We start from the raw sequence: 72,089 nt of genomic DNA, 5'->3' as shown, positions 1-72,089 counted from the left end.
TCTTCTGAATATATTTTAGGGGTTGCATATGGTCACTCAGGTCCTCTCAACATTTTAGGATGTTGGATAAAATATATTAAAATCCCATCAAGTAAAGTCACACAATACTGTAATGCTAGAATTCAAGAGATTAGGACCAGAAGACTGAGTGTCAGGTCACCATGACCAGGCTCACTATTCCCAGGATTTCATGGACTATAAAATGCAACCATAATACAGGAACATCAAAATAGTATTTTAAAAAGTAAAATAAATTAAAACCTAACCCTAACCCTAACCCTAACCCTAACCAAATGATACTTAACATACCGAATTAAAATTCTTCAAATTCTTGATTTTTTTGCAAAGTATTTAGTAAATACTTTGTACTCTTTGGACTACAGGATGCCATTTCTGTATTTTTAAGTGGGTTTAAAAGAACAAGAGATATATTCTGTAGCCAAGTGTGAATGATCAGAGCCTAGAAACAAATATTTGGGCCTCAGCAAATACAATTTTATAATGCAGAAGCAGGTTCATTGGTCAGTTATGAATTATAACAAAGTATTTAAAAATACTTTGAAAATGATATCATTAAGCAGATTGTAGGCACAGACAGAAGGCTGTTGGCATTATTAGAGGATTGAGTTTTGTCAAGTTAATACATCCCAGGTGCTTCCAAATTTATCAGGGTGTTAGGTCTGATACAGAGGTGGGCATGCGATGGTTCATTACCAATGATTTTGAAGCTGCTTATGCCTGCCTATCTAAATGATTTAATTAAATTAGATGAACAAAAATTAGAATTAATAGTAACATGATTGTGACAAATCATTCTGACATTGACTAATGTCTCATTATTTATATATTCTAAAAATGTGGGTCAATATCTATATCGATGTACACATTTGAATATACTTTAGAACTGCTCACAACCTGCACAATAGATAGATGTGAAAACCTATGGGGATTAAATATGGTTTCAGTATTTTGATTGGTCATTCTTTGAGGGTTTCACATAGTTATAAAATATTTTGGTGATTTTTCACCCTCATTACTGACTCTTATTCAATTTCCAGTTCTACTGAAACCTTCTTGTTCTCAACAAGTGTCTACCCTATTTTCATGGTATTTTCCCCCTTGATCTCAACTTTGTTTGTGATTCCCTAAATTTTCTTAGGGTTGTTCATATAGTCATGGGAAGGGGTTTCTACTAGAACATGGGAAATTTACTGATAGCTACACCTCTGGAACAAATGACTCCTCTAGTAGACAATAACTGCCAATAATTCTTCAGGAAGTGATGGGTTTTCATGGTGTCCCCCATCTACATGATGGAATGACGATGAGCCGACCTTGTGCAGGTCATGTGGGAGTCACCATAGTTGCTCTAAGTTCATGAATGCAATGGTTATGTCATATCCTGATGATAACACTTCATATCAAACCTCCCATCCTTTGACCATACATGTTTTCTTGACTCTCTACCATGATGTTTTCTGAGACATGCAGAAAACACAGATGTCCCAAATAGAGAAGAACACTCAACTCTCACCTATTGTCAGTACTTTGGCCAGTTTTGCATCTCTCTGCATTAACTATTAAGTATAACTTCTCTGTCTAAGGCTAAAAGAACCTAATTTATTGATAGAAGCATGCATTTTAAAACTGCAATTTAAAGCATTTTTCTGTAGCAAAATATAATTAGTTGGTAGGTTCCCTGCTGGGGTTTATAGCCACTGTTTCACAAGCATTTTAAAACTGCAGTTAAAAGCCCTGTTCATTAGCAAAACACAATTAGTTGGTAGGACCTCTGCTGGGTTTATAGCCACTCTTTCTGTGGGCTTCTGTGAAATAAAACTCAAATATATAATGATTGGGCACTTCTAGAACAGTCCTGCTTCTATTGAAATAATGAGTTCATCATGCCTGGCATGGAAATATGTTATAGCTTTTAGGGCTCAGATAGGTAAGAATATTGGTAACTTTTCTCTACCAGCATGCTGCCTGATATATTTTGCCATCAACAGAGCTCACCAAAAGTTTGAAGCTTTGAGCTCAGTTCCAGCATGATTTCTCTGTATCCTATCCTTAATGTGTATGTTGCCTTAATCAATAGGATCTAGTCTTAGTTGTTCAGCAAGGCCAACTATAATGTCCTTTATTGTATATTGAACCATGAGTCATAAGGAAGTAAAGCCCAATTTGCAATATTATGTATTTTTTTTCTGGGAGTAGTGTTTTGCAATCATGACTTAGCTAAACTTCTATTGGTATAGTAGAATATCGTGATCAAAGGCCACTTGAGAAGAAAAGTGTTTCAATTTGTATATCTATAGCACAGTCCTTCACTAAAAAGGATTTAAAACAACAATGTAAGCAGAAAACTTACACATTAAAACTTCAGCGAGTTTGTGACCAGCCAGAGCTACAAAGTAAGAGCTATATAGTAGGCTCAATAAAAGTCAATATATAAGCCTCAGATTGCCTTAGGAATCTTCAGAACTACATGTGTTTTTATTTATTTATGTATGTATTTATTTATTTTAAATGCCAGCCACAGCTCCTGCTCCCTCTTCTATTCCTAGTCTCTCCTTCAGACCCCTCCTCTATTCCTGCCCTTCAATCCAATCCTATTGTTCAATAAAGGGCAGGCATCCCATGGATATCAAAACAACATGGCATGTCAAACTTCAGGAAGAATAAGCAACTCCCCATGTATTAAGGTTGGCATGGCTTATATGTGTACTTGTTAGAGAATTATTCATAAGTCACTAAATAGTTGGTTTTCGAACTTTTACTGAAATATTTTTCATACAATTTATTTTCATCAAATTTTTACTCCCCTAACTCCTCTTTGATTCTCCTCACTTCAGAAATTCAAACTGTGTGGGTCTTTTTTGTCTCAAAACAAAATCAAGGAAACCAATAAAATAAAGAATCCCAAAATAAAAAAAATGAAACAAAATCCCACCCACCCCCAAAACACATGAGGTTCATTTTGTGTGAATTTAACCCAACCATATATTAAGTACTGAATGGGTAAACAAAATGTGCTAAGTCCCCCCTTACAAAATATTATTTAGCCATGGATAAACAGTAGGTAAATCTTACAAACATATACACTAACAAAAGGAAGGCAATCATGAAGGACAAAATAGTATACAATTTTATGTTATTGTCTAGAACAGAGAAATTCATAGAAATAAATACATCAGGATTGCTGTGTAAGTTGGAGAGATAAAAGCTACGAGAAAATGAACATAGTTGAATGAAGCAGAAGGACTTGCTGTGCCACTCTTCCAAACTGCTACCCAGATTACACCATAGACTGACCAGCATCACTGTTCACGCCAATGAGCATCTCCTATGAGTGAACTTGAGCTGTCTCACAGGTCGCTTACTGCCACCATTGATGCTGCTATAGGGGCACAAACTGCTGAAGCCACCTCACTGACCACAGTTAATTATCACTAGGAGCAAACTGTTCAAGGAATCAGCATGGGAAAATTAATAAATAGAATATCCTGATGATTTAAAAGCAAGCATGGATGTCAAACTGGACAAGAGTATGCAGCAGGACAAGAGCTGTATTTAATTTAGGAATACACGTATAGTGCCACTGATGGGGAGAGCTTTCTAAATTTTATATCGAATACTCTATGAATTAGGAGGTTTTCCAGATTTTCATGATTTAAACAGGCCTCATTTCTTTCTATGTGTGAGTGCTACACACTGCTTTCTGTACCTTTCCCTCTTTTTCTTTGTATTTTATAATTTAAATAACAAACAATCTTATTTTATATATCAATCCCAGTTCCCTCTCCTTCCATCCTCATATTCCCCCCACTGACCCACCACTCCATCTCCTTTCTGCTCCCCAGGGAGAGTGAGGCATTCCATGGTGGATCATCAATGACTGTCACATCATTTTGGGCAGGGCCTAGCCCCCTCCTTGTGTTCAGGGCCCCAAAGTCCATTTTCATACTAGGGATAAATACTGATCCACTACCAGAGGCACTATATGTTGTCCAGGCCTCCTAACTGAAACGCACATTTAGAGGGTCTAATTTGGTCTTATGCTGGTTTTCCAGATGTCAGTCTAGGCTCCACGAGCTTCCCCTTGTTTCTGTGGGTTTCCCGAACCTGGTCTTGACCCCTTTGTTCATCAGTTTCCTCTTTGCAACTGGATTCCAGAAGTTCAGCTCAGTGCTTAACTAAGGGTATATGCTAACAGATCTTGAGCCCAAGAAAAATAGATTGAAAAATTAAGCAGAAACATAGAACATACAAAAAGCCTTCGTTTGTACCAAAACAGACTGCTGAGAAACAATGACAATAGATATTGTGGAATAAAGATTGGTGAATTTGAAGACATAATGATAGAACTTATATAAAATAAAATAAGGAAAAATATTTTCAGTGAATGGAATGTCAATGATCTGGGTTAGCACATGTAGCTTAACTTGTGTGAGTAACTGAAGTGCATAAAAAGCAGAGATCACACTTAAATAAAAAGGCCAAAAATATTTTGAATTTTGGTGAAACAATGATTACACATATTCAGGGAGTTAATAAATTCAAAGTATAAGAAGGATGAAGACAATGACAACAAGATGCGCCAACTATATAACTATCATAGGGAAATTTATGAATGCTTCTAGAGAAAAAGAGACATACAAAGGAACAAAACTAAAGATAATGGGTTTCTTACTTGGAATAATTTGAGCAATAGAGTAATAGATATTCAATATGTAAAGGATTAAGGAAACAAAGAACTTGTCAATTTTGAATTCTATATCTAATGAGAATTTAAAAAGCAATTTTTCAAAATTACGAAGTCTGAAAGAACTTATCTCCAGTGTCCTTACACCATAATAAAATTAATGTCTTTCAGGCATAATGAAGCTCATATCAATCAGAATAATAAATTCACAAAGGAAAAAGGACTTTATCAATGATCACTATATGAATAAATACATTTTTCTTTAAAAAAAAGAAACAGTTTGCAGCGAAAATATAGCCTGGTGATGTGAACTTGAGACAGATGTTGCTGGGTAGAAGGTTCACATAGGAAGCATCCAGGGGAGTGTAGGACATACTCTGCAACCACACAATATTATTAGATGAGCAATATAGCTACACTCTGAGAGAAAGCCTGCTAGTACAACATTCATTCCCTGTTTACTGGGGACAAAGTTGTAATTCTCTTGGAAGGAGGTAGATACTGGCCAGAGAATTCTGGTCCAATGTCATCTACACACACAGAAATCCTGCTCTAGAAGGGCCCAACTGATCTCACAGAGTAAGCCACCCTCCTTTTATGGATCCTGATACTAACAACAGTTCATGGGTAGAGAATATATAAAATTCCTATGTGTAGAAATACAGATATAACTTCTTCTATCTCATGTTATTATTATTTTTGTCACTTTGAAACTTATAATCAGATTTTTCTGTATTTTCCAATAAAAAACTATTGGTAATTTTGTACTGTAATTAGTAAGCTACTCTGTTTTATTTTTTATCTCAGCAGAAATAAATTTGTGACAATCTTTCTACACTAAAATATTCTTCTCTCCATTTCTACACCTACAATAGTCTCTCTGCCCCCTTTCATATCCTCAACCCATGTAATTTCTCTCTCATCATAATGCATGCCCTGCTCTCCCTTTTCTCAATATTCCTCATTTCACAGCCTCATACCATCATTCATATCTTAGCAAGAAACCATCCCTGACTACATTTTCTTCCAATCAAAATCTAAGGCCTAGATACCTGAGTTTTACCAAAGACTCAGGTGATGTGTGCAGGCATCTCTTATGTACATTCCACCCCAGAACTGAAGGAGACACATTTCAGGATATGCAGCCATTTCTCCTTCTTGAATATATAGTAGAAGACAACAATTCCTAGTGGAGATTACCCTGTAAAAAGAATACCATAAAACATAAAAAAATAAACAAAGTGAAAATTAAATAGAACACACACTTATCCCATTATACATGCAAAACACAACAACAACAAACCACATTGTTGGGTAGACGTAAAGCCCATTCAAAAACAAAAATAAAAATAACTTTCTGGTCAAGAAAATAGATTATTTATCTTATTTAGAGACCACACAATTTGATCAGGTCAGTCACCTGCCAAGAGACCACTGCTAGGAAGGAGGTCCAACATAAGCATGCTAAAGAGTAGGTAGAATAGTTAGTCCTTTAATGAGATACTGGGCTAGTCCTTCCCAAATACTCACTCTTACTGCAGTAGCTTACTGTATCATAGCCATGAAGATTCACAAGTAAATTAATTTCTAGATTATTCAGAAAATATAACTTCTCATTTTAATCTTTCTGTCTCTTACTCTTTCTCTAGAGCTCTATCCCTGCTATGTGGCTGTGAGTCTGCCATGTATCTAAACTTCACTATGACTTAAACAACATGGCTTGCTTCACCTTCTCTTCTCCATTCTTCTCTACGAGGCAACTGATGAAACTTATAGTTTATTACATCTGGCTTTGTTTTTTAGGATTTATTTTTTTTAACTCTAAAAGATGTCTTCTTATTATTGGTGAGTTAAGACCACTGATATTCAGGGATATAAACGACCAGTGATTGTTGATTCTTGTTTGCTGTGGATCCGTTGTTGGTGCTGGTTTTGTGTGTGAGTTTTTCTCCTATTTCTGATTTCTAGTAAAGTTATACTATCTATTTCCCATGTAATTTTGAGTGTAGTTAACTTCCTTGGGTTGGGGTTTTCCTTCTTAAACATTCATTAGGTCCGGATTTGTGGATACGCATTACATAAATCTGGTTTTGTCATGGAATATCTTGTTTTCTCCATCTATAGTGATTGAGAGCTTTGCTCAGAATAGTAGTCTGGTATGGAATCTCTGGTCTCTTAGTCTTTGTAAAACATCTATTCAGGACCTTCTGGCTTTCATAGTTTCCAGGGAGAAGTCGGGTGTAATTCTGATAGGTTTGCCTTTATACGTTACGTGGCCTTTTTCCTTTGCTGCTTTTAATATTCGTTCTTTATTATGTATGTCTGGTATTTTGATAAAAGACACAGTCTAACAGAATGGATACAAAGACAGAATCCATCCTTCTGCTGCATACTGGAAACACACCTAAATTTCAAAGACAGATGCTACCTCAAGGTTAAGGGTTAGGAAAGACTTTCCAATCAAATGGACATAAGAAGCAAGCAGGTGTAGCTATCCTAATATCGAACAAAGTAGACGTCAAACTAAAATTAATCAAAAGAGATGAAGAAGGACATTTCATATTCATCATAGGAAAAATCCATCAGGAAGAAGTCTCAATTCTGAACATATATGCCCCAAATATAAAGGCACCCATGTTCATAAAAGAAACATTACTACAAATCTAACCACACACAAAAACCCACACACTTATAGTGGGAGACTTCAACACCCTACTCTCACCACTGGACAGGTCTACCAGACAGAAACTTAACAAATAAACAAAGGAAATAACAGAAGTTATCACCCAAGAAATAAAGAAAGAAAGAAAACACCTCCTAGAATTCAATGAAAACGAAAGCACAACATACCAAAACCTTTGGAATACTCTGAAAGCAGTTCTGAGGGGAAAATTCATAGCACTAAGTGCCCACATCAAGAAACTAGAGAATTGCTACACTAGAGAATTAACAGAACACCTGAAGCTCTAGAACAAAAAGAAGCAAACTCACCCAGAAGGAGTAGACTCCAGGAAATAATAAATTGAGACCTGAAATCAATAGAGTAGAAACAAAGAAAACAATACAAAGAATCAATGAAACAAAGAGTTGGTTCTTTGAGAAAATCAACAAGATAGACAAACCTCTATCAAACCTAACCAAAAGACACAGAGAGAAAACATGCTAATTAACAAAATCAGAAATGAAAAAGGGGACATAACAACAGACACTAGGGAAATCCAAAAAATCATCAGGTCATAATTTGAAAATCTGTACTCCACTAAATTGGAAAATCTGAAGGAAATGGATGATTTTCTGTATAGATATCACTTACCAAAATTAAATCAAGAAGAGATAAACAATTTAAACAGATCTATATCCCCTAAAGAAATAGAAGGAGCCATGAAAAGTCTCCCAACCAAGAAAAGTCCAGGGCCAAATGGTTTCAGTGTGGAATTCTACCAAAAATTCAAGGAAGAGCTAATACGAATACTCTTCAAATTGTTCCACACAATAAAAGCAGAAGAATCACTGCCAAACTCTTAAGAGGCTACAATTACATTAGTAGACAAACCACAGTCAAGAAGACAAAACGACAGCCAACAGACTGGGAAAAGATATTCACAAACCCCACATCTGACAGAGGCCTGATCTACAAAATTTACAAAGAACTCAAGAAGCAAGTTTCCAGAACATCAAAGGACCCAATTAAAAAATGGGGTACACAACTAAATAGAGAATTCTTAATAGAGGAGTCCAAAATGGCCAAGAGATACTTGAGAAAGTGCTCAACATCTTTAGCCATTAGGGAAATGCAAATCAAAACAACTCTGAGATACCATCTCACTCCTGTCAGAATGGCTAAAATAAAAAAACACTAATGACATTGTATGCTGGAGAAAATGTAGAGAAAGGGGTATGCTTCTACACTGCTGGTGGAAGTGCCAACTTGTGCAGAGGCACTTTCTCAAGTGCCTCTCTGCAATTTTAGATTACTCTATTGAGAATTCTCTGTTTTTAAGCTTGTTTATATGGTGGATTACATTGATGGATTTTCGTATGTTGAACCATCCCTGTATCCCTGGGATGAAACCTACTTGATCGTGGTGAATGATTGTTTTGAAGTGTTCTTGGATCCAATTTGAGAGTTAATTTTATTGAGTATTTTTGCATCAATGTTCATGAGGAATATTAGTCTGAAGTTCTCTTTCTTAGTTGTGTCTTTGTGTGGCTTGGGGATCAAGGTTATTTAAGCCTCATAGAAAGAATTTGGCAAAGACCCTTCTGCTTCTATTGCCTGGAATTCTTTGAGATGAATTGGTATAAGCTGTTCTTTGAATTTCTGGTAGAATTCTGCACTGAGGCCATCTGGACCTGGGCTTTATTTTTTTTTTTTTTTGGTTGGGATACTTTTGATGACTGCTTCTATTTCCATAGGGTTATAGGTCTATTTAAATTGCTTACCTGTTCTTTTTTTTTAGGTTAAATTTTATATATAACTTTATAAGCACATGAAATTTATTAAGAACATGTTTCTTACAACTGAGATGTTAACCTTTATCTTTTTTTAAATTTATTTTTCAGTTTAAATTTAGATAAGAAACAAGGTTGCTTCACAAGTCAGTTCCAGGTCCCTCTCCCTTTCCCTCCCCTCCTCCCGTGCCCTCCCCCAATCCCCCCATTATCCCCTCATTTCCCCAGGGAGGGTGAGGCCCTCCATGGGGGTGTCCATAGTCTGTCATTTCATATAGGGCAGGGCCTAGACCCTTCCCCAAGAGTTTAGGGTAAGAGTGCACCTCACATTGTTGGATGGGAGTCCAAAGTCCGTTTGTATACTCGGGATGGGTACTGATCTGCTGCCCAAGGCTCAATAGATTACCTAGGCCTCCTTACTGACACTCATATTCAGGGGGTCTTGATCAGTCCCATGCTGGATTCCCAGGCTGATGCCTGGGATTCAAGAGTTAACCCTTGTCAGGTCAGCTGTTTCTGGGGGTTAAACCAGCCCAGTCTTAATCCCTTTGGTCATCAGTCCTCCCTCTCTGTTACTGGCTTTCTTGAGTTCAGCTCAGTACTTAACCAAGGGAGTCTGCCTCTTCTTCGATCAGCCACTAAATGAAGTTTCTGTTTCCCAGACTCTTTGGCCATGGGATTGTAGGCTGGCACTCCCCAGATCTATGTCTAAAATCCTTATATGAGCGAGTACATGCCATGTTTCTCTTTTTGTACTGGGTTACCTCACTCAGGATGGTTTCTTCTAGTGTTATCCATTTGCCTGCGAATCTCAGGATTCCATTGTTTTTTTCTGCTGAATAGTACTCCATTGTGTAAATGTACCACATTTTCTCTATCCACTCTTCGGGTGAGGGACATCTAGGTTGCTTCCAAGTTCTGGCTATTACAAATAATGCTGCTATGAACATAGTGGAACAGACATCTTTGTTGTATGAATGGGCATCTTTTGGATATATGACTAAGAGTGTAGTTGCTGGGTCTTGTGGTAGGTTTATTCCCATTTTTCTGAGGAATCTCCATACTGATTTCCAAAGTGGCTGAACCAGTTGGCACTCCCACCAGCAATGGAGGAGTGTCCCCCTTTCACCACATCCTCTCCAGCATAAATTGTTGTTGGTGTTTTTTATTTTAGCCATTCTGACAGGAGTGAGATGGTATCTCAGAGTTGTTTTGATTTGCATTTCCCGGATGGCTAAGGATTTTGAGCACTTTCTCAAGTGCCTCTCAGCCATTTTAGACTCCTCTATTGAAAACTCTCTATGTAGTTCTGCAGCCCACATTTTAATTGGGTTCTTTGATGTTTTGGAGACTTGCTTCTTGAGTTCTTTGTAAATTTTGGAGATCAACCCTCTGTCAGATGTGGGATTAGTGAATATTTTTTTCCCATTCTGTGGGCTGCCTTTTTGTCTTGCTGACTGGGTCCTTTGCCTTACAGAAGCTTCTCAGTTTCAGGAGGTCCCATTTATTAATTGTTGATCTCACTGTCTGTGCTAGTGGTGTTATGTTCAGGAAGCTGTCTCCTGTACCAATTTGTTCAAGGGTACCACCCACTTTCTCTTCTAAGTGTTTCAGTGTGGCTGGATTTATGTTGAGGTCTTTGATCCATTTGGACTTAAGTTTTGTGCATGGCGATAAGCACGGATTGATCTGCATTCTTCTACATGCCAGCCTCCAGTTATGCCAGCACCATTTGTTGAAGATGCTACCTTTTTTCCATTGTATATTTTTAGCTTCTTTGCCAAAGATCAGATGTTCGTACGTGTGTGAGATAATATCAGGGTTTTCAATTCGATTCCATTGCTCTACCTGTCTATTTTTGTGCCAATACCAAGTTGTTTTCAGTACTATAGCTCTATATTACAGCTTGAGGTCAGGGATGGTGATGCCTCTGGAAGTTGCCTTGTTGAACAGGGTTGTTTTGGCTATCCTGGGTCTTTTGTTTTTCCATACAAAATTGATTATTGTTCTTTCAAGGTCTGTGAAGAATTGTGCTGGGATTTTAATGGGGATTGCATTGAATCTGTAGATTGCTTTTGGCAGGATTGCCATTTTTACTACATTGATCCTACCTATCCAAGAGCATGGGAGATCTTTCCATTTTCTGAGGGCTTCTTTAATTTCTTTCTTTAAAGATTCACAGTTCTTGTGATACAGGTCTTTCACTTGTTTGGTTAGCACTACCTCAAGGTATTTTCTGTTATTTGTGGTAATTGTAAAGGGTGATGTTTCTCTGATTTCAATCTTAGTCGCTTTATCATCTGTATACAGTAGTGCTACTGATTTTCTTGAATTGATCTTGTAGCCTGCCAGTTTGCTAAAGGTGTTGATCAGCTGTAAGAGTTCCCTGGTAGAGTTCTTTGGGTCATTGAGGTAAACTATCATATCTTCTGCAAATAGTGGAAGTTTGACCTCTTCCTTTCCTATTTGTATCCCCTTGATCTCCTTTTGTTGTCATATGGTTCTGGCTAGAACTTAGAGTACAATGTGGAAAAGGTATGGAGAGAGTGGACAGCCTTGTCTTGTTCCTGATTCTAGAGTAATAGCATTGAATTTCTATCTGTTTAGTTTGATGTTGGCTGTTGGTTTGCTGTATATAGCTTTTATTAAGTTTAGGTATGTTCCTGTTATCCCAGATCTCTCCAAGACCTTTATTGTGAAGGGGTGTTGGATTTGGTCAAAGGCTTTTTCAGCATCTAGTGAGATGATCATGTGATTTTTGTTTTTCAGCTTGTTTATATGGTGGATTACATTGATGGATTTTCGTATGTTGAACCATCCCTGCATCCATGGAATTAAACCTACTTGATTGTGGTGAATGATTTTTTTATGTTTCCTTAGATATGATTTGTCAGTATTTTATTGAATATTTTTGCATCAGTGTTCATGAGGGATATTGGTCTGAAGTTCTCTTTCTTAGTTGTGTCTTTGTGTGGCTTGGGAATCAAGGTTATTGAAGCCTCGTAGAGTTTGGCAAAGACCTTTCTGCTTCTATTACATAGAATGCTTTGAGAAGAATTGGTATAAGCTGTTCTTTGAATTTCTGGTGGAATTCTGCACTGAAGCCATCTGGACCTGGGCTTTTTTTGGTTGGGAGACTTTTGATGACTGCTTCTATTACCATAGGGGTTATAGGTCTATTTAAATTGCTCATCTGTTCTTGATTTAATTTTGGCAAGTGATAGCTATCCAGGAAGTCATCCATTTCCTTTAAATTTTCGAATTTTGTGGAGGACAGATTTTCAAAGTATGACCTGATGATTTTCTGAATTTCCTTAGGTTTGGTCTTTTCATGGCATCCCATATTTCCTGGATATTTTGTGTTAAGGATTTTTTGGTCAATGAATCCATTTCTCCTAGTGTATCTTCAACACCTGAGATTCTCTCTTTCATATCTTGTATTCTGTTGGATATGCATGTATCGGTAGTACCTGACCATTTGCCCAGCTTTTCTATTTCTAGCCTTTCTTCAGATTGTGTTTTTTTTTTATTGTCTCTATTTTAGTTTTCTACCCTTGCACTGTTTGTATTGTTTCTTGCAATTTTTGGTTTATCTTTTCATCCATTTGTTAATTTTATGAATTTTTTGGTTTGTGTTTTCTTCCATTTACTGTCTTTTCTGGTTTGTTTTTTCTTCCATTTCTTGCATTTTTTGGTTTGTTTTTTTCTTCCATTTCCTGCCTTTTTTGGCTTGTTTTTTCTTCTGTTTCTTGCATTTTTTGGATTGTTTTTTCATCCATTTCTTTGAGGGATTTTCCTATATCCTCTTTTAGGGCCTCTATCATTTTCATGAAGGTGTTTTTAAGGCTATTCTCTTCTGCTTCATTTGCATTGGAATGTTGGATTCTTGCTTGTGTGGAGTCTCTAGAATCTGGCAGTGTTATATTTGTTTTTCTGTTGCTGAGTGTGTTTTTGTATTGTCTCTTTCCCATCTCTTCTTCTAGTAGGTGCAGAAAGAGCCCCTTACTGGTCTGGTGGTTAGGGGACCCGAGTTCCCTTTTGGTGGGTGCTAGCAAGTCCAATAATCTGGTAATTCTTCTATTCCTTGTCCTCGTTCTGGTCCTGTCAGTGGAGAAGTTCAGGAATCTGGGATGCTTAGCCACCCACCTGGTCCCCTGGTCCCTTTGCTGGATCTGCTGGTTCCTGGTTTCATTGGTGGAAGAGAAGAGAAGACCTGTAATCTGGGGTGCTTGGCTCCCGCCAGGATTGCAGTTTCCAGGCAATCCCCAGGCACTGGAACTCTGGCCCAGATGCAGGCCTGTTGTACCTGGTCCCACCAGACCAGCTGTTCCCCTGCTCTGCCTGGATCTCGGAGTACAGATTTTTAAAGTATGACCTGATGATTCTTTGGATTTCCCCAGTGTCTGTTGTTATGTCTCCTTTTTCATTTCTGATTTTGTTAATTAGCATGTTCTCTCTCTGTGTTTTTGTTAGGTTTGATAAAGGTTTGTGTATCTTGTTGATTTTCTCAAAGAACCAACTCTTTGTTTCATCATGGATTCTTTGTATTGTCTTCTTTGTTTTTACTTTATTGATTTCAGCTCTCAATTTGATTATTTCATGGCATGTACTCCCCTTGAGTGAGTTTGCTTCTTTTTTTCTAGAGTTTTCATGTGTTCTGTTAATTCTCTAGTGTGGCAATTCTCAAGTTTCTTCATGTGGGCACTTAGTCCTATGAATTTTCCTCTTAGAACTGCTTTCAAAGTATCCCAAAGTTTTAGGTATGTTGTGCCTTCATTTTCTTTGAATTGTAAGAAGTCTTTTATTTCTTTCTTTATTTCTTCCTTTACACAGGAGTGACACAATTGAGCATTGCTCAATTATCATGAGCTTGTGAGGTTTCTGCAATTTGCGTTGATGTTGAATTCTAATTTTAAGCCTGGTGGTCCGACAGGACACAGGGAGCTATTCCAATTGTTTTGTATCTGTTGACATTTGCTATAATTCCAAGTATGTGATCATTTTAGAGAAGATTCCGTGTGATGCTGAGAAGAACATATATTATTTTTTGTTTGGGTGCAATGTTCTATAGATGTCTGTTAAACCCAATTGGGTGATGACTTCTGTTAATTCCATTGTTTCTTTGTTAAGTTTCTGTCTGGTAGACCTGCCCAGTGGTGTGAGTAGGGTGTTGAAGTCTCCCACTATAAGTGTGTGGGGTTTAATATGTGATTTGAGTTGTAGTAATATTTCTTTTATGAACATGGGTGCCTTTATATTTGGGGCATATATGTTCAGAATTGAGACTTCTTCCTGATGGATTTTTCCTATGATGAACATGAAATGTCCTTCTTCATCTCTTTTGATTAATTTTAGTTTGACGTCTATTTTGTGAGATATTAGGATAGCTACACCCAATTGCTTCTTATGTCCATTTGATTGGAAAGTTTTTTCCCGACCCTTAACCTTGAGGTAGCCTCTGTCTTTGAAAGTGAAGTGTGTTTCTTGTATGCAGCAGAAGGATGGATCTGTGTTAGCCTGTGTCTTTTTAATAGGTGCATTAAGACCATTGATGTTCAGGGATATTAATGGCCATTGATTGTTGATTCTTGTTTCCTTTGAACCATTTTTGGTGGTGGTTTTATGTGTGAGTTCTTCTCCTATTTCTGATTTATGGTAAAGTTAGATTATCTATTGCCCTTGTTATTTTGAGTGTAGTTAACTTCCTTGGGTCGGAGTTTTCCTTCTAGAACTTTCTGTAGGGCTGGATTTGTGGATACGTAGTGCATAAATCTGGTTTTGCCATGGAATATCTTGTTTTCTCCTTCTATAGTGATTGAGAGTTTTGCTGGGAATAGTAGTCTGGGATGGAATCTGTGGTCTCTTAATTTTTTAGAACATCTATCCAGGACCTTCTGGCTTTCATAGTTTCCATGGGGAAGTCGGTAGGTTTGCCTTTATATATTACTTGGCCTTTTTCCTTTGCTGCTTTTATTATTCATTCTTTATTCTGTATGTTTGGTGTTTTGATTATTATGTGGCGAGGGAACTTTCTCTTTTGGTCTAGTCTATTTGGTGTTTGGTAAGCTTCTTGTAGTTTCATAGGCATCTCCTTCTTCAGGTTGGGAAATTTTTCTTCTATGATTTTTTGAATATTTTTCTGCAGTATTGAGCTGGACTTCTCCGCCTTCTTCTATACATATTACTCTTAGATTTGTTTTTTTCACAGTGTCCAATATTTCCTTGATATTTTGTTTTAAGGATTTGTTGGATTTAAGACTTTCTTTTGTCGATGAATCTGTTTCTTCTAGTCTATCTTCAGTGCATGAGATTCTGTCTTCCTTCTCTTGTATTCTGTTAGTTATGTTTGCATCTGTAGTTCCTGATTGTTTTTTCAATCTTTCGTTTTCCAGTATTACCTCAGTTTGTGTTTTTCTTATTGTTTCCATTTCAGTTTTCCAGTCTTAAACTATTTAAATTGATTCCTTCATCTTTTGTTTGTTTATTGTTGGCTTTCCTTGCTCTCTTTAAGAGACTTTTTGATATCTTGCAATGCTTGGTTTGTGTTTTCTTCCATTTCTTTAAGGGATTTTTGCATATCCTCTTTGAGGGCCTCTATCACATCCAGGAGGTTGTTTTGAAGGTCATTCTTTTCTGTTTCATCTGTGTTGATATGTTCAGGTCTTGATGGTGTAGAGTTTCTAGACTCTGGTAGTGTCATACTAGTTCATCTGTTGTTGGCTCTGTTTTTATATTGCCTTCTTCCCATTCTTTTTTTTCCAGTGGGAGCTCATGGGGTCTTTCCCTCTCCTGGTGGGTTGGGTCTAAGGGTGCTTTCCAGTGTGTTCAAGCAGGTCCAATACTTCAATAGGTGCAGGTGGGTCTGAGACACTCTTGACCACAGGGCAGAGACCAGAGGGGACTAAAGACTTAAGCACCAGGAAAGGACCAGAAGACACTGAAGACTGAGGTGTGGGTGGACTCAGGGTCATCCGTCCGGGAGGAGTAGGTCCTCTGTAGGCCGAGAAAATGCCCAGGGAGATGGAGCTTGGGGATATAGGGTGTTGGGGCTCATGGCAGGGCCCCCACTCACCTTAAGCACTGGGAAAGGACCAGAAGACCCAGGTGTGGGCAGACTCTGGGTGATCCTTACGGGAGGCACAGGTCCTCTCTAGGCACAGAAAAATGCCCAGGGAGATGGAGCCAGGGATGTAGGGAGTTGGGTCTCAGAGCAGGGCCCTCACTCACCTTAAGCACCAGGAAAGGACCGGAAGACACTGAAGACTGAGGTGTGGGCAGTCTCAGGGTGGTCCTTCCAGGAGGGACAGGTTCTCTCTAGGTGCAGAAAATGTCCTGGTAGACAGAGCCGGAGATGTAGGGAGTTGGGGCTCAGAAGAGGGCCAAATTGTATCTCTTTCATCACCTTTAGTTTTCTTGTTGCCCTAGCCAAAACTTCAAGTACTATATTAAATACATATGGAGTGGCCAGTCCTGTCTTATTCATTATTTTGAGTTTCTCTCCATTTAATTTGATATTTGTTATTGGATTGTTATGTAGTACTTTTATTATGCTTATGTATGTTTGTTATATCCCTGATCTCTCCAAGACTTGTATCATGAAGGTGTGTTGGATATTGTCGAAGGCTTTTCCAAAATGTAATGATATGACTATGGGGATTTTTCCTTTCAGTTTGTTTATGTGATGGATTACATTAATAAATTTTCATATGATGAACCATTCCTGCATCCCTGGGAGGAAACCTACTTGATCATAATGGATGATATGTTTGTTGTGTCCTTGATTTAGTTTGACAACATTTCATTGAGTATTTTTACATCACTGTACATGAGTGAATTTGTTCTTTAATTCTCTTTCTTTGTTGAGTCTTTATGTGGTTTGAGTATCAAGGTGACTGTGGTATCATGAAATGAATTTAGCAATGCTCTTCTGTTTTCATTTTGTGAAATAATTTGAGGAGAATTGGTATTTGGGCTTCTTTGAAAGTCTGATAGAATTCTGTGATTATACTATCTAACCCTGCACTTTCATTTTTTGTTTGGGAGACACTTAATGACTGTTTGTATTTTTTTATGGTTTTAGGTCTATTTAAAATATTTGTCTGATCTTCATTTAACACCAGTAAGTGGAATGTATCAAGAAAATTGTCCATATTTTTTGGTATTTGAATTTTTTGGAGTGTAGATTTTGGAAGTATGACCTAATGGTTCTTTTGATTTCTTCAGTGTCCATTTTTATGGCCCCTTTTATTTTCCAATTTTGTCAATTTGGATACTCTCTTTCAGCTTTATGTTAAAGGATTTTTCTATTATGTTGTTTTTCTCATGAACCAACTCTTTGTTTCATTTATTCTTTGTATTGTTTTCTTTGTTTCTGTTTTGTTGATTTCAGCCCTCAGTTTGATTGTTTTCTGCAGTCTACTCCACATTCTATAAGGAGGTACTTAGTGCTATGAATTTTCTTCTTTGAACTGCTTTCAGTGTGTCATGTAAGCATGGGTATGTTGTGTGTTCAAGTTCATTGAATTCTACAAAGTATTTAATGTCTTTATTTCTGTCTTGACACAGTGGTTATTCAGTGGGGAGTTGTTCAAATTCCATGAGTTTGTATGCTCTGTTGTTTCTGTTGTTGAAATCCAACAGTTCATCGTGGGCTGCTAGGATATAGGGAGTCATTCAAATTTCCTCTATGTGTTTAGATTTTCTTTGTTATTAAGTATGTGGTCAATTTTGGAGAATGTTCTGTGAGGTACTGAGAAGAAATTGCATTCTTTTGTTTGGATGAAATGTTGATATCTGTTATGTCTATATGGTTCATAATGTTAGTTAACTCCAATACATCTCTTGTTTTGGCTTTGATGATCTATCATTCCTGTAGTTTGGTTATTGATATCCCCCAATATATGATTTATATTGGTATATATGGTATATGATTTAAGCTTTAGTTGTATTTCCTTTACAAATTTGGGTGCCCTTGTGATTGCCATGCAGATGTTAAGAATTGAAAACTCATCTTGTTTGAATTTCCTTTGATGAGCATGAAGGGTAAGTGTCCAATCTTTTGATTTACTTTTGTATGATGTATATTTTGTTAGATATTAAAATGGGTACCTAAGCTTGATTCTTAGGTCCACTTGTTTGGAAAACCTTTTTACAGCCTTTAATTGTGAGGAAATGTTTATCTTTGATGTTGAGGTGTGTTTATTGTATCAGCAAAAGCATCATGAAAACAGCTTGGTACTGGCACAAAAATAGACAAGCAGACCAATTGAATCAAATTGAAAACCCTGATACTAACTCACACACCTAAAAAAAACTTGATTTTTGACAAGAAGCTAAAATTATACTTTGGAAAAAAGACAATGTCTTCAACAAATGGTGCTGGGGTAACTGGATTCTGGCATGTAGAAGACTGCAGATAGATGCATGTCTATAGCCATGCATAAAACTTAAGTCCATATGGATGAAAGACCACAACAGAAATCTTGTCACACTGAACTTCTTAGAAGAGAAATTGTGAGGTATACTTTAACGAATTGGTATAGAAAGCCACTTCCTGAACGTAACACCAATAGAACAGACACTCAGATGGACAAGTAATAAATGGGACCTCCTTAAGCTGAGCAGGTTCTGTAAGGCAAAGGATACAGTCAGCAAGACAAAAAGACAGCCCACAGAATGGGATAATATATACACTAACACCATGACAGAGGGCTTGTATCCAAAATTTACAAAGAACTCAAGGACAAGATTCCAAAACACCAAAGGATCCAATTAAAAGGTGGGGTACACAACTAAATAGAGAATTCTCAATAGAGGAGTTTAAAATTGCTGAGAGACACTTGAGAAAGTGTTCAACATCCCTAGCCATCAGGGAAATGCAAATCAAAACAACTCAGATACTATCTCCTGTCAGAATGGCTAAAATTAAAAACACCAATGACAATTTATGCTGGAGAGAATGTGGAGAAAGAGGAACACTCCTCTTCTGCTGGTGGGAGTGTCAACTCATACAGTCACTTTGGAAATCAGTATGTAGGTTCCTCAGGAAAATTGGAATCAGTCTACCACAAGATCCAGCAATTCCACTCTTAGGCATATACCCAAAAGATACACATTTATACAGCAAGGACGTCTGTTTCACTATATTCATAGCGGCATTATTTGTAATAGCCCAAACCTGGAAGCAATTTAGATGCCCATTAACTAAATAATGGATAGAGAAAATGTGGTACATTTACACAATGAAGTACGACTCAGTGGAAACAAACAATGGAATCTTTAAATTTCAGGCAAATGGATGGCACTAGAAGAAACCATCCCGAGCGAGGTAACCCAGTCACAAAAAGACACGCATAGTATGTATTCAGTCATATATGGATTCTAGGCCTGAAACAGGGGAATACCAACCTACAATCTCCAGTCAGAAAGTCTAGGAAACAGGGAGGACCCTATGCACAGTAATCCAGATAAGGGGAACAGGACACAATTTTCTGAAGGAATTGAGAGCACAGGGGAAGTAGTGAGGAAGCTGGGAGAAAGAAAGGGGAGAAGAAGAGGAGATAGAAGGAGATGGGGGAGCAGAAAAGTTGAGTAGAGGGAAGAATAGAGGAGAGAAGAATGAGAGATACCATAATAGAATGAGTCATTATAGGTTTGAACAGAGATCTGATACTAGTGAGATGTCCGGAGGCCTACAAGGATGACACCAACTGGCAATCTAACCAATAGTGGAGAGGTTACCTTAAATGCCCTTCATTATAATGTTATTGATGAGTTTTTATGTGACATCCTAGAGTCTTCATCCAGTGGCTGAAGGAAGCAGAGGCAGACATCCACAGCTAAACACTGAACTGACTCCTTGGAACCCAGTTGAAGAGAGAGAGGAGTGATGAGCAAAGAGGTTATGACTCAGTGGGTGAAACTCACAGAATCAGCTCACCTGAACAAGAGGGAGCTTATAGACCCAAGACTAATATTTAGATGCCAGCATGGTACTTATCCAGATACTCCGAATATGGGTGTCACTGAGGAGGCCTCAGCATCCTTTCAGCACTCAGGCAATAAGTCAACATTTAGCCCTGTCATCCAGATGGACATTGGGAGCTCATACCACATGGAGGGATGTAGTCACTGCCTGGACAAATGGGGGAGGGCCTAGGCCCTGCACCAGTTAATATGACAGACTTTCGAGATTTCCCCCAAGAAGGGCCTCACCCTCCTTCAAGAATAGAGTGGGAATTGGAGAAGAGGTTGGGGGAGAATTGAATGGGTGTTGGAGAGAAGGATAGGGAGAGGAATCTAGGATTGACATGTGAAGCAAACTTGTTTCTAAATTAAATTAAATGAAAAAAGATAAATTTTAAAAAAGGATGGAGAAAAAGGTTGAATACTGTTTTTGAATGCATTTTGTTAGTCTGTGTCTTTTTATTGAGAATTGAATCCTTTAATATTGAGAGATATAAATGATCAATGATTGTTAAATGATGCTATTATGTTGTTGGCAGTGGTAGTGTGTGTCTGTTTGTGTGTGTTTCAATTGTTAGGGCTTTACTTGCCTGCATTTTCATGGGTGTAGTTTTTATCCATGGGTTGGAAGTTTCCTTATAGAACCTTCTATAGGAATGGATTTTTGCACACATATGTCTAAATTTGAATTTATCATGGAATATCTTGCTTTCTGGCTATGGTGATTGAAATTTACATTGGGTATAGTAATCTCGGCTGGCTCCTCTTATCTCTTAGCATCTGCAAGACATCAATTGAGGCCCTTGTGGCTTTTAGAGCATCATTTTCTAATTGGGGGAATTCTAATAGTCTATCTTTATATATTACTTGACTTATTCATTTGTAGACTTTAATATTATTTCTTTATTCTGTGTGTTTAGTGTTTGGATTAGTATTTCTTTTCTGATATTATCTATTTGTGTTTTTATGTTTCTTGTACATCTATAGATACGTCCTTTTTTAGGTTTGGAATTTTTTTCCTATGAGACAGAAGACAGGAGAAGAAGATCAAGCATCTAAGTATACAAAAGAACAATAGGAATCTGAGAACAGCTACTTTATGAATCATTTTATAGCTGGGTTACTATTCTTTATCCCATGATAAAAATCTCTACAGTAGGAAGGAGATACTGGAAGCTCTTTCACAGACAGTTTCCTACGGACCTCTGGATCAGGAAGTCTAGCATGACTTTCAGCAAAGTCTCTCTAGTCATTTCACCCAAACATTGTAAACACCCACATAATGGATGCATTTCTATGTATCTTATACCTTTATTTAGGGCTTTTTATTAGCAGACTCACCCAAGAAGATGATGTGCCCTGCTCAGGATTGTACAGGAGGAACTCTAGCTTGCTACCTCAACTATGCTTATCTAGTCACTTCTAAAAGTAGGTTACAGATTTGAAGATATTTTCCAGCTTACCTTCTGTCTGCTAATTGTTTTTAACTTTCTTTGGTTGTAGACTTATTATTCATTCATTTGCAATTTACAATAGTATAATCATAGGTAGGTGCTTATAAAAGAACTGGTCTATCCTTCTATCCCTCTTTGTTTACTTGGGAATCAGTGTTTCTCACTTAGTTTACAGCTTACCCATAGTCTAGATGGGCTGGCCTGTGAACTCCTGGGACCTTCTCTCCTTGTCTGCCAGTACTGGGATAATAGGCAGCTCTAACATCTGTCTTACCATATAGATGCTGGGGCTCCAATCTCAGGTTGTTTGGTTAGTAAATATGCAGTTTACCCACTGGGTCATACCCAATCCAAATTGTTTTCTTCCTGAAGTTAATATTTTCAATTTTTTTCTCACAGTGGCAGGGAAGAAATAGAAAGAACATTGATTGACATAATCATTTTATTTCTAGCTGCTCTTCTCTAATGCTTCTGTTAAATCTGGTTAGGAACCTCATAACACAGGCTAAGTGTGAGGACATGCAGCCATCTCATAAATTGCTTTCAGATTAAGCAGAAACATTGATATCCTAGCATTCACTAAACAAAGTTACTTAGGAAATGGAAATAAATATATATAGGTATTTGGACATGTACTGATATCTGACATGGAGTCTTAGCAGAATCTATTCGAGATATCCATAGCCATTCTATAATAGTGCATTGTATAGATTTATATTTCTGTGTTTTTGAGCTTGCATGTATCATTATGTTGCCTTTCAGTTTTCATCGTAAGTTCTATTCCTTCAAATAGAAAGCATAACACCCTGGTTCTGAAGATCCTGTAAGAACAAAGAGAGTATATAACAATAATGTAGATTATAAAATGAAGCATGGCCCAGGATCGATGTTACAGTGCTTTATCAAGATTTCATGCCACTTATTTTATTGTCATTTCTCTGTAAATCTTTTTTTTTAATTTTATTTTCCAGTTTAAATTTAGATAAGAATCAAGGTTGCTTCACAAGTCAGTTCCAGGTCCCTCTCCCATTCCCTCCCTTCCTCCCGTAAGTGTCATTCTACGTATGATATGATGGGAGATCCTAATAACTTCTCACTGAGGAAATGATAGTGAGAGAATCTCAGATCCAATGGGATCTGGAATACATAAAGAAGACTGTGCAGATAGCCTTTATTGTTATGAGAGAAGCAAAAAGTTAAAAATAAAATCCAAATTCTATTTTAGCAAAGGAACAAGGGAGGGACTTAATCATAGCCAGGAAATTCATGGGTTGCATTTTCAGAAGACAAAGACATCGGGAGTCACCGACAATTTCAGGAATCTATTGGCAGCTTGCACTAGCATGGGGATGGAGGAGTCTGTGAAGAAGAAAAGCAAGAGTCAGAACTGTGTTACAGGGGAAGAGGAGGACATTTTTTCATGAGCCTTCCTCAATTATTCCTTTCATCCCCTTCAGGCCTGACTTAGCTTCATGTCATACCCTGACTTTGCCTTTTTTCTTGTTCTGAGTCTCCTATAGTCTTTTCTGCCCACAGTAATCCAGCACCAAGGATACAATAAACATCCAAGAGTACTGGCTATATGTCTAGAATTAGTCTAACTCAGCTAAGCATCCGTATCTATGTTCCTTCCCTCTGATCAGGTTTTTCCACACATCAACTACATATTTTATCCTAATCCTGAAGAGAAAGGATTAACTGAGAGGACAGACAATGCTCAGAGATACCATAGAAGGGACAACTATTCGGACTTTTTGTACTCACCCTCTGGTACACTTATAGGTATAGCTCTGAACCAAACCTGGATAGAGGAGAGGGATTGAGGGGAAGCTGTGCTCCTACCTGCATGGTCATGAAGCCAGGCCACTGCCTTCCTTTCCAGAAGCTCCCACTCACACTCCATGTCCTTGCCATTAGCATGCAGCCAGAGCACAGCCAGCACTGTGGCCCAGGCTGAGGGGTCTTCATCCTGCAAAACAGATAGAAACATCTGTGATGCTCCAGGCAGGTCAGGAAGTAATTCAAGAAGAAAGAAACAGAGAGGTTTCCTAACTACTTTTTTTGTCTTTCCCTAATCTGCTGCTACATGGAATTCCCTGGCTCTAACTTACCATACAGATTAGCAGACCCTCAAGACAACATTCCATCACCACTTAGAAAAGAATTAAAGTTGTACATACATTGTAAACAGCATCACATTTTGCAAGATACCCCAACCACCCATTCCATGAATGATTAAACTGCACAAAGAGAAGAAATTTTGTATTTGACTTCTTTTAAGATTTGTGTTCACTAATTTTTTTTGTATCTTCACATGCCAAAAACAACCCCCCACAAAAAACAAAATTAAAAAAAGATAACAACGAATCACCATAACAAAGAATTAAAGCACATGTCAAAACTTAAATGCAAGTAATAAATAAGGTAAAAGATTTTTTTCTAAATTAGTTCTTTAGTAATGATGGATATTGGAATGTAGGTCCAATATTAGACACCACTCTTATTTCTGTGAGGGATTCTTACGTCAAGGTGGTAAGGATCCAAAAGCAAGTTGCTCAAGACTAGATGCAAAGCCCGTTCTGACTTTTAAAATGTAGCTCTTGAGTGGTCTCAGCTTAGGAGAGATGACTTATGAAAATCTACAATCCTAGCCCAAGAATGAAGCCCGTCCTGAGGTGTCCTGGGTCAGATCTTTTGCTTCACATTCTTGTGGCCACATGACTCCTCTGTGTTCAGTGTGCAGCTGTTTTCAAGTCAGTTTGTCTGTCTTCTACTCACACAGCACAGGGTTAAGAAATAAAAGCAAATCTTGAGCTTTATTCCTGCCATATAGTTTTTTTTGCCAGTGCCCTTGTTTTTCATGAAAACTTAAAACTCATGATCAGAGATTTCAGGGTATCTTGATTGTCCTATATATCACTTTTTCTTTCTGTTTTATCATCTACCATTTGATAAACTTTAATCTGTATCGTCATTAATAACAATAAGTAAACATTCAGAGCTTAGTGGCTTCAAAATTATGTTTCCATTTTGACATCAATTTCTTATTCAGTAGTATTATTTATAAGTAATCTACATTCAATCAGAAGATCTATCATTTAAAAATTTCAATATCCAATTGAAATTCAGATATCACCATGTGATATTCATTCAAATTCACTATACTTTTTAACTAGATTCAGTTAATGACCTCTTATATTCTATAGCTTGCTTCTACTTGTGGACAACGTTTCTAGCTAGTACCAAATCATACTTTCAAAAATTGTTAAAATAAATTATCATTTTTCAAGCAGTCAATGTGAAACAATTTTGATTAAATATTTCTATAGTTTCACCCTAATATTTAAGTCAGTTTGTATTTTACAGCATATGTAACTCTGTGGAGTAAAAATATACATCTCATTTGCATTCATCACAATTCATATGCTTAATAATCAGGCACAGCTAGTAGATATAGTATAAGTAGTATAAATATAGAATATGTGAACTATATTTAATAATATATCACATTTTAATAACTCAGAACTGCATTTCTTTTCCATGATTTGTCATATGTTTTATTGAAGAGATTTAAAAAATATATTATTAGAAGATCCAGGAGGTAGACTTCAAATTCTACATAAGATTTATTCCTTATTTAGCATATTTGAAAACATTAAAAAAAAGCAATACTGGGATGTTATTGGAGTCTTTGCAGACAGGGCATCCTAGAATTGAATCTAGTTCTGCACTTGGCTAGTACAGAGTATTCACGTTCTTAATGTTTGATTTCTTCATCTATATATAGCTATATAAGTAGAAGGTTCTTAATTAACTGAATTGAGGAAAAGTAAGTATATTCATACTAAGTGCTTTAAAAACTATCTTGCACAGTATGAAGATAAATTTTTTTCGTCTAAAAATATCAAGGGAAATATGATTAACACACACAGAAGAGCACTTGTTTTCCCATTGATATCCATCTATCTCAGCATGTTTTACAAGAGCTAAGCTATTAATTCTATGCTCCTTATGGTCAGACTTAAGTTGATATAATTTCATCTACTATATATTACACATTAATTTCACCTTTGCATTATCTATATTCTTATACCTCTGCTTGGTCCTGGTTTATTTCAATTCGAATTATGTTCCTACTATCATGAGACACACTCTGTTTCCCTTGAAATACTTTGCATCTCACCTTGGCAGGATTTGCAGCCTTCATGTCTTCCAAACTGGTGCCCAGGATCTTAGTCAAATCCTCATCCAGCTCCCAGGAGCCATTTGCCTTTTGGAGGGAAATCAGGTACAGAATAGCATTTTCTCCAAAAACTTCGTGAAAACCTGAATGAGATATAACATGGGAAATTATGGATCATAGCCCACCTGAAGCAGTCTCCTGATATAGGAGGCTGCAGTGAGGGTTATGCAGAATGTCCATTTAATATTTCTGATCTGTGATGGGTGACCAGTTGCATTGGCTTCTGAACACAACATCAGCAGTGTCTACTGGGGTCCAGCCCTGATGACAGGTAGACTGTGTAGAAAGAGATTGACAAGGGACTCAAAGAACAAGAAGCCACTCAATTACAGCAGGTTAGAAGGTATCAAGTGCTGTATTGTGTATTAGTTAAGCTAAACTTATTCTGACAAATATATGATGATGTCAAATCTCACATCTTTCCTGCTGCCTTAAGTAAGTCACCCAATAGGTAGAGAAAGGTCTAAGATGAAGAACATGGAATGTTATTTTATGGCTACCATAAGTCAGAGACAAAATCTGAGGTCTAATTCACCTTCATGCTCATTTTTCAAGTTGGTTTTCTTGGTGGAGGATATTGAGGTGTTCATCATGCTCATGAACTCTGTATCTCCCACAATATCATATGCTTGGCAGGCGAATAAAAGGTCACCAGCTGTAACAACAACAACCAAAAAACATTATTAAGGAAACTTTTCCAAGAAAGAATCTCCCTTAGACTGTAGAGCATGTCTTCATAACCTCTAGGGATGCTAACCATACAGTGAATCAACTGCACATAGTACATTTTTTGAGTGAAATGATGGCCTGTAACTTGAAAAATACAATTGAACAGGGGAGACTGCAACATCCTCTGTGTTATGCACCAATCAAAGATTTTAAGTGAAGATTAGAGACATCCACTTCCAATACATACTAGCCTCAGTCACTAACCACAATGCTGTATTCCAGTGTGTCCTCTTCCAATGCAGACATTCACCCTACGAACACTAATTCTACTTCCTGTTGAATCATATGGAGCAAGCACGGTTGCAGCTCACCTACAGTGCAGGAGATTCTTCCAGATATATCTTAATGTAAAAGGATCTTTTACTCTCTCACAAAGCTACTTTAATTTGCTCCTTTCAAAAGAAGCTCAACTGTGCCATAAGCATCCAGGTTCAGAAGGTTAAGTTGGCAGTTGTCTCACCCCAAGATTATTTCCTTCCTTCTCACCTGAGTTATCTTTCATATATCCTCACTGCCATCAAACATCAATTGCTTAAGTCACATTCTACCAGTACCCAAAGTACCCAAAAGCCATACCACGGGCTTCCAAAGTCACATTCTACCAGTACCCAAAGTACCCAAAAGCCATACCATGGGCTTCCAGTGCACTCCAATGTCTTCCATAAATTTGAGAATTTTTATTTTCTATGTAAGCAGACCATGCAACACCTTAATGCAAAGATCATCCCTTTTTCAGATCCAGTGACTATGACTCTAACACCCTCTCACATACCCTCAAGTCATTGGTATAATTCAGAGTTGTTTATCAGAAATATTTAATGCTATTTTTAAAATACAACCCAAATTTCTCATGTGATAACTTACAGTTTCCTGTTTGAAAACTGGTCATTACATGAACTGTGCTTTCTAAGTCATCTATTTTTCCAATATATTACCTTCATTCATCTTTATTTTTCAGTCAACCTAAATACCAATCAAGAATATTACCCCACTCATCAATATCTTCAATCACAACTATAATTTATAATCATCAGAACAATTTCAAAATCCTACAATAGAAATCAATTCAGCACTCTCCCTATTCCAATCTTCAGTTTAAGTTGATGACACTTTCAGTAAATTATTCAGAAAGTCCAGTCCTCTAATTAGTGCTCAGGCTTACTGAGTAAAGGCACCAAATACAACTGGACCCTCTGCCATGTTAGAAAATAATACTCAGTTTTGTTTGTTTTGTTTTTGTTTTTGTTTCCTATTAAACCCCTGTAACTACTACAAACATCCATGTCTTCCTTAAATACCCTCTTCTATCACTAGCATTATCAGATGCAATCTAGTAATCTGCTATATATGTGGCCACTGACTAACTATCAAGAACAGAAATTAGATTTAAGTTAAATGATTTGATAATTCAGGGTTCATAGATGCTATTGCATCATAATATATCCTGGTATTTTTCTCTACTTCTATAATAAATCTCTCTTCTAGTTGGACACAATCTACTTCTCTAGAAAATATAGGGCAAGCCATACATCAAATTTATAGAAGGATAAAAAACATGTTAAATTTAAGAAGTGGAATTAAATTAAAATTCATGAGGTTCTGAAAATGATCATTATTTATATTATGCACTTAGATATCTAAGAATCATTATAAATTAGTTTAAATTCTAATAAAACTTACCAGACCCACGATGACATACAAAAGGTGAATTTGAAAAAGTTACTGGCCTTGGAATCACCCTGTGAGCCAAAGGCCCCTGCACTGGCTGGTTGAGCTCTTTGTTTATAGCAATGAAAGCTGTGAAGGAGCTGAGGACTCCAGACTGAATGCTGATGTTCAACACATTCTCTTTTTCTCCTTTTGATGTCTCAGCAGAGCCCAAGTCCTTCATCTGAATCAGGGACTTTGCAGCCAACCTATGAATGGTGAAGCTGAAAGAAGACACTGCATAAAATTAACTTAAAGTAAATGCAAATTAAGTATCAAAGTCTCCTACAAACTAGAGACTTCAGCTGAAGGGGAATGCAGAAACGAAGAGTTAAGACTGAATGTATCATAAAATGAAGAGCTTAGAAGAAACAGCTAAGGTCACTGACAGGAATGATCGACCCATAAAGAATGGTAGAGAAAAAGAAAGGGAATTGTGGTGGTTTGAATAGGAATGAACTTCAAAGACTCAGGTGTTTAAATGCTTAGTCAATAGGGAGTGGCACTGTTAGAAGGTATGGCCTTATTCTTGTAAGTATGGCCTTGTTGGAGGAAGTGTGCTACAGTGGATATGAGCTTGGATGTCTCAGATGCTCTAGACCACGTAAAGGTGTTTTCTGCCACCTTTAGATCAAGATGAAGAACCCTCAATTCCTTCTCCAACACTGGGTCTGCCTGCATGCCACTATGTTTCCTGCCACGACAATCATGGTCTAAACATCTTTATTATAATCCAGACCCAAGTAAATGTTTTCCTTTATAAGAGTTTCAGTGGTCATTGTGTCACTTAATATGACACAGAAACCCTTACCAAGTCAGTGAGTGAAAGGAGAAAAAGAGAAGAGAAGAGAGAAGGTGGGGAAGAGTGGAGATGGAGAAGCAAAGCTGAGTTTTTACCTGGTATTTGTATTGGGTTGTAGCAAAAATGTCACCCTGTTTTCAAGACTCCTGCCTTGGAGGGTATACTTGAGGCACACTTCTCCTGAGCTCTCCACTTGCTACAAATAAGAGGAGTTCATGAGTGACAAAACAGACTCACAACCAGGAAAATGTTGAGAACTTGAGGAGCTTCTCATCTCAGTGAATTGTCACACTAAGTATCAGGTACCATGTCATGAAGGAGAGGACAGGATGCTGGCTGCCTGGCAATTGACATATCTTGCTGAAATCCCAATGAAACATCACTGTTATAAAACTACTGATATATTGTCTCACTTAGTAAAGGAATGAACAATAATTGGTACTTACAGGCATAGTCCCATTGAGTTGGGCATAGATGATTAATCTCTGACCCTTAAAGATGACAGTGTGCTCTGGAGAAATCATGCTAGCTGACAGACCAGGAGGCAAAACCCAGCTCAGAGAGAAGTCATCAACTGAACAGTTTAGAGCAAACTTCAGAGACCCAAGAGCCTGTTGGAGGAGAGAATAGCCAATCATATCTAGCCACAATGCTAAGAGAGAATTGCTGTTTTTTCTCTAATTTTATGTATGTAAAGTTACACTTCAGAGGTGTATAAGTGTAGGTGTTTGAGAGAAAATATTTAGCAAGGTGACTTCTGCAAAAGTTAGTTAGAAAAGGGATAGAACAACTTGGAGGAGAAGCTTAGAAATATGATCCAAGATGTCTTGAAGTTTCATATACTAATGAAGGAATGTGAACTTAACACACCATTGAGTCTAACACACACATACACACACACACACTTGTGTATCTTTTCTTTTGTGTGGAGAATGTATTTCTTCTCAATTACTAAGAGTACAAACTACAATCTCAGACAAAGCAGCTAAAATTTTAACCTTCTTTCTCTCTGGTATTCAAACCAAAAGTCCCAGCCTCTTTATTTGTCTTTTCTTTGGATTCCCAGCTACTATAGTCAGATGCCAGTTTTAGACATTAGAATGGTAACCATATTTAACAAGGGATAAGGTAGTATTACTAAGTGCATGGACTGAGACTGATGAAACTATGTCCTTTGCAGTAGGGTTCCTGTTGTGCCTCATAGTCACTGTGGACTTGCAACTCTGGCCACTTGGCCAGTTCTCACCTTGGTCTGCATCCTGTCCTTGTCTGTGATAAACTCTGCAGTGCCCCCAGATACCCGGGCGATGCCTTTGATTAAACTGGTGGAGGCTCCTTCTCCAATACCAAATGAGAAACATCTGTGAAATGATGAATGTTAGTGGAATTATCAGTTCACATCGGCCGCTCAAAAACTCATGAAGAGATAAGGCACTTACTTCAAAGTCAGTGTAATGCTATTCTGATTTTGTTTTCTTTTAGCCTTCAGAAATGCTTAAATCAGTGAAACTAATGTCACAATCTTGTATGGAGAAAGGCTCAATTTCATGTTGTTAATAAAGATCTATGGATCTGGATATTTACAAGATATGTTCTAATTTTTTTTTGGTTTTTCAAGACAGGGTTTGTCTGTATTGTTTTGGAGGCTGTCCTTGAACTTGCTCTGTAGACCAGGCTGGCCTCCCTTGAACTCACAGAGATCCACCTGCTTCTGCATCTTGAGTGCTGGGATTAAAGGTATGGGCCACCAATGCCTGGCTCTATTTATTTTTTATCTATGTATTTCCTCTACAAAATACATAATAGTCAAGTAAATATATGATAATATAAATAGTTTTCAAAATTTGGACAGTCAAAATTTAAGTAATCACTAACATTTTTGCCTATACATTCAGTATGTGTAGACTTTTCATGAATGTGAGTCATCAGCCACAAATCCTGTGATATTTGACCTTAGAATTAGTGTACTCAGTATGTAAGCATAAGGACCAAATTTTATATTGTAGTTTTATATCCTTTCAATAACCTATAAAGCAGTCGCTATTGGTTTTTGCAACTTCAAGTTGATTGATAAGACAAAGAGATTAGTGGTGCCATCATGCTTTTTCATGTAGATAGCCTGCAAGTGAAATACACATATAATTAAATTTTGATGTTAAAGAATTCACATACAAGGTTCAAGAAAATCACTGTGAGTTCTACTCATAGAAATACTAGACAAGGGCTGGAGAGATGGCTCAGCGGTTAAAAGCACTGACTGTTCTTCCAGAGGTCCTGAGTTCAATTCCCAGCAACCACTTGGTGGCTCACAACCACCTTGAGTGAGATCTGGTGCCCCCTGCTGGCACACAAGCAGAAGACAGCATACTAAATAAATAAAATTAAAAAAAAAGAAATACTAGACAAGATTATTAAACCAGGAAAAATTAGATACCTATAAATAATAATTTTAATAATTTATGTAAAATCAGAAAACTACCAAGACTATAGGTTCCAATGACTGCTCAGAGAATATGAAGCTAGAATCCAAGACTGGAAAATGTAGAGAAAGAAAGAGTACAGAGCCTGCATGTGCTGTTGACATGACATTTGAAGGATATGGCATGGATGGATGACTGAACAGGTAGGCAGTTTCAGAGTAGTAGGAAAACTGTGAAGTTTTGAGTTTTGCCAGTGGTAGTTATCCCTGAAATCACCTTAGAGTATTTCACAGAACAATGTAGAAATACCTAAGAGGTAGCGAGAAGTAAGAAATGATCCATCCATGAAATCCATCACTCTTTAGATGGATTCAGGCTGTATTTCTAGTCTAGGCACACATTGAAAGCAAAGAGTAGGCCTATCTTGGGAAAGTTGCCGTCTAAATACCAATAGTCCATAATACCCACGAAGTCCACTATGTCTGAAAAGCACATTGGTCATTTCTCATAACTAATTAAGAAAGAATTTCTCCATAAAGTAGGAAAAGGGCTTAATTATTTTGATGCCAGGTATGCATAGATACCCAAACTTCACTATATAAACATCATGGGATTCATTTCTGGGACCATGTTGCAGTGACTGGAGACTGCTACTTAGCTTCCCCTCCCAGCGAGAGCATACTCACCACAGATTCCTGGTCTTCCTCTCCACCCACAGGACCAGGGTCAGGACTATGACCAGGAAGAGGAGAACTACCAAAGTATTGAACTTGCTTGAACCCACCAAAAGTTAACTCTGGTCCCCTAACCATCAAGCCAGCAAGAGTACCTTTCTACACCAGCTAGAAGAAGGGATGGGAAGGAGACAATACAAAAACAAAGAAAGCAAAAGAAAAACAAATGTGATGCTGCCAGATTATAGAGACTCTACACCAGCAAGACTCTAACATCCCAATACAAAAGAAGCAAAATAGAATGACATTAAAAACAAGTTGATGAAAATGATAGAGGCCCTCAAAGAAGATATGGGAAATCCCTTAAAGAAATGGAAGAAAAACCAAACCAAAAATGAAAGAAATGGAAGAAAAAGCAAATCAAAAAATGTAAGAAATGGAAAAAGAAAACAAAAAATGCAACAAATGGAGGAAAAGACTAAGCAAAAATTGCAAGAAACATTTCAAACAGTGTGGCACACTTATGATCTCAGGATTTGAGGAGCTCAGACAAGTGGTTCAAAAGACATAGCCCCTAGGCAGTGTAGGGAAGAAAATGCTCAAAATGCCTGACCAAAAAAAGATATCGGGGACCTGGAGCATCCTTGGAACATAGCACTGGGAGGGTAAATTTAATGCCAGTCTGGACTTCATAGCATAACTGAGCCAGACTGGTTTATGGTGTGAGTATGAAGAAAGAAAGAGACAAGGGGGCAGAAGAGGGAGGCAGGAAGGGAGAGAGGATGGGAGGAGAGAAGAAATCCAGTATTTTCAAATAGCTCCTGGAATTGACATATTCACTATGCAAAGCCAATGACCAGAAGCTCAAGGGAAAATAAAGGCTTATGAATCAATTTTTGTACATATATAAATACATGGCAAATAATTTAAATACACTGCTAAATATAGATAATAATTATAGATTATCCATTTCAAAGTAGAAGAAAAAGAATTTTGAAAGGAAATATACATACTTGATAATATAAATGTGTTTAACCTTATCTATATATCTCTAAATAAATGATGTGTATGAAGCCTGATGCAGTTGTCCATGAGTGATGCAATTTTAAGTTTTTTTTATGTACCAATTAAAAATTTAAATTGTCAGCTATTTCTTACTTTAGCATAGAAGAAGGAAAAACTAATGAAAATATCTACATGGAATTATGAAATAGTTCTGAGGGATTCTGTATATTCTGCTAAATAAGCAATTAAGGGAAATAGCAGAAGCCATGGAAAGTAGGACTCTCAGAAAGAGGGAAGACATTCATATCAAAACCCTATTTTGTTGCCTTTGGAAATATAGGAACCATTAAAATTTGCAATATTTTTTTAAATTTTCCCATTATGTATGATAGCAATCAATCACATCTCTTAGTCAGGAGCCATGTACCACCTAAATGCTAAGATTTGTTTACTCCAAGTGTAGGCTACTTATAGGAATATCTTACTACAAGGTAACAAAGTAGAGGTGAGTGTAAACATTATTTTTATTCTTCTCTTATATATTGCATCTACACCCTCCACTCCATCCAGTTCTTTCCTATTCTCTCTCTCCCCCAGATCCATTCTTCCTCCATTTCCTTTCAGAAAAGAACAGGCCTCTTAGCATGGCATAACAAGATACAATAAAATTAAGTACAACTTAGGGAACATAAAAAGTTAATTTGTTACAAAGCATGAAAGAACATAAAATATGTCCTATTTGCTAAACTAATCAGTATGAGTATCTTGCAGCCTTAGACAAATTATGCAGCATCATAATAACAGAAAGTAATGCAAGAATCAGGGAGAACACATTGATAAATAGAAATATGGAAGGGAAGGAAGGACCATCACATGCTTTCTTTTGCAAACATTGAATTTACAAACCACTATGTGGATGGGAGAATCATCTCTGAGTGGGGCTATGCAGGACTCAACATTAAGTCAACAGCAGCATTGCAGGAAAAAGAGCAGGGGGAGGAGGAGGAGGACAAGAACAAGAAGGAGGTCAAGGAAAATGAGGAGGAAGACAAGAAGGAGGACAAGAGGAGCATCCAGCAATCATTTTTTACTACTTAAGTAATGATTAATTTGGGTAATCATGTGTGAAATTTAAGGCTACAGAGTAAACATTACTTGAGAGCATGTGCATACTCTTGTAAGTCAGTCTGTCATATACTGGCCTTTTTATATGTAGTCAAGTTAACATCACTTTACACATTGCTGATTCTGGAATATTTATGTTAAAAATAACATATTATCCTAACTATGAATTAAAACTAAGGATTCTATGGAAATAATTCTAATACTTCAAAATACAAAGGAACTATTCCTGCAATAGTTCCTCATGATTAACTCCTACAACGGAAACAACAGTAAACAAATGGCTATGAAGTACTTTTGTGGAAAAATTATGAAGTGTGGACTCTAGTCTGACATACTATTATATGAAAATTAAATATAATTTAATGAGTGAGGTTGTTATAGCATGACTACTTAATGGTATATCTTTGTCCATTGAAGATGGGTGCATAATTCTTTATCTTATTTTTATTGATTTCAGCTCCATATATTTACTCGGATTGTATGCACTAAGTATCATTGTCTCTATTTCTAATCACTTTCCAAACACATTGTTGAAAGCAAGCTGTGAAGATTCACATATCTAATACAAGTACTCAGGAGGCAGAAGTCGCATAAATACACGAGTTTGAGGGCTATGTATTAGACATAATGAGTTCCAGGCAAGTCGAGGTCTAAATAAGAAAAACATGACTAGGAAAAAAAGGAAGGAAGGAAGGAAAGAAGCAAGGGAGTAAAGGAGGGAAAGAGGGAAGGAGGGAGGGAGGGAGAGAGGGAGGGAGGGAGGAAAGAAATCCTGATAATGAGCAGAATGGATACTCTAGAGTACTGGAAATCAAGAATTACCAAAGAGGTGATTAATTTGTCTGGTTTAGTCCTGGAATACATTTGTGTCAATGGAACAGACACATCGGAAACAATCTGTCCTTTTGCCAATCCTCACCATGACAGCCAAAGCACTGAAATTCAGTTACAAAATAACCAGAACAACATTACCAAATATCTATGAAGAAAATGATCTTGAAGTATATTTTAGACTCTCTAAATGAAAGAAATTGTTGATGCAGGCAGGTAATCCTAGATTCTTGGAACTTAAACCAAGAAATGGGAAAGTTCAAATCCTGCCTTGGCTATAAAGAATTTAAGATAAGACTCTATCTCAAAATAAAACACAAATAGAGGTCTGGAATAGAGCTCAGTACTGCAGGTATTTTGGTTGTGTTACATTTCATCATTTCAAATTGGAAGGAAGATAGTCTAAAAGTCTGGAAACGGTTTCTCCTGAAAACTATGGCTTACTAAACAAAAACCAGCAAATGGATAACCACTTGTGAGTTGTTGGTCAAGGAGGCCTGGAAAACAAAATAGAATCATGCCATTTCTCATGGTCACCTACCTAAGAGAGATGTTAAGACCCTAATGCTGAAGCCACTACATATCTTGCTTATATGATATAGAAAAATTAAGACATACTACAAAGACTGCTGGAAGAGGAAAGACATCAATGATGTTAACCAGCTGTGATCCCTACAAAATGTAATACTATCTTCCTGGACAATATACTCAGTGATTCACTAGTTGGATGATTATTATGGGAGTACCATCTTAAATTTAGAGAAAGGGGAATTAATAACCTTCAGTTGTATACTTAAGGGTACACCCACCAGGATTCAAAGGAAAGTCCTAATCCACTAGTTACACAGATGGCACTGATTGAACAAAATTGGTCATACTATAAAACAAAAAGATATAAACCTAGGAAAAGAACAGGTAGGAAAGGGAAGACTGATGGACATGGGAGGGAGACAGGAAAGGGTGAGGGGAGAAAGTACCTAGAATGTAAATATGTGTATGTGAAACTGACAAATAACCAATGCAGACAACAAAATCCTTTTATAGGAAAGTCTAAATCATCTACATTGCTTGAATTAAGAAAAAATAAGAGGCCACATGCAAAAGAGAAACTTCGGGGAATAGAAACTGAAATGGCAATTACTTTGTGTCGGGGATGGTAGCCAATGGCTGCAATCCTAGCACTCTAGAGGCAGAGGCAGGCAGAAGGACACCCATGGAGACCAGCCTGGTCTAGTAAAAGATTTCCATACCAGTCAGGACTGCATATAAAGTCTGTCTTATAAAAACAGTCTTCATTGTTAAAACATAAGCTACAGAGTAAGAAAATTGTTTTCAGCATATTCATATTCAAAACATGAAATCAAATATATATCATTAAAAAAGAAAATCTACTAGAGAAAACAGTAATACTAGTATAGAAATTTAAAGGAATATGAAAAGAGGCTACCCATTAGCTATTAAGTATTAAAAATAGAATGAAGTACAGCTATCAGGAAAATAAAACTTTAAGTTCTGAGATACTTTGGTCCCATACACAAAACTAGCTAAATTTTGTTTTCTTTTCTTTTGATTTTTTGAGACAGGGTATCCCTGTAATGTTTTAGAAGCTGTTTTGGAACTTGCTCTGTAGACCAGGCTGGCTTCGAACTCACAGAGATCTGCCTGCCTCTGCCTCTAGAGTGCTGGGATTAAAGTCATGATCCATCAATGCCCAGCTTAAAACTGGTTAAATTTTAAGAACAAAAATACTCAAATTGTTAGGAAAGAAAGTAAGTGGGAACTTTTTGAAAAACTATGTGAATTAAATTGCTACAACTTGTAAAACTGCCATGCCATAGAAATTGTACAACTCTACTTAAATAACAGTACCTTTGGGTATGTTCATGTGACCTTGTTTTTTTTTGTGTGGAGTTGGGGTCCAGGATCCCAAGTAAATACACAGTAATATGTGCATTTACCTTACTCATATCCTCCCATATAAATAAAATCTTCAGGAGATGTCTTGTGCTATGTAATACAATCACTGCAGAGCTCAAAAAAGTCTATGGTTATGAGCAACAATATAAAATATACTGAACTACTTAGTGGGAAAACACACACTTATGAAACTTGCCTACGGTCACGTGCAGATATGTGTACATCTAAACAAACTGCTGAGATGAAGAGTAAAGTTGAGTTATACAGAGAGACTCACAGGCCACAAAACGCAGTATGATACCTAATCAAGAAGACTTCATAAAATCCACAAAAATTACACTTGATCTAGGTTTAAACTAGTGGCTGAATGAAAGAGAGTAAGAAAAAACTGATAATAGTCCAGCTCTAGACCTGTGATGGATGCAGAGTGTACACTGTGACAGGTGATCTGCCCATATAAAAATGACTTCAGTAACTTCCTATTGCAATGTGTCAATACCTATATAATGAAAACATAATTCAATATTTATCCTTCACAGCTTTGGAAAAATAAGGAACAATGACTTTGTGGCATCAGTGTTGAGTGGATAACTACTTTCTATAATCTTATGGAAATTAAAAGGGTTAACTAGTTAACTGGAAAATCCTTGAGTCTCTTTGTCCCTTAAGAAGCATGGGATCCTGTGATATGATGTGGAACAAGCCATTTATGATACTGCTTGGGGTTCAGGCAGCACAATACTCTCCTCATACCTGTGCTTCTTGCTGTTTAATTCAACTTCTTTAATGACTCTAAATGTGTCACTAACTTCTCCATCTGTGAAGACAAAAATCTGGAGAAAGTATGCATTCATTGAGATTGTGTATAGTGTAACAGAAGACAACATGGCCCTCATGGCCAACAACTATTTCTAGTCTTTGTAGTTTCTTCACATAGGGGTGGTGACCACAGTGCTCTGCTCTCACTTGCTCCATGCTGGCACAAAGACTGCAATGGAAAGAATTTCACAACCTGGAAATTTTCACACCATCCCTGTGCAACTTTCATCTTAAACTTTCGTGGTAGCACAAAAGGGGGCTGACAGACTGCCCCATGGAATAGAGGAAAAACACTGCCCATGGTCTTCTTCTCCTCACTGTATGTTAGGGGACTTAAGTTTACACACTATTAACACAGTTGTATGTGGAATCACTTGGGATCAGGTTAATGGAATATTTCACTATTTATCCATCCAAAGCTCACCTGTAAGGGATGGCCAGGAATGGAGGGTCGCTTGTAAATGTCGAGGAGTGGTGTCAAGATTTCAGTGCCCCCAAGGTCTGCTTTCAGATCTTTCACTCTTTTCACTGCCTTTTCCATTGTTTCCTGAGTGTACTTCACACTCTCCCTTAGAGAAACAAGCATGTCTAGTCACATGGCAGTAGCACACATTGTTATTCCTATCACAAAAATTACTATCACAAAAACTGCTGTTCAAAACCCCAATGCACAGGACTACTCTGCACTAGTCAGATTAAAAGTGAAGACCCTTCTTTAAAGTACATTCTTTCACATTCCATGGTCTTTGAAGAAACTTACGGAAAGAATTTTTCATAGGAAGATCCAAATCCATAGATGTTGAAATAACAACCCATAGGCAAACTCTTCAGCAACAGCAGCAGAGTTTCCTGAAGGTGAGAGAAGACGAGGAGATGGACTGAGAGAGAGCTCTACACAACATACGTACTCCAGTCTAGTAACCAATGGTATAAAAAGCCGTCATCTCATGATGTATTTCAAGACTGAGATCAGAGTGGCCATGCTGGTTATTAATCAGATGGAGAATGCACTTGAAGCTACAAATAGGCCCTACTCATGTCCTTCCAAACCATTCAAACCTGGCACTACTGAGGAATGCAGAATCTGTCTTTACCTTGGCAGCCTCTATGCGAGACTGAGAATCATTACGGTAGCTCAAGCCGGATCCCATACTTCCAGAGCGGTCCACGAGGAACACAAATTCTCCACAGGCCTTTGACCCCTCCACTTCTGGGAGATCTGGATAGAAGCTCAGCATTGCAGAAGGAGCACCCATCAAGCTATCTGTACAGAAAGGAGAAAACCCCTGTAAGGTTCAAGGAAACACTGGTGTCCTGGAGTTCCCAAGACCCAGTTATTACTTTGATAGAGAACTGAAAAACTCAAATACAAGACCCCCTGAATGTGAGTGTCAGTGAGGAGGCCTAGGTAATCTATTGAGCCTTGGGCAGTATATCAGTACCCATCCCGAGTATACACACGGACTTTGGACTCCCATCCAACAATGTGAGGTGCACTCTCACCCTGAACTCTTGGGGGGAGGGTCTAGGCCCTGCCCTATATGAAATGACAGACTATGGACATCCCCACGGAGGGCCTCACCCTTCCTGGGGAAATGAGGGGATAATGGGGGCGTTGGGGGGAGGGCACGGGAGGAGGGGAGGGAAAGGGAGAGGGACCTGGAACTGACTTGTGAAGCAACCTTGTTTATTATGTAAATTTAAACTGAAAAATAAATAAATAAATAAGTAAATAAAAATTCGGAAAAAAAAATAAAACACCTTGTTTTTACTTTTTGTGCTATGTGCACAGAAGTAAATGTGAATTGTCAACATAAAAGAGAAGCAGAACAGAGAAGAGAGGAAGTGAAATAGGGTAGGAGTTAACAGACAATAACACAGAAGTACCTGTTTGTGCAATTTTATGTATCTAAACAATTGAATAAACACATCATCTTATCAGATTCCAGCATGAGTTAAAGACACTTCTAAGATTACTAACAGAGGAAAATCTCTTCGTGTCTTATAAATGGGAAAGTGATCACATGGGTCACTGATTTTGTCTTCAATTGAACACTTGGGGGAAAATGATGCTCATATGTTTAATGCTTAAATGACAAATTCGTTTTTGTGACTGGGTTACCTCACTCAGGATGGTTTCTTCCAGTGCTATCCATTTACCTGCGAATTTCAAGATTCCATTTCTTTTTTCTGCTGAGTAATACTCCATTGTGTAAATGTACCACATTTTCTCTATCCACTATTCAGTTGAGGGGCATCTAGGTTGCTTCCAGGTTCTGGCTATTACAAATAATGCTGCTATGAACATAGTGGAGCAGATGCCCTTGTTGTATGAATCTGCCTCCTTTGGATATATGCCTAAGAGTGGAATTGCTGGGTCTTGTGGTAGATTGATTCCCATTTTCCTGAGGAATCTCCATACTGCTTCCCAAAGTGGCTGTACGAGTTGGCACTCCCACCAGCAGTGGAGTAGTGTTCCCCTCTCTCCACATCCTTTCCAGCATAGATTGTCTTCGGTGTTTTTGATTTTAGCCATTCTGACAGGAGTAAGATGGTTTCTCAGAGTTGTTTTTATTTGCATTTCCCTGATGGCTAAGGATGTTGACCACTTTCCTAAGTGTCTCTTGGCCATTTTAGCCTCCTCTATTGAGAATTCTCTGTTTAGTTCTGTACCCCACCTTTTGATTGGATCCTTTGGTGTTTTGGAGACTTGCTTCTTGTGTTCTTTGTAAATTTTGGAGATTAGCCCTCTGTCAGATGTGGGGTCAGTGAATATCTTTTCCCATTCTGTGGACTGCCTTTCTGTCTTGTTGACTGTGTCCTTTGCCTTATAGAAGCTTTTTAGTTTCATGAGGTCCCATTTGTTAATTGTCGATCTCAGTGTCTGTGCCACTGGAGTTATGTTCAGGAAGTGGTCTCCTGTACCAACTTGTTGAAGAGTATCTCCCACTTTCTCTTCTAAAAGTTTCAGTGTGGCTGGATGTATGTTGAGATCTTTGATCCATTTGGACTTAAGTTTTGTACAAGGCAATAAACATGGATCTATCTGCAGCCTTCTGCATACCAGTACCCAGTTATGCCAGCACCATTTGTTGAAGATGCTTTCTTTTTTTTCCATTGTATAGTTTTAGATACTTTCTCAAAAATCAAGTGTTCATAGGTGTGTGGGTTAAACATGGTATGTACTCACTCATGTATGGTTTTAAACATGGATCAGGAGAGTGTCAGTCTGCACTTCCACTGACAGAGAGTCTGGGAAACAGGAAAGAACCTAAAAGATATACATGGTACCCAAGAGAAGAGAAATGAGGCAAGATCCTCTGAATAGATGGGAAACCAAGATGGGGGGAGGGGAACCTGGGAAATAGAGAGGGGGAGAAGTGGAAGAGAGAGTAGGACATGGAGGAACAGGAAGGTCAACTGGGGGTGGTAGGATAGGGGGAAGAGGTAATCATAGGTTAGAAGACAGATCAGGCACCATTGTGACTTCTAGTGATCTAAATGGATGATACCAGTTGGCAAGCTAAGCAATAGTGTAGAGACACCTTGAATGCCTATTCCTGATAGTGAACTTGATGTCTATAACCATCCTGGAGCCTTCATCCAGAGACTGATGGAAGCAGAGGCAAACACCCACAGTTAAATACTGAAAAGAACCCAAGGAACCCAGCGACAGAGAGAGAGGAGCGATGAGCAAATTGGCAAAGAATGGGCTGGCAAAACCAACAGAGACAGCTGATCTTAACAGGGGGGAGTGCTCTTGGACCCCAGACCAACAGCTGGGAGGCCAGCATGGGACCGATCCAGACCCCCTGAATGTGAGAGTCAATGAGGAGGCCTGGGCTACCTATTGGGGCCCTGAGCAGTGGATCAGTGTTTATCCCTGGAATACAAACAGACATCGTGTGTCCATAACACAAAGAGGGTTGCTCTCTCTGCCTGGACTCTTAGGGAAGTGCCTGGACCCTACCCTGAATGAAATGACAGACTCTAGATATCCTCTATGCAGAAGGAATTGGCAATAGGGTGGGAGGATGGGGGGGATAGTGGGGGGGTGCTGGAGGAGGAGAGGGAGAGGGAACTGGTATTGACATGTAAAACAAGCTATTTAAAATAAAAAAATGTTAAAAAAATAAATGAGAAATTCCAAGAGCAGGTTACTCAGGAAAGTTGCCTTAGAAAATTGGGTAAAAACTTTATAAATACGAACCAGATCATGATCTTTAGAGACACAGCTTATGTAACAGTAGCATTTTTTATATGTAAAGTCTATTTTTTCCCACCCTGAAAGACAGGTAGTTATCATGGCACTAGCACAATTCTGAGAAGGCAGAAGACCATGAAATTGGTAGAAATGGGTGTCCACACAATTTAGAACAAGGTCCTGTAGGTAACGCTCAACTCTACATATATGGTGTCTACTAGTTTTTTCCAACCAATTCAAGTGATTGCACTTTCATAAATCAGAGCTTCCTTGTTCATAAATAAGCACTTCCACTTTTTAACCTCAGCTTCCTTTTCTCACATATAAAGGTCATTATTCCTGCTATAGGGTTATTGTAAGGTTAGGTGACACAATATGCTTACTGAATTCAGGATAGGGCTTAACTTACACTGAGCTGTTAATTACAATTTTACACATCATTCTTTTAAATTTTTGTGTGATTATACATTCTAAAAGTAACTTATCATTTAGTTCATGCATTTCAGTGAGCTAAGCTGCATCTTAAGCTTCCCTTGTGCTTATGATGCATATGTGGCCAGGAAGTCATCTAGAAAAATATGTGCCCTGGGAAACAGGAACTAGGAATCACAGATGGAAGTAATTACCAAGACTGAGATATGACCATGTCCCGTGATAGCCTACAAATCTGGTCATAGAAACGAGATGAGAAAATCTTCATGGTTCAAGGAAATGCCACAGAAAGGGAGAAACTGAGACCTCACTTATTATATATTAAGTCTGAGTTTGACTATTTCATGACACTCAAAAAGAGTTTCAAGAAATGAACAACAAATACAGAGTGTAGAGCAACAGGGAGATGAGGAAGTTACTAGAAACACAGGGAAACTAGGAATCCCTTTAGTGACCTCCGTGACTAGACAGTGAGGGAAGAAGAAAAAGTCCCTACTTAGGGTTCAATATGAAGTCCCCTTTGTTAAATATTGATAATGTTATATTGCTGGGGGTTAGGTGAAGTCCTCACAGTGCTTACAGTTCCAGCAGCAAAGCCCAAGCCCAGATGTCACACTGTGAATGATTGGCCCACAAGGAAATGAATAGTTGTAGTGTCCTTCTTGGGTTGGGTGATGATCCCTGCAACCAAGTGCAGAATGGGCCAGAAAAGTCAACTAAAGCAAAACTCGCAAGCAAACTGTGCAGCTTTTTAAAAAGTTAAGTATACATATAAGGAAATGTTTTAAATGAGAATCACTAGATATACATAAGAAACACAACTTGATAGAAAGCTAAGTTTAGTCTAAGAAAAATCCAACTGGGCTACAAAGTGTGTGTGCTGGGTTCTTGTGATTGTTTCAAAGAACAATTTCTACAGGACATGGGAGGCCTGAAACTACTTCTGTGTTAAATTTGGCCACTATTAGCCATAAGACAAGAAAGTAAGAACTGGCAGCAAGATTATATTCAGTTGAAATAAAACATATTTACTTAAAGTGAAATTATTATTCATGTAGAAAAATTCAGTTTGAATATTGCCTAGAATAAAATAAAATACATTTGTTTTCCTAATACAACTACTATTTTATCGTCCTTTTAGGAATTAAAATTACTTTTCCTTTCCCATTATTTAGAGACTATCTAAATTTACCAGTTTTTTAATGTACATTATTGTAATAATGACATCATAACTCACCATATAACTGATGACACATTACATGACACATAGTGACTACGTTACATGTTTTCATCATTTACTAATATTGGATACCATTATAATATCAGCCAATATAATCTGGTTATTATATAGACATTTAGATTTATTTCAGAAGAAATGTTATAAATATTAGAATGGCAGTTCAAATTCTTTCAAAACAGTTGAAACAAACTGATTTATTTCAACATATCTGACAGTGTAAAGTTATATTTGGAAATCACTGATCCTATGAAAGGAGAAGTAGTTACTGCATAGTTTTTATTTGGCATTTTGGTAAGACCAGTCATTGCCATATGCTATTAACAGGCTGCACATTTTCTTGTGGATTATTTGATCATATTTTGACTCTAATTATCTACTAATCCATGTAAATTAGCCTATATGGCATATTCACCTGTTTACCTATTAAGCCTTGTCCTTGTTCCATGTGTAAGTGAAAGGTCATACACTGATCCTGGATAGAGAATTGAAAATCAGTGCTACCTGAGAGTTACATCTTAGAAAGGGACCATAGTGGGGAATAGGAAGTACCTGGCTTCATGTCCTGCATTCCCATCTCCACAGTTACACTGGGGCTGTGCACTTCACTGTAGTAAATCAGGAGTTCCACATCTCGGTCAAACTTCTGTCCTTCAGCCAAGGAAACCTGAGGAGGAGACCAGCAGAGTGGCAATGTTAGAACTGTCACTGATTGCTCCTGAGATAACTTCAGAGTTCAGGGTCACAGGCTTCTTCCATCAAGCCACAATCAGAGATTCAGAAAAGAATGTATGAAAAAAGGGTCTGCACTTTACCTGGAGTAGAGGAGGTAGATAGTGTACATTTCCAAGCATGAGCAGAAAAAATAAGGGGGATGTAGAAAGAATGAATGATGACCAAGTCAACAATGAAGACAGAGGGGACTGACAATAGTGTTGTCTTACTATTCACCTGAGCAGAAGTCTTGTCATTAGCAAGGTACTGGATAGGACTCAAGGAGCAGTTGGATTGGACCCTCTCAATGCCATGCTGGGAAGTGATGGTGGCAACCATGTTGAGTGTGTAGGGCAGGTCCTCCAAAGGGACTATGGGAGCCTTTATATTTAAAAAACTGCCCGCTGACTGTTCTATAGAAAAAAGTACAGTACTTCTATTTTCTGTGGGAACACAAGCATTATTTGGTGTATCTCCTCAGACATTCTACTACTGGTTTTCAAAAGCAGAAATTACTTACCAGAGAGCTGATATCTTGGATTCAAGATTGCTGGGAGCACATAGCGCAGGGCACCATCTGTTTCCAGAGGCAGTTCCTGTACATACTTCAGGGTGACTCCCACCTTAGTCCCAGGCGGGAGGTTCCCAATATTGCAAGAAAAGACATCCCTGGAGTAGTCATCCTCTTCCAATAAGTAGGCTTGGTGGCCCTGGGAGAGGGCATCCTCATAGTTGCTATGGGCCTGGAGCAAGGGCAGGGAGGTTTGAAGCAAAATCACATGAGAAAGTGCTCAACATCCTTAGCTCTCAGGGAAATGCAAATCAAAGAAACTCTGAAATAGTATCTCATTCCTGTCAGAATGGCTAGAATCAAAAACATCAATGACTTTGCTGGAGAGAGGGGAACCCTCCTCCACTGCTGATGGGAGTCCAAACTCATACACCCACTTTAGAGACTGGTATGGAGATTGTTCAGGATAATTGGAATCAGTCTACCACTAGAACTAGCAATTCCACTCTGAGGCATACACCAAAAATGCTCCTTCATACAACATGGACATCTTTTCCAATATGTTCATAGCATCATTATTCATAGTAGTCAGAACCTGAAAGCAACCTAGGTGCTCTTCAGTTGAAGAGTGGATAGAGAGTATTACTTAGCGGAAAAAAAAACAGTGGAATCCTGAAAATTGTAAGCAAATGGATGTCACTAGAAGAAACCATACTGAGTGAGGTAACCCAGTCACAAAAAGACAAACATGGTATGTACTCACTCAAATATGGATTTTAGGCATGAATCAGGGGTGTGCCAGCCTACAATCCCACTGTCAGAGAGTCTGGGAAACAGGGAGGACACTAAGAGAGAAGAGGAGACATGGCAGGATTTCCTGAGGGTAATAGGAGCATGGGAGGATGTGAGAGGGAGCTGGGCAAAACAGAGGGGTTGAAGAGGAGGGTAGAGGAGTATATGGGGGAGCAAAATGGTTGAGTTGGGGAAGGAATAGTGGAGAGCAGTGTGAGAGATACTATAATAGAGGTAGCCACTATAGGTTGTAGGAGAGATATGGCACTAGTGAGGTTTCCAGAGACCTACAAGAATGACACCAACTGGTCATCTGACCAATAGCAGGGAGACTACTTTAAATTCCCTTCCCTGATAGTGGAACTGATGACTACCTTGTATGCCATCCTAGAGCCTCCATCCAGTGACTGACAGAAGCAGAGGCAGACACCAACAGCCAAACACTGAACTGAACTCCTGGAAACCAGTTGCAGAGAGGGAGGAGCAATGAGCAAAGGGGTCAAGACCAGGCTGGTGAAACCCACAGAATGAGCAGACACGAACAAGGGGGAGCTCATGCACTCCTGACTGACAGCTGAGAGGCCAGCATGAGACTGATCCAGACCTCTGAATGTGGTTGTCAGTGAGGGGTCTCGTCATTCTTTGTGGCCTGTGGCAATAGATCAGTATTTATCCCTGGCATCCAAATGGACTTTGTGAGCCCATACCACATGGAGGGATGCTCTCTCACCCTGGAAACATGGGAGAGGGCCTAACCCCTGCCCAGGGATGATATGACAGACTTTGTAGATCCCCCATGAGGGGCGTCACCTTCCCTGGAGAGGGGAGCTTGGTGGGGGAGCAGGGGAGGAGGTGGAGGAGGAGAGTGAGAGGGATCTGGGATTGACATATGAAGCAAGCTTGTTTCTAATTTACATTAAAAAGAGGTTAAAAAAGAAATCACATAAATTCAAGAAAAAAAGGACTGTTTAAAGGGTGTATCATAGATCCTGTGAACTTCAAAATTATTCTCATAGCTTCTACTTGATTCCTTCTACCTTATTTATTTTAGGCAAATAGTAAGTAGAAGTGAATGAAAGAAGGAACAGTCAACATCAGCACTCATTGTTTATAAAGATAAAAGTAGAATTCAATATAAAGTAAGAAGAGAAGGGATAATGTAATCATCATTCAGACCTGCATCTTCTCCTGCAATTCTGCCACAATTTTCTTCCCATCCACCAAGGCTTCAAAGCTGTAGACAGCAGAGTCTTCATCCAAAGGGAACACAAAGATTGCCTCTACTGGGACTCCTTCCTCATTCTCATAATTTAAGGTTGCAGACACACCAGCCACAAAGTCATGGATGGATAAAGTTACTGAGATGCTCTTCAGTGGTACTGGGGAAGATATGAGTGTCTAGGAGATCAACAAACTTTACTACAGTGATAACTTAGATGAGGAGTCGTGCTGGGTACAATGACCACATAGTAAGAGTAGTAAGTCAGGCTTACCTGGCTCCATGTCACCAGTGATTAGACCACAGTGACGCTCCATGGTGACAGTACGTTTCTGTGGAAATGATACATCATTAAGCGGTCCATATTAGAAATTATACCATCAATAACTGCAGCTATTGCAGCAGCAGTTTCAAATTCTTAGTGTGTGAATAAGTGTATATGAAAGGATTAGATACGCCAGTGGTGACACTCCTGAATTGTGCTGCTCAGTTGGTTAAGCTGTAAGTGTCCATTCAACTAGATTTCTCTAAAATACCTTCAAATGCTTCAAACACTGTTCTACATTTACAAAGGGTGTTGAATGAACTGCTCACAGGGACTTGAATAGGTCCCATAACTAAACCTCAGCATTCTCCATCCATAATAAGAACTATTATAATATTTTATTTACTTTTTGTTATAGGTAAGACTGTATGTATGTCTGTGCATCACATGCAGTAATATACTCTTACACATAAATGTTAGACAAAGTATAGGATGTTGAATTCACTGAGACTAGATTTACAGACAGTTCTGAGTTGCCATGTAGGACCTGTAACTTGCACTCTGATCCTCCAGAAGAGAAAACAGAGCTCTTAAATACTGAACCACCTCTTCAACCGCAATTCCCAGGTCTCCTCCTGAATACCTGTGAGATTCAAATGGCATCCAACATTATATTCCTCTTACTTAATCACTTACCTTTAATAATTAGTATTGAAATTATCCACAGTTTTCCTTTGTATATTTATTTTCAAGATATTGCAACATGACTCACTACTGGTCCAATGCAGACAGTAAATAAGTGACTGTAATCTGCTTAGCTCTAAGTGACCATTGAGATCATCTTTTTTTGCCTCCTAACACCTACAATATTGCAACCAATGCTCAGAGAACAGCGGGAAGTATCAGAGAATTTCTCAGAGGCCAAGGTCGCAGAGAACTATTGTTAATCAGTCTTTTTCCCATGATAGAGCCATTGTAGTTATGATCTCAGAGTACGTGCTGTTACCTGCACAAGACATGCACCATCAAACCAGTCAGTATTTCAGCACATATAGTTCAATACCTACCTGAGGAGGTTTGTGTTTGTAATCTCTTAGCAGTGGGACAGTCGTTTTTTTCTTTAGGGATTTGATCCCTGGTACGTTTCCCATATTCCTGTTGGCGACCCTGCACCTATGCACACATTGTCACTGCTATTGGAGTCAGTAGGTTAAGAAAAATAAAATAATATGCTTTTGGAAGAGGGACCTTTTAGTGGGCAGGATAAGGTAGAAAATGAGACTCAAGGTGATATAATCAAATGTATTACACACACCTATAAATTTTTCAAAAGATTAATTGACGATATACATTTTAAAAGACTTTCTCAGGTATAAAAGTGATATATGTACAATATTTTCTCTTTTAAAACAGGCATTCCTAAATATGTTTTATAAATTATGATTGTGTACAATCTTACACATATTATGAAGACAGAGATGGATTGATTTTTCTAAGTTATAATTAAGACGATTATTTTTTTCACAGAGTGTAGAGATTGGACTAATCTCAGTCATGGTCCCAAATAAACCTGGAAGCTGTTCTGGAGCTTTCTAAACCTGAGTACTTGCTAGTTTGCCTCTCTCTGTTGTCACTGTATGTGACCACATTGCTTAACAAAAACAAGTGTGGTTTCCCTGGAAATTAATCCTAAGGACTCACAGTGACACAACTGGGAACACACATCCTGTTTCCTTGTTCAGTTCCCCTAGAAGCCCAGCCTTCTCTTTCAGATCTACAAGCTAAAAACCCTCTTGAAGGATCAGCTTTCCATCCCTGTGCAACCCACATCAGCAATTCTGAAGTCTATGGAGGGCTGTTGCTAGGTCCTTCAGGCTAATGTTAATGACCATTTGGAACTCTCAGACTGGGGTTTTAGTTCAGTGCAAAAGAACTTCCCAGCTTGTGAAAAATCCCGAGTTTCTTGTACAACCCTAGACTTGGTGGAAGGCTTCGGATATCTCCTTAGTTTCCCTGGAAACCACCTCTCTGGTATCAGTTGGTGTTCTCTATACAATTTGCATCTGTCACACAAATCTATAAAATAATGGGCTATTTTCTACACCTCCTGTTTTCAGCTATTGGAAAAGTCCGACAGCATTAGAATGACTCAGGTCTGGGCAGCAGCACAAAGGTAGCAGCTAAGCAAGGAGGAGAAGAACAGCAAACACTAGGAAGGACTTTCCCTGGGAGCAGGTAGAGGAGCCTGGAGCAGGAGGAGAAGAATTTCTACTGACAGCTGCAGGAAGCTTAGAGCAGGAAGCTTCAGGAAGCTTAGAGACTCACCCAGGAGCAGCTCAGCTGAAGGAGGGACTGTGTCTGGCAGCAGAGATCACAGGCTGGCAGTGGCCACTGCAGGAGAGAGGAAAACTGGTTCCCTTACAATGAACATTAATTTCCTGATTTCAACCTCAGCACATATTTATTTCAATGAATGTTTCACCCTCTCCTGATCATTCCTTTGTCTGCAGTTTGTGGCAAGTGTTCAAAGGCCTTGTTGAAAAGACTGGCTCCAGGGTGACTAAAGTTACAGCCTTAAAGTAGATGCAGCTATAGAGCTAAAAGTCATGTCAGTTAATAGCAGTTCAATGGCAGGCGGGGAGCAGGGTGGGTCCTCAGGCTATACCCTGATTCTTACAGCTTCAGGGAGAGGGAGAATCGTGCTTCAAGCCATGAAAAGTGATTGCAGTGTGGGATGAAGAAAAATAGATACTTAATCGGTAGACTCTGTAAGACATTCAGTGCCGGATGTTTACCAAAGATACAGTTTCAATCTCTTAGATTAATTTAGAGAAGGATTTCCGGTCTGCAATGGATCAGGGTGTATTGAGAATGAAAGCTCCATTTCCTTAGGACAAACTTATGTAGAACTGAGAAGAAAAAACAAAAATAAAAAGCAACAACTAAAACCTATTTTGTGAGCTACAGAGTGAGACGAGGCAGGAAGTGTGTGTGTGTGTGTGTGAGAGAGAGAGAGAGAGAGAGAGAGAGAGAGAGAGAGAGAGAGAGAGAGAGAGAGAGAGAGAGAGAGAGAGAGAGAGAGAAATGAACCTGAAATAGAGATCTTTTATGGACTATTAACCTAGAAAAATCTTCAGGCATCACATGCCAGGATGAATTTCCATGGATACCATCCCAAGATTTCTACTAAAAGGCACTTACAAATTTTTGTGGTGTTGGCTAGCATAAGAGACTCTTACCCGTTAGATTCTCCTCAGGCAGCCCAGTTTTCATCTCCTTCCTCAAGTGCCCTGGGCTTATAGCAGTTGTAAAAGAAAGTGAAAGCAGCTACAGTCAAACTTCCCATTAGATTCTCTCCCTCTAGGGACCAGCTATAAAGTTACAATTGTATGAGGAAGGAATGGACTCAATGAAGTATTGAATTTCTGCTTGTGTCTTGGAGAGTGTTTTGTTTAAAAATTAGAGCAATGGCTAGTTTTTCCCCCTGCATGTTCCAACCAGTGAAACAATGAAGACAGTCAAAGGCCCAGGATTTGTTTTTCAAGCTCGAATGCTGCAACTGTACTGTCTAAAATTGTTATAAAACTCTGTTCAGCTTCTAAACAAGCTTGCTCAATAAAAGCATCCTCTCTGCTAAATCTAACAGAAAAATTCTGAGCATTACATTAAAGCATTGGCTTTGTTCTATAGGTTCTACCTGGAGACAGGATACACAGTTCTGCTAACAAATACTTTTCCTCCTGAAGTGTATGTCCTGGAATCTATAAAATTATTATAAATTTACAAATTTATAATTATCTCCTGAACTATTTCAAGGTGTGACAGATCAAAATTTATATGAAGCTTACACATGTATTTGCAAATATATAACAAATACCAGTGTCTTCACAGTTTCACTTTTATGAACAATTGAATTTTTTTCTCACTTGCCAAACTGGTTGTAAAAGAGAATGTGTTTGTGTAGGGATCATTTCCTGTGTTGTTCCCCCTCCACATTGTAGCTGATCTCTGTTTTCTGCAGTATCTGGGTAGCAACGTCAGATGCTGCCAAGGCTGGCAGAGCTCATTCTCTGGTCTGATGGAGTCAAAGCCCAAGACTTGAAGTTGGCTGCAGAGCAGATGTGAAGGCTTGCTTCAAAGTCAGGGAACCAAATAGCACATCTAGGATGCTGCTCTCTGATAATTATATTTTTAAAATACCCAAAAGTATATGGACTCTTAAAGTTACTAAAACATCAATTAATTTTAGTTAAATGTTCACTTATTATTATGTTTAAATAGGAAGAGATTGACCCATTTCCTCTAAAATATTCAGCAAATTAAATAATCAAGTATTGGATAGAGAAACATGCAATTTATTCTTTACCAACATACCTGGCAGTGAAACTGAGTGCAACACAGCAGTGCCCTGGATTTCTTTTTTTAAATAAATCTATTTATTTTACATATCTTCCACAGTTTCTCCTGCCTCCATGGCTCCAGGACTTCCTCCCCACCCCAACCTATGTGTTTCCACCCCTCAACCCTCTCCCCTGCTTCTGTTTCGGAAAGTGCAGTTCTCCCTGACTATCACCAAAATATGTCATATCAATTTTCAATAAGACTAAGCACTGCTTCATGTATTAAGGCTGAAGAAGGTGACCCTGTATGAGGAGTAGGGTCACAATATCCAGTAAAGGATTGACTGAGAGCTCTTGCATCTACTGTTAGGAATTCCACAAGAAGATCAAGATACCCTACTGTGAAATAATATTTTGAGGTATGTTGCACTTGTTTATGCCACGGAATATTACTTTAACTGTGTAAAGATTGAAGAACCAAAACTCTAGATCAACCATTCCCCCAGCCTTAGCTCCTAGAGACCTTGTTGTATGCACAGGCCAGAGCCAAAACTGAACACAAAGAAACTGCAAATCCCTGTAACCTGCTAGATACTTGAATCATTGGGACTCTTTGACCACAAAAGAAACTCCCCTGTAGTCTCCAGGAAATTCAGTTCTGAAAATTATTGGTAAAATAGGCCATAGAAATCACAGAATGTTCCCTCCTAGCACCAAACTATGAGAAAAATGGGTCCACAGCTATTACACACCAAAAACATGACTTTGAAAATTTTCTTGATTGTATTCCAAATGTCAACCAATCAGAAACCAACCCATACCTACTGATGGAGGCTTCTTCGTCAGGTTGCTAGACTCAGTCCCTCCCAGAGTACGATAGAACAATCAATAAACCGTGTGCATTTATTTGCATGGGTGGTCTGTCTCCCTGGTCTCTTTGGGGATCATTGTAACTTGGGAACAACATTTGTGGACTCATCCAGGATCCCCAGAGACCCTCCCGACCACAGACTCCAGGAGATTTTCATCATAGCTAGGTAAGTTAGATTGTTCTATGTTAATTTTTCTTTTTCTCTCACTGGCATCTCTGACTCAAACTCTGTGCAGGTCACAATTACGTAGGTGGAGGCGCTATTAGGTAGACCTGGAGGAAACAGGAGACGTTCCTCTTCCTCATAAGGACAGAGCCCATCGTGGGCCATCCCATTGGGATTCCTGGATCCTAGCTGTTTTTCTGAAAGTTCTGAGGATCATGAGCCCCTTGAGGGCCTTCATTCAATTCTTGGTTTTTTGGCCTGATAGAGCCTGACCAAAACCTACCCTCTGAATTCTACAGAACTCTGATAATCTGTCTTGTGCCTTTCTGTCAGACTGTTGTGTTTGTCTCTTTTCTGTTTGTTTTTCTGTTGACAGCTGCCATCAAGACTAAAAATGGATACAGCTCCATCCTCACCCCTTGACTTGACTTTGGCCCACCAGGGCAATGTTAGAGCAACTGCCCATAACAACAATGTTAACATCAAAAAGGACAAATGGGTTACTTTCTGTTTCTTTGAGTGGCCTAGATTTAATGTTGGATGGCTATCTGGATGGTCTTTTCATTTAGATCTCATTTCCAGTTTGAAGAGATTGTTTTTGGGTCCTGAACAGGATATACTGATCAAATCCCCTACATAGTCACTTGGCAGGGACTCATTAATCAAATAGATGGGCCCCTTCCCATGGTTAAGCCATTTCTTCCCCCATCTGCTCCCTCTGCTCCCCCTCCATCCTCTGTTCTCTCTGGCCTCCTAGCCTCACAGATTTTTTCCCCATAAAGAAGAAAGTGGGTAATCCCATTCTCCAGGGAGGAACAGAGGAGGCTGATAATTTATCCCCCCACTCTCTTCCACCTCCTCTAACTGGACCCCCACAGGCACCACTCCACGCAGACAATCATCCACCCACACAATCTGGCTCTATAATGCCAGACCCCCCTGAAATGATGTACCAATGGCTGGCTCAGGAAACCAGAAGTTGGAGCAGCGCAACCCCACAAACCCTGTCACTTTACCCTGTGAGTCTCCCTGATGAGACAGGGAACCAGCCCTTTCACTACTGGCCATTTGCCTCTAGTGGTCTTTGCAACTGGCAAGCTCAGAATGTCTCCTTTACAGAAAACCCTAGGGACCTTGTTAACCTCTTAGAAACTGTCCTTTATACTCATCAGTCAACTTGGGACAATTGCTAACAACTCCTCAAAGTCTTATTTACTACTGAGGAATGGAACAGAATCCTGAAAATGTCCCAGAAATTGGTACCAGGACCAACCTCGGAACCTTCCACTGACCCCGCTGTGGCCAACACCAACTTTCCCTCCAATTTCCCAGATTGGGACTATAACACAACGGAAAGTAAGGAGAGGCTCCCAGTCTATCATCAGACTCTGTTAGCACGTCTCCAAGTGGTGGCTTGGAAACCGTCCAACATGTCTAAGGTGTATCATATCAGGCAAGGACATTATGAGAGTCCAGCAGCTTATTTAGAGGGACTTCAGGAAGGCTTCCTCAGATATACTCTTTATGATCCTGAAGCTGAATGAACAGCACAGACAGTTATGTTTGCCTATGTGAACCAGGCAGTGCCTGACATCAAGAAAAATTTACAACCATTAGACAGACTAGGAGAAAAGAACATTAGGGACCTAGTGACAGTGGTAGAAAAGGTATACAATGAGAACCAGCAGAACAAAAAGAAGACAAAAAAGACAGAAAAAGACCTTGCCAAAATTCTAAAACAGCAGCAGAACAGACTAGAAAAGATTCTCCTGGCCACTCAACCTCCCCGTAACACCAGACCTCCATGATGAACCACTGAAGAATAATGGAAGCCTAAACCAAAGGTAGGGAGAAACCAATGTGCGTACTTTAAAGAGGACAGACATTGGGTCAAGGACTGTCCAAAAAAGAACAGATGCCCCAAAAATGCCCAGGTCCTACTGGCATACATTGGGGATAATGACAGAGGAACACAGGGCTCAGGCCCCATCCCTGAGCCCAGGGTAACCGTAATAATGGAGGGAAAAGCAGTTGACTTCATGGTAGACCCAGGAGTGGGAAACTCAGCCCTACTAAAACCAGGAGGGGGGCCATGTCTACCAAAACCACCTGAGTCCAAGGAGCTATAGGGACAAAATCCTACTCGTGGACTACCCAAAGACTTAGGAATGAGACAGGTAACCCATTAGTTTCTAATAATACCAGAATGTCCCTATCCCATCTTGAGTCAAGACCTGCTTACTAAAATGAAAGCCCAGATTCATTTTTCAGATAAAGTGGCCACTCTACTGCATCAAGATGGAAGGCTAGTTCAAGACCTGGTCACAAGTAACTTGGCTGAGGAATATAGAATCCACAAAGCGCCAAAAAAAAAAAAAGCCTGAACCTAATATAAAGGACTAGCTTCAGAAATACCCCTAGCATGGGCAGACATAGGGGGCAGTGTAGGGCATGGGGCTGGCATGACACCAGCTTCCAATTTATGCTGAAATCAAGTTGGGGGCAGACCCAGTTAAGATCCACCAATACCCCATGCCCCACAAAGCAAAGAAAGGGATTACACCCCACACACAGCAGCTATTAGAGCTTGGGGTCTTGAGGCCCACACAGTCATCCTGGAACACCCCCCTACTACCAGTAAAAAAGCCTCACACCATTGATTACCTGCCAGTACAGGATCTGAGAGAGGTTAACAAAAGAGTAATAGACATTCACCCTACAGTGACTAAACACTACACCCTACTTAGCACACTGCCTCCAAACCAACAATGGTACACAGCCCTGGATTGAAAGGATGCCTTCTTCAGCTGTCTGCTGGCCCCTAAAAGTCAGGCATATTTCTTCATTAAATGGCATAACCCTGAAATGGGGATCAGTGGACAGTTAACCTGGACTTGACTCCCCCAAGAATTAAAAACTCGACCACTATCTTTGATAAGGCTTTACATGAAGATCTGGGTGAGTACAGAACCCAAAACCCAGACATAAGTCTGCTGCAATATGTAGATGACTTGCTGATCAAGGCAGCTACTGAGAAAAATGCATAAAAGGCACAAAGAACCGGTTACAAACTCTGGGAGACCTAGAGTACTGAGTATCAGCAAAGGAAGCCCAACTTTGCCAACGATAGGCAATGTACCTGGGATATGTGCTTTAAAAAGTCCAACAATAGCTTTCAGAAGCTTGCAAAGAGACTGTGTTAAATATACCAACCCCCACTTCTACCAAACAAGTGAGCAAATTCTTTTTTTAATTTTAATTTTTATTTATTTTTCAGTTTAAATTTAGATAAGAAACAAGGTTGCTTCACAAGTCAGTTCCGGCTCCCTCTCCCTTTCTCTCCCCTCCTCCCGTGCCTTCCCCCCACCCCCCCCATTATCCCCTCATTTCCCCAGGGAGGGTGAGGCCCTCCATGGGAGTGTCCATAGTCTGTCATTTCATACAGGGCAGGGCCTAGACCCTCCCCCAAGTGTTCAGGGTGAGAGTGCACCTCACATTGTTGGATGGGAGTCCAAAGTCCGTGTGTATACTCGGGATGAAGCTCTGCTGGGTTCTGCTGCCTCTGGATCCCAGGTTTTGCAGAGATAGCCAATCCCCTATATCAGGCAACCAAGTAAAAACCAGGCTTTGCCTGGACAAACAACAGCAGGCATTTGATACTCTAAAATGAAAGTTGCACCAGGCACCAGCTCTGGGCTTGCCAGATATTAATAAGTATATCAAAGGACTATGAATATTCAATACAATCATGATAAAGAATAAAACTGGATTACTCTCACTTCCAAATTTTAAAACTCAGCAGAAACATACTAACCAAAACAGTGTGGTATGTAAATAAGGGCAGTTAATCAGAGAAATGGAATAACACAGAGAGCACAGAACCAAGGTCCTAGATAAAGGAATAAAGATTACTTGAAGAAGTTCCTAAGACCATCTGCATGGGGGATGGGTAGCCTCTTCAACAAGGAAAAATGAATGGAGACACACAAGAAAACTATATTGGCCTCTTACAGACGCTGTATATCATGTACTCCAAATAGGTCAAATACCCAGAATCAAGATTTAAAATAAAGTGTTTACAAGAAAATACTTTGCTAAGAATTCACAGCACCAAATGTGGAGATGACTTCTATGCAATGATGTGAAAAAACACAGACAGCCATAGAGAAATAGAGGAGTCTCAAAATGGTGATTCATCCTTCATCTTAGTAAACTTTCCATTTAAAAGAGTTAACACCACCATCTTGAGCAGGTTTGTAATTACATGGTCATGTTTCCCAGATGTTTCTATGTTGAGTTAACAGGGGTGAAAAGATATACTCTGGCTATAGGATGTATTATGGAGATATTTTATTTATACATGTATATAATGTACATGCACAAATACATTTTAAAAAGATAATTGGGTGAGTTAAGGGTTTATATTTCCGTCTCCTCAAGAGGAATTATTTTACCTAAAGAGAAACTTGTATAAAAATTTGAGTATCTAGAGAGCTATAGTCATACAAACAACTCAACACCTTTTTATATCAAATGCTATTCTTTTGTGAGGGGGTAAGTATACTTCTACCCTATTTATAAGCAAGTAGGTTAAACATTTTAAGTCACATTAAAACCACTGGGAACTCATTCCCCATCTGCATTATCTTGCCCAGCCTTGATACAGGGGGAGGAGATTGGTCCTATCTCAATGTGACATGCCATGTTTTGTTCAAGTCTACGGGAAGCCTGATCCTTTCTGAATGGAGACAGAGGAGGAGCTTTAGGGGAAGAGGAGTACATGGGGGCCAGGGCGGAAGAACTAGGGGAGAAAAGGCAAGGGAAACTATAGTCAGTATATAAAATAAAGGAGAAAATTGTTATTTAAAAATAAAATTAAGAAAGACACATTGTCCATCTAGTGGCAATGTGGGGATCATAAAGTTATTTTCTCTGATGTTGGAGAATACTGAAAGTTGTAATCACAAAATATCATCTTCAGTAAGATTTCTAGAATATATCAGGAATTAACTCTTTTTTGGGGGGGTTGTTTTTGGAGACAGGATTTCTCTGTATTGCGTTAGAGCCTGTCCTGGAACTCACTCTATAGACCAGGTTCACCTGCCTCTGCCTCCCAATTGCTGGGATTAAAGGTGTATACCACCAATGCCTGGCTGAGGAATTAACTCTTAACTACATTCTCTCCCTAGAATCAATGTATCTAAAACCCTGGAATTCCAAATTTCTCTTCAGTACTAACTGATTAACGAAGACAAGGACTTTCTGAAGTTTTGCTAAAGCTTACATTTCTTGAATCCCCCACGTATGAACATCATTCTTAGTATGAGATGCTACAACATGCCATTTCTTTTCTATCTTATGAGATCCAGGAACTCAAGTGGAAGTGTTTAGGAGAATTTTAAGAACTACAGTGGCCCCAAAAGTTGTAGGATCACCTCTTTTTGAACAAGATTTGTGCTCTATAATGTTCATGATTTTCTCTGTTCACCTCTTCTTGGACAAGACTTATACTGTAGTATGTTCATGGTTTTCTCTGTGATTTGGGGCAGTAAATAAATAATTATCTTCATTTCTGGCTATACCAGAGATAAATCTGTATCTATGGCCAGCATTAAGTGGCCAAGGTCTCTGTTCCCCATTTCATTTGTGTGGGGAGCACTCTAGTGAAGGAAGAGATTACACGACAGAATAATGCTCCTATCTCCATTTATTCTCATTTACCATTTTTCCTACAAATTTCAGGTTAACCTTCTTTAATTGTCTTATTGCTATGATTTTAAGTACTATATTAAACAGGCATGGAGAGAGTGGGTATCATGGTCTTGTTCCTAATTTGAGTGGATATGATTTGGGCTTTCTGTAAATTTCCTTTATCATGCTGAGGTATGTACATTATTTCCCTAGTCTCTCTAGTACTTTTAGAATGAAGAGAGAGGATTTTATCAAAGGTCTTCTCTACATTGTATTAGACAACAATGATTATCTGGTTTGCTTTGCTTTACTCTTAGTCTGTTTGCATTGTGTGGTGCATTATGATTATCAATTAATATACATTGAACCAACCCTGAATCTCTGAGATGAAGCCAACTTGACCATATTGGATAAATTTTGATGTGTTCTTGAATTCAGTTTTATTGAATTTTATGGAGAATTTTTATGTATGTTCATGAATAATATTGTTATATACTATTCCATTTCTTGAGCCTTTGTGTAATTTTGATAACAGGAAATAATGTGACTTCATAAAAAGGATTAGAAAAGTTCCATGAATTTTTTGGGAATAATTTGAAGAGAATTAGTGTTAGAGTTTCTTTTATTGTATGGTGAACTTGTACACTGATTTTGCCTGGTTCTGGCCCATTTAAGTTGGGACATTTTTAATTACCACTTCTATCTAAGCACAAATTTTGGTTGACTTTAGGTTGTTTATTTGATAATAAGTGTGGGCATAAAAGATGGTCTAATCACTTTTTGAAGTAGCCAATGTTACTATAACATTGTGAAATAATCTATTAGCTACATAAATGGGCATGAATAGAATTAGCACATGATATTGCAATTATGCATAAATGTATACTAAGGAGTTGAACATATAGGAACACAAATAGAGAGTGTTTACAAGTTTATTATTCTAATGTATAAAGAGTAGAATTAACCAAACTAAGCATCAGTTAATGAATGAATAAACAAATTTTCTTATAATCATGTACAAGAATTTTATTCTTGCTTTAAAACAATAAGTGCCGAACTACTGTTCCGGTTGAATGAACTTTGAAAATGCATTGCTACAATAATGAGTAAATCCAACAAGTATCATCTAAATGTATTGACTATCTACAGTAAGAAAATACATTGAAATAATTAAAACAATATTAAGATTTATTTTTGCTACAGGTGGGTAGATGATTGGAGTAGATCACAATTAATAGATCAGACATCCTGGAACTTAGAAGCTTTTTTAAGGCAAAGGACACAGTCAATATAACAAAAAGACAGCCCACAGAATGGGAAAAGGTATTCACTAACCCCATATCTGACAGAGGGCTGATCTCCAAATTTTACAAAGAAATCAAGAAGCAAATATCCAAAACACCAAAAGATCCAATTGAAAAGTGGGGTCTGACCAAGACCCCCTGAATGTGGGTGTCAGTGAGGAGGCCTAGGTAATCTATTGGGCCTTGGGTAGTAGATCAGTATTTATCCTGGGTATACAAATGGACTTTGGGCACCCATCCAACAATGAGAGATGCACTCTCACCCTGGACTCCCAGGGGAGGGTCTAGGCCCAGCCCTGGATGAAATGACAGACTATGGACACCCCCATGGAGGGCCTCACCCTCCCTGGGGAAAAGAAGGGATATTGGGGGGGGGTTGGTGAGAGGAGGGGAGGGAAAGGGAGAGTGACCTGGAATTGACATGTGAAGCAATCTTGTTCTAATTTATATTTAAATTTAAAAATAAAATTAAAAAAAGAAAAGAGTCGGGCGGTGGTGGCGCACGCCTTTAATCCCAGCACTCGGGAGGCAGAGGCAGGCGGATCTCTGTGAGTTCGAGGCCGGGCTGGACCGATAGCCTCCGAAACAATACAGAGAAACCCTGTCTCATAAAAACCAAAAAAAAAAAAAGAAAGAAAATTGAGGTACATAACTAAATAGAGAATTCTCAATAGAGGAGTCTAAAATGACAGAGAGACCCTTAAGAAAGTGTTCAACATCCATAGACATCAGCCAAATGCATATCAAATAACTCTGAAATACCATCTTTCTCCTGTCAGAATGGCTAAAATAAAAAACACCAATGACAGTTTTATTCTGGAGAGGATATGGAAAAAGGGAACACTTCTCCACTGCTGGTTGGAGTCCCAACTCCTACACCATTCTTGGAAACCCGCATGGAGATTCCTCAGGAAAATGGAAATCGGTCTGTCATAAGACCCAGCAATTCCACGCTTAGGCATATACCCAAAAGATGCACATTCATACAACAAGAACATCTGTTCAACTATAATCATAGCAGCGTTATTTGTAATAGCCAAAACCTGGAAGCAACCTAGATGCCCATCGACTGAAGTGTGGGTAGAGAAAATGTGGTATATCTACACAATGGAGTACTTTTCAGTAGGAAGAAACAATGGAATCTTGAAATTTGTAGGCAAATGGACAGCACTAGAAGAAACTATCCTGAGTGAGGTAACCCAGTTACAAAAAGACAAACATGGTAAGTGCTAACTCATATATGGATTTTAGACATGAATCAGGAAAGTGACAGCCTACAATCCCACTGTCAGAGAGTCTGGGAAGCAAAACCTTCATACAATGACAGACAGAAACAGAGGCAGACACCCACAGGTAAACACTGAACTGAATTCCTGGAACCCAGTGACAGAGAGGGAGGAGTGATGAGCAAAGGGGTAAAGACTGTCCTGGTTTAACCAACAGAAACAGCTTGCCTGAACAAGGCAGAGCTCTTGGAACCCAGACTGGTGGCTGGGAGGCCAGCATGAGACTGATCCACAGTACCTGAATGTGGGTGTCAGTGAAGAGGCCTAGGCAATCTATGGGGTCTTGGTAGTACATCAGTATTTATTCCTGGCATATAAATGGACTTTGAGTGTCCATTCCCACAATGAGGGATTCTCTCTCAGCCTGGACTCTTGGGGGAGGACCTAGGCCCTCCCCTGAATAAAATGATAGACTCTGGAGATATTCCATGGAGGGGGGGTCACCCTCCCTGGGTAAGGGAGTGGGGATTGTGTGGAGGGTTGTGGGGCCTGCTGGGGTGGTGGAGGAGGGGAGTAAGAGGAAGCTAGGATTGACATATTAAGCAAGCTTCTTTCAAATTTAAATTAAAAAAGAAAAACAAAAAAACCAGATAAACAGAAAAAACAACAACAAAAAGAATAATACAAAATAAAGAGACTGCTGCAACAACTCTAGACACAGGTGTCTCCCACAGACAAACCATAATAAAGAATCAAATCTGGACTACATACTTATGTTAATATTTTCTAAATAGTAACAAAACATATGCAAAAGGAATATTAAATAACAAAAATGCTTGAAAATTGGGACCATTCTGTACTTCTAGAGTTTTCATTAGCTGTTAATTACCAATAAATAAAATCTGTCACATTGGAAGTTGAAAAAGTTATATTGCTTTCCAATAGAAGATATACAGAAAGAACAGAATCAGATGTTTTAATACAAAAGATATACATTCGAAATGAGAAACCCACAGACAGTGGTACCTGATATATTAATGTTACTTCATTTGGAAGATCTGCTTTGATGTCTAAAGAATATGTTAGAAAGAATATTAGAAGCATAAAGAATATGTAGTGATTTGGGCAGCAATAGAGAATTCCTTTTTGTGGCAGATTTTTTAATAAGAAACAATAGATAATGATGGAAATGATAAAAAATGAAGAAGACAAACTCAGAAAATATTAATATCAAATCTACAGTATTTAAATTTCTTTTATAATTGAAAAGGGTACAGATAAGTTTTTGTGATTACACCAGGGATTTTTGCCTGTTCAAAAACTAAACCACCAGCAACAAAAACGAAATAAATTTAACAAAAAATAGAAATAATAACAAAAGTACAAAATTTTCTAGGAGAGATAAAGGTAAAGTCTTTTGCAGACCTATTGCCCATAAAGAGAACCTATCTGTGTTCCCCAAATAAAAGGCATAAAGACATTCAAGTGCAATCAACAGATCCTGGTGGTCAAGGTTTCTTTAAGGGCAACTTTAATATCTTTGTTCCTCAAGCTGCAGATTAAGGGACTCATCATGGGAACTACGTTGGTATAACAGACAGAAGAGATTTTCCCGTCATTCATAGACCCAACTGAGGAGGGTTTGAAATACACAAGTGCACCTGAATCAGAGAACAGAGAAACAACAATGATGTGGGAGCTGCAGGTGTTGAAGGCTTTGTATCTGCCCTCAGAGGAGCAGATGTGCAAGATGCTGGAAAGGAAGAAACCATAGGAGATAAAGACAGTTAATGAATAAATAATGATGTTGATGCCCTCAAGAACAAAAATTATGAGAGCTCTTGGACCCCAGACCGACATCTGGGAGGCCAACATGGGACTGATCCAGACCCCCTGAATGTAAGAGTCAGTGAGGAGGCCTGGGCAACCTATGGGGTCCTGAGCAGTGGATCAGTGTTTATCCCTGGAATACTAACAGACATCGTGTGTCCATAACACAAAGAAGGATGTTCTCTCATCCTGGACTCTTAGGGGAGTGCCTGGACCCTACCCTGAATGAAATGACAGACTAGGTATCCCCTATGTGGAAGGAATTGGCAATAGGGTGGGAGGATGGGGGAGATGGTGGGGAGGTGCGGGAGCAGGGGAGGGAGAGGGAACTGGGATTGACATGTAAAACAAGCTATTTAAAATTAAAATAATAAAAAAATTAAAAAAGAACAAAAATTACAAATTCATAGACATATGTGCTCATGTAGGAGAGCTGGAGCAAAGGAGGAATATCACAGAAGTAGTGGTTGATGTTGTTGGCACCACAGGTCAGTCTCAGCACGCATGCAGTGTGAGCCACAGCATTAGAAAATGCAATAATGTAGGAACCAAGTATAAGATTCAAGCATAATTCAGGAGACATGATAACATTATACAACAGTGGATTACAGATGGCAATGTAGCGACCATAGATCATTGAAGCCAGTATATAACATTCAGAAATAGCAAAGAAGGAAAAGAAATACACTTGAGTCATGCATTCCGTGTAAGAAATTATATTCTTCCTTAATATAAAATTCATCAGCATTTGGGAAGTGAATATAGAACTATAGGAGAGGTCTATAAATGACAAGTTAAAGAGAAAGAAATACATGGGGGTGTGGAGGTTAGAATTCAGCAGTGTCAGAATCATCAAACACAAATTTCCCAATGTAGCAACAAGATAAATTGCTAAAAACACAAAAAACAAGGGTAGTTGAAGATCAAGCTTTTCTATTAATCCTACCAGAATGAATCAGCCACCAAAGAGACATTAACTGAGTCCATCTTCTATAGGGAAATCTGTGGACACAGAATATAGACTATTATTAGAGGATGGTGCACTCTAGTCATGTGTCCTTAGCACCTGTAATTTGATGGTTAGGAAGGTTTCTTCTAGCACAGACCTACTAAATAGAATTGGCTGGTATAGTCACAATCAATTTATCTTAAGCCAGAAAGCAATTGGTATCAAAATACATTACCATTTATGAAAAATATCACAAGATGAAGAAAAATAATATACTAAGAAGGATTCAACCTTCTTCCATCTCCTGTATTCCTTCACTATAGCCCTCCCTACAATTGTAAAATTGTACTCAGATACCTTCAGCATTGCAGTGCTGGTTCCCTCTGTAGATTCAACTTTCCTGTAGTATAAATGAAAAACGTGTGCCTAATCTAAAACTAAAAGAAAAATAGAGAGTCATTCAGAGAATGTTTCCAACCCCCTTTCAGAAAGTCATAAATCTGGAAGGCTTCAGTTTTGACCACATGGGAGAACCTCAACAGAGATGCTGCAGCTCCAGGGGTCAACCCCACCTAACACACTCTGATCCCTCTGAAGACTTTTATGTGCCGGTTTCACTTGAGTCTCATTTTTCCCAGGAAAAGGGAGACCCTTGCTGAAGCACATCATATACTATGAGATATAAAGGGTCTACGTTCAGATGGAGGGGCAGTGGGGGAGGATCTCAGAAGAGTTGGGGAACAGGAAACAGCAAACAGAATATAGTGTATTAACAATCTCTTCAGTAAAATAAAAGTAAAAATAGTGTTTATTCATTTAAAAAAGACAAAGTAAAGAAGGAGGGCTCTTAGTAAACCTGGAATTCAGAGCTCATGATTTCCAGTCTAAACCTTAGAGCAGTCTTATTTTCCTGAATATTTTTCAGATTCAAAAGTTTAAGATCTTTCAATTTAAAGAAAACATACTCCAGATAATTTTCCTGGACCAACTTCTAAACTGCAGAACATTTTTGTAATTAATACTTTGAGTCTTTTCTGAAGGCAGAGAAACACCTTATAGTTACAGGATGTGTGTCATTATAAGCAGGACATAACAATGTCTAGTCTCATCTGCAGAGTAGAATTTATATTGAACAGGGAACTGAGGAAATTGTATTACACCCTGGATCATGATCCTAATTTCCTGAAGGACCCACAATTATACTCATCCTTTCCATTCACTCTATAGAGGGTCCAACCCCAGTAAAGAGAGAGATAGACTCTAGCCTCTACAATTATTTTGAGATCTGAAGGGAAATCTGAGTTTGGGGTTCTTGATATTTTGTTTCCTGCAGTAATTTTGTTACCTGTGGTAATTATTACCACTGGTCTTGTTTCTGACCTATTAAATTCTGTGTCAGATTGTTGTAGAATTGTAGGAAGATACCTTAAGTGCTGTGCTGCCAGCACTTAATACATTTCTGAACAAAATTGTTCTAGGAGACATGCTAACCTGGAAGGAAGAAATCTCAAAGGATCCCAATCCCGATGAAGTGCTGAAGACAAATGAAAAATGCTGGGAATGCTATAAATAGTCTTTTCAAAGAGAATAAACCTACTCCAAGTAGGTATGTTGCTCATATTCCAGTTGGCGACCCTGCACCTATGCACGCATTGCCAGTGCTATTGGATTCAATAGGTTAAGAAAAATAAAAGGATATGCTTTTTGAAGAGGGACCTTTTTAGTGGGAGGGATAAGCTAGAAGGTGAGACTCAAGATGCATTGCACACATTTATAAATTTTTCAAAAGATAAATTGATGACATTATACACTTTAAAAGAAATTCTCAGGTATAAAGGTGATATACCTACAGTATTTTTCTTTCTGTTAAAACAGGTTTTCCTAAATACATTTCATGAATTAAGAGTTTGTACAATCTTGCATGTATTATGAAAACAAAGATATGGATTGATTTTTCCAACTTGTGATTAAGATGATTATTTTATCCACAGAGTCTAGAGATTAGAATAATCACAGTTATGGTCCCAAATGAACCTGGAAGCTGTTCTGGATCTTAATAAGCCTGAGCACTTGCTAGCTTGTGTCTCCCTGGTGTCACTGTATGTGACCACGGTGTTTAACACCAACAAAGGTGATTTTCCCTGGAAATCCATCTTAAGGACCCAAAGTGACACAAATGGGAACACACATACTGCTCGCTCATTCAGTCCCCTTAGAAGCCCAGCCTTCTCTTTCAGAACTACAAGCTGGAAAACCCTCTTGAAGGATCAGCTTTCCATCCCTTGGCAATCCACATCAGCAATTCTGAAGGCTTTGGAGGCTGATCCTAATGACCACTTAAAACTCTCAGACTGGGTTTGTAGTTCAGTGCAAAAGAATTTGCCAGCTTGTGAAAATTCCCGAGTTTACTCTCTAACCCTAGATCGGGTGGGAGGCTTGGGATACCTCCTTAGTTTCCCTGGAGACCATCTCCCTGATATCAGTTTGGTATTTTTGATACAACTTACATGAGTCACACAAATCTATCAAATAATGAGCTATTTTCTCCACCAGCTATTTTGAACTATTGGAAAAATCTGACAACTTTAGAATGACTCAGATCTGTGTAGCTGCACAGAGGTAACAGCTAACCAAAGAGGAGAAAAACAGCAAGAACTAGGAAGGACTCTTCCTGGGGGCAGGTAGAGGAGCCTGGAACAGGAGGCTAAGAATTTCTACTGACAGCTGCAGGAAGCTTAGAGCAGGAGACTCACCCAGGAGCAGCTCAGCTGAAGGATGATGGTCTCTGTCTGGCAGCAGAGATCACAGGCTGGCAGTGGCCACTGCAGGAGGCTGAGAGGAGAGAGAGGAGGACAAGATCCTTTACAATGAAACATTGATTTCCTGATTCCAAACTCAGAACATATTTATCTCAATGAATGTTTCACCCTCTCCTGATCCTTCCAGGGTTGACTAAAGTCACAGTCTTAATGTGGATGCAGCTATAGAGCTAAAAGGCATGTCAGTTAATACCAGTTCAATGCCAGGCAGGGAGCACGGTGAGTCTGCAAGCCACAGAATGACTGTTACAGCTTCAGGGAAAAGGAGAATCTGTGCTTCAAGCCTTCAAGCCGTGAAAAGTGATTGCAGTCTGGAATGAAGGAAAATAGTTACGTAATCCGTAGGCACTCTGTCTAAGACCTTTCAGTTCCAGATGTTTACCAAAGGCACAGTTTCAATCTCTCAGATGTCTATAGAGAGGGTTTATAGGCTGCAATGGATCAGGGTGTGTGGAGAATGAAAGCTCCATTTCTTTAGGACAAACATTAAACTGAGAAGAAAAAAACACAACAAAAACCTATTTTGTGAGCTACAGAAAGAGTGAAAAGGAGAGGAAGGGAGAGAGAGGAAGAGAGAGAGAGAGAGAGAGAGAGAGAGAGAGAGAGAGAGAGAGAGAGAGAGAGAGAGAGAGAGAGAGAGAGAGAGAGCAGAAATAGAGATAATTAACTATTAACCTAGAAAAATCTTCAGGCATCACATGCCAAGATGAGTTTCTATCAATACCAACCCCAGATTTCTCCCAAAATGCATGTACATTCTTGTGATGTTGGCTAGCATAAGAGGCTCTTACCCTTTAGATGTAAGCTAGGAGTCTCCTTGGAGAGTGTAGTTTTCATCTACTACCTCAGGTCCCCTCTGCTCATAGCAGCTGTAAATGAAAATGAAAGCTGCTATAGTCAAATTTCTAGTAAGATCCTTCCCCTTTGTGGGACCAGATATAAAGTTACAATTGTATGAGGAGGGATGGACTGAAATTTCTCGATAAAGTGTTGAATTTATGCTTGTGTCTTGATTAGTGTTTTGTTTAAAATGTAGAGCAATGGCTAGTTTTTCCCCTGCATGGTCCAACAAGAGAAAAAATTGGAGACAGTCAAAGGCACAGGATTTGTTTCTCGAGGTCGAATGTTGCAACTGTACTATCTAAAAATTATATAAACACTGTTTTAACAAGCTTGCTCAATAAGAGCATCCTCTCTGCTACATCTGACTAACAGGAAAATTCTGAGCATTGCTTTGGTCTATAGGTTATACCTGGAGACAGACACACATTTCTGCTACCAAATATGTTTCCTCTGAATTTGTGTGTCCTTGAATGTATAAAATTAGTAAAAATGTATAATAATCTCCTGAACTATTTTAGAGTATAATATACCAAAATGCATATGAATCTTACACACCTTTATGCAAATGTATAATAAATCCCAATGTCCTCACAGTTTCTCTTTTATGAATAAAGGAATTTTTTTCACTTGCCAAACTGGTTGTTAAAGAGAATGTGTCTGTGTAGTAATAATTTCCTGTGTTGTTCCCCATCGACTCTGTAACTGATTTCTGTTGCCTGCAGTACCTGGGTAGCAATCTTATCCTGTGTTGTTCCCCTCCACACTGTAACTGATCTCTGATGTCTGCAGTATATGTGTAGCAAAGTCAGATGCTGGAAAGGCTGGAAGAACTCATTCTCTGGTCTGATGGAATCAAAGCCTGGGCATGAAGTCGGCTACAGAGAAGATGTGAAGGTTTTCTTTAAGGACAGTGAATCAAATAGCACATCTAGGATGCTGCTATCTGTAGGATAATTATATTTTACCAAAAGTTTATAGACTCTTACACTTACTAAAACATCAATTAATTTTATTTACATGCTCATTTATGCTATGTTTAAACAGAAAGAGATTGACCCATTTCCTCTAAGATATTCAGTAAATTAAATAATCATGGATTGTATGGAGAAACATGCAATCCATTCTTTACCAACATACCTGGCAGTGAAACTTAATGGAGCAGAACAGTGCCCTGGATTTCTTCTTTTTAAATAAAATTATTTATTTAAATGGCCAACAACAGTTTCTCCTGCCTCCAGTCCTCCAAGACACCCTCCCCTCCCTCCAACTCTGTGTTTCCACCACTGAACCCACTTCCCTGTTTCTGTTAAGGAATGGTAAGTCTCCCTGAGTATCAACAAAATATGTCATATCAATTTTCAATAAGACTAAGCACTGACCATGTGTTAAGACTGAAGAAGGTGACCCCATGTGAGGAGTAAGACCCCAATACCCAGTAAATGCGTCAGTGACAGCTCTTGCTTCTGCTGTTAGGAGTTCCACAAGAAGATCAAGCTACCTTGTTGTGAAACAATATTTTAAGGTATACTGCACTTGTTTATGTCACAGTCTATTACTTTAACTGTGTAAAGATGTCTTACATTTCTCTAATTATGAAAAGCTGGTTTGCCTTGTCTGCCTAAAGCACTTGATTGGTCTGTTAAAGAGCAGAATGGTCAATGTTTGGGCAGAGAAATATTTAGGCAGGACTGGCAGGCAAAGAGAAAATACAAGGAATCTTTGCTGGGGAAAAAAGAAGAGAGGGGGAGGAGACATAGACTGTAGGGATCAGCCAAATGACAGACATATAGACATGGAAAAAACAGGAAAATAATATATACAAAAGTAAATGAAGGTAAACAGCCCTGAGGCAAAACATAGATAAACAGAAATGGGATAATTTAAATTAAAAAGCTTTCTAGAAATAAGCTAAGCTAAGGCCAGATATTCATAAGTAAGAAAAAGTCTGGAGTTTTGATTTGGGAGCTGGCTGGGTGACCAAAAGAAAAAACCTGCTGTTACACAACTGTAAAATATATGCAGAGTGCCTACCTAGGTCAGTCATGTGCAGGCTCCCTGGTTGTCAGTTAACTATCTGGAAGCTCTTATGAGCACAGTTTAGTTGACTCTGTGAGTTTTCTTTGCTGTCCTCGACTCTGACTTCTACAACCCTTCCTCCCCCTCTTCTTCAGGATTCCCTAGCTCTACCTAATGTTTGACTCTGGGTCTGCATCTGTTTCCATCAGTTGCTGAATGAGGCCCCTCTGATAACTAGGTCACACACAAATATACGAGCATTGCAAAATATCATTATTTCATTACATTATTATTTTCCCCTCCAGTCATGTTTGGTTCTTACCTATGTTTCTGGGGTCATTCAGTCTGTGGTTCCTGGTGTTCCCAGCAGTGTCAAGTGTGATTTAGTCTCTTGTGGCATGGGTCTCAGACTAGACAAGACATTGATTGGGCACTCCCTCCATCACTAGGTCACCTTACTCCTGCACATCCCATACACAGGACAGACTTCAAGTCAAAGATTATGTGGCAGGGTTGGTTTCCCACTCCTTCCATTGAAAATTTTACCTGGTCATAGGAGGTGTCCAATACAGGGTACTTATCTTCTATTGCTAGGAGTCTGGACTCATCCTTATAGATTACTGGGAGATTCCCTTGTGCCATGTTTTTGTCTGACTCTGAAACCCACATTCCAGTAGTCTCTTTCATTACTGTCCTCTGATATCCAACAACCTGATCCCTATGTTCCCATATCCACCTGCCCATAGTCCAATCATGATCTAACTTCTATTCCCTCTTCCCAATGAGATCCAGATATGCCCCCTTTAATCCTTCCTCTTTACCTAGTCTCTCTGGGTTTGTGGATTAGGGCATAGTTATCCTTTATTTTACAGCTAATATCTACTCATAAGTGAGTATATACCATGTTTGCATGTTTGTCTTTTTGTATCTGGTTTCCCTTACTCATGTTGATTTTTTTTAAATTCCTTATATTGCCATCAAATTTGTTGGCACCCTTGTTTTAAACAACTGAGTAATACTACATTGTGCAAATATATCACATTTTCAGCGTCCATTCCTTGGTTTAGTGACATCTAGGTTGTGTTCATACTCTGGCTATTACAAATAAAGCTGCTATAAACACAGTTGAGCAAGCATCCTTGTGGTATGATTGAGCATCCTTTGAGTTTTATGCCCAAAAGTGCTATAGTTGGATCTTGTAGTAGATAGACTCTGGGTTTTCTGAGAAACCACCAGACTGACTACCAAACTGGCTACACAAGCTTGCACTCCCATCAGCAAAAGGGAATCTTCCCCCTGATTCACATCCTCTCCAGAATGAGCTGTAGCTTGTATATTTGATCTTAGCCATTTGACAAATGTAAGATGGAATCTCAGAGTTGTTTTTATTTACCATTCCCTGATCATTAAGGATGTTGAACATGTCCTTAAGTATTTCTTGGCCATTTATGATTCTTCTGTTGAGAATTCTGTGTTTAGAACTGTACTCCACTTTTAATTGGATTATTTTGTTTACTGATATCTAACTTCTTGTTTTTTGAGACATGATTTCCTGTAGCTATCGCCACAGTTACCCTAATACCCAAACGAAACAAAAATATAACAATAATTCTCTATGTTTTGAGTTTTTAAATTGTGTTTTAAGGTACATTGTATCATAGGAATACATTTTTACGATTGTAATTTGTTTCTAATTTTATTATTGTAATTTTAAATAGCTTGTTTTACATGTCAATCCCAGTTCCCTCTCCCTCCCCTCCTCCTGCATACCCCCTCCATCCCCCCCAAGCCTCCTACCCTATTGCCATTTCCTTCCACATAGGGGATATCTAGAGTCTGTCATTTCACTCAGGGCAGGGTCCAGGCACTCCCCTAAGAGTCCAGGCTGAGAGAGCGTCCCTCTTTGTGTTATGGACACACGATGTCTGTTTGTATGCCAGGGATAAACACTGATCCACTGCCCAGGGCCCCATAGGTTGCCCAGGCCTCCTCACTGACTCTCACATTCAGGGGGTCTGGATCAGTCCCATGCTGGCCTCCCAGCTGTTGGTCTGGGGTCCAAGAGCTCTCCCCTGTTCAGATCATCTGTCTCTGCTGGTTTTGCCAACCCATTCTTTGCCAATTTGCTCATCGCTCCTCTCTCTCTGTCACTGGTTTCCATGGGTTCAGTTCAGTGTTTAACTGTGTGTGTTTGCCTCTGCTTCCATCAGTCACTGGATGAAGGCTCCAGGATGGTTATGGACATCAAGTTCATTATCAGGAATGGGCATTCAAGGTGGTCTCTCCACTATTGCTTAGCTTGACAGTTGGTGTCATCCCTTTAGATCACTAGAGGTCACACTGGTGCCTGATCTGTAGGTTAGAAGACAGATCAGGTTCCCTCTTTTAATTTATTAATAGTTAGCTCAATTGTAAGGTTACCTCTTTCAACTATACCTTGTCCTAGAGGATTATATGGAATTCTGTTAACATGGATAATAGTTAATTGTTTGCAAAAGGTCTTAAAATTGGCACTGGTATATCTAGGTCCATTATCTATCAGTCTTGATTTGTGGAGGAGTTCCCGTAACAGAAAATGCAGCTAACAAATGACTTATTACATTAGTGGTATCTCCAATTTGAAGAAAGGCAAATATAAAGCCACTATATGTATCAGTATTAACATGAATATATTTAAGATGTCCAAATTCTGTAAGATGGGTAACATCCATTTGTCAGTGAGCATTGGGTACAAGTCCCTGAGGATTAACTCCCAAATGGGGTACAGGCAAATACTGGATGCATTCTGGGCAGTTTCTTACTATGTGTTAAG

At 38.8% G+C, this 72,089-nt stretch overlaps 1 protein-coding gene and 1 pseudogene across 4 annotated transcripts; both read right to left on the bottom strand.

Moving 5' to 3' along the window:
- Window positions 1–22,730: 22,730 nt before the first annotated feature.
- On the bottom strand, window positions 22,731–66,428 carry LOC101840084 (von Willebrand factor A domain-containing protein 5A). Of its 4 annotated transcripts, XM_040730013.1 has the most exons (21): window positions 66,353–66,428; window positions 63,597–63,652; window positions 49,548–49,613; window positions 48,290–48,395; window positions 47,232–47,289; window positions 46,915–47,117; window positions 44,956–45,178; window positions 44,673–44,848; window positions 44,274–44,388; window positions 38,943–39,112; window positions 38,609–38,697; window positions 38,273–38,417; window positions 37,783–37,862; window positions 30,304–30,418; window positions 29,504–29,668; window positions 29,153–29,253; window positions 28,229–28,479; window positions 26,355–26,474; window positions 25,760–25,902; window positions 23,419–23,545; window positions 22,731–22,935 (listed from the first exon to the last, which is right to left on the bottom strand). In XM_040730013.1, the coding sequence occupies exons 4-21, from the start codon at window positions 48,371–48,373 to the stop codon at window positions 22,856–22,858; spliced, it is 2,445 nt and encodes an 814-aa protein (XP_040585947.1). In that variant the 5' UTR covers window positions 48,374–48,395; window positions 49,548–49,613; window positions 63,597–63,652; window positions 66,353–66,428; the 3' UTR covers window positions 22,731–22,855. The 4 variants fall into 4 exon arrangements, with proteins under 4 accessions (XP_040585947.1, XP_040585949.1, XP_040585946.1 ...); XM_040730015.1 differs by lacking the exon at window positions 48,290–48,395; XM_040730012.1 differs by lacking the exons at window positions 63,597–63,652; window positions 66,353–66,428 and adding an exon at window positions 50,462–50,556.
- On the bottom strand, window positions 62,312–63,639 carry LOC101837405 (annotated as a pseudogene).
- Window positions 66,429–72,089: the final 5,661 nt, after the last annotated feature.

Source organism: Mesocricetus auratus, unplaced genomic scaffold (genome assembly GCF_017639785.1).
Source record: "Mesocricetus auratus isolate SY011 unplaced genomic scaffold, BCM_Maur_2.0 Super-Scaffold_100022, whole genome shotgun sequence".
Taxonomy (NCBI): Eukaryota; Metazoa; Chordata; class Mammalia; order Rodentia; family Cricetidae; genus Mesocricetus; species Mesocricetus auratus.
Note: the sequence above shows the minus strand (reverse complement) of the source record. Positions and strands in the feature narration are given on the sequence as shown.

What these genes read in the sequence shown, in the direction of transcription:
- LOC101840084 (XM_040730013.1), bottom strand. Translation starts at nt 48,373, where the DNA reads ATGGGAAACGTACCAGGGATCAAATCCCTAAAGAAAAAAACGACTGTC. An exon ending in CACTGGTGACATGGAGCCAG is followed by an intron (nt 47,118 to 47,231) that starts GTAAGCCTGACT and finishes TATCTTCCCCAG; the next exon opens with TACCACTGAAGAGCATCTCA. An exon ending in TGTATGTCATCGTGGGTCTG is followed by an intron (nt 26,475 to 28,228) that starts GTAAGTTTTATT and finishes TTGTTGTTACAG; the next exon opens with CTGGTGACCTTTTATTCGCC.